General features: G+C 39.6%; 1 protein-coding gene across 2 annotated transcripts; it reads right to left on the bottom strand.

Moving 5' to 3' along the window:
* Positions 1–10912: 10912 nt before the first annotated feature.
* Positions 10913–41408, bottom strand: PDLIM3 (PDZ and LIM domain 3). 2 transcript variants are annotated; one of them, XM_049632594.1, is made up of 8 exons: positions 41190–41408; positions 32705–32856; positions 31034–31118; positions 21922–21989; positions 16634–16897; positions 14903–15033; positions 13153–13264; positions 10913–11880 (listed from the first exon to the last, which is right to left on the bottom strand). In XM_049632594.1, exons 1-8 carry the CDS (start codon positions 41280–41282, stop codon positions 11691–11693), a joined length of 1095 nt encoding a protein of 364 aa, XP_049488551.1. In that variant the 5' UTR covers positions 41283–41408; the 3' UTR covers positions 10913–11690. The 2 variants fall into 2 exon arrangements, with proteins under 2 accessions (XP_049488551.1, XP_049488550.1); XM_049632593.1 differs by lacking the exons at positions 16634–16897; positions 21922–21989 and adding an exon at positions 22370–22557.
* Between the last annotated feature and the right edge of the window lie 19924 nt (positions 41409–61332).

Here is a 61332-nt window from a genome sequence, read left to right as displayed (position 1 = left end):
TGCAGATTCAAGAATCTGGAACAAATTCAAGAGAACTGCACAAACACAAGCTAGTCAAATCTATTCTTAGCAATCTATTACCAGACTGAAATACTTCTGGGCTTTTTTAGCTTCAGAAGATCTTTTTTTTTTTTTTTTTTTTTTTAAGCCTGAGATCACAAGGCTATCACTCATAGCTGAGATCCACAGTAGTGTGAAAAAGTAACCAAATGACACTTAGGGTATAATAAATTTGGGAAATTTTCCTAAGGCAAGAGAGGGGGACTGTGCTGGTGTGCTGGTGACTTAGGGAGTCTGTGATTCATAATGGGCCTCTGATAGCTCAAAGTCTTGCGCCAGATGTCAACACCTCTACTCTGCCTTCTCTAAGTTTCTTTTAGTGCTGATTTTAACCTGATTTCATCTGTGTAGAATGAAACCTACAGCTCACTAAGGATGGCCATTAGCTTTGGCTAAGGAATCTGGTTGCCATTTTAAGAGAACTTATTAATAGCGGTAAAAGTGGGGTTGGCCTACCTCTGAGAAGTTTGGTGTGCTAAAGGGATAGACCTAGATCACTATCAAGGTAGCTTGAGAAGGAATGGGTATTAGGGAAAGAGATATTTTTAGGATGGGTCATGCTTGCAGGCTGGGAAGAGTCGGTGATAGAGACAGAAAGGAAAAAATGAGTCGGGAAGAGAACTTGAGGAATAAAGTAATGGGCATGATTTGGACCAAGAAGAAGACAGAGGACCAACAGTCTCTTTGAACATGTGAAGGTTTGGCCACTTTGTAGAGATGATATAGAGCTTTCCTCCCTCTGACAGAGACTATCAGTGGGGAACGAATGCCCTTTCTCTGAAACAAGGTACTTCAGGTAGATAAGTGCCCCATTTGTGAAGCTTCTTGAGGATGAGTAGCGTTTATCAGTTTGGGTAAATTTAGAGGTAGCGGTCTCTGTAGGCTTTTCTAGACCGAGGAGTCTAATTCAGCTCCAAGTATGTGACCCCCTTCTTCTTATGCTAAACTGCTTTCTGATTTTTGGACACTAAAGGAGCTGCACTGACAAAGGCCACTTTGTCACACTTTAATAATAGTAGCATGTTTCCTTTGCTATATGAAGATACCATTAATGCATACTTCCAACAGAGTGAATGAGTTTGCAATAAGAAATCCATATTCCTTGCTTGACTTCAGCTGTGAGCTATGACATGAGTCAGAGGTAGTGTCCATGACCATTGGAACAGAATGAAACTTCTAAATTGAACCAAGAACCTAGCCACATTGGTGACATGCCCTCACTGAATGAAATGAATCCAGATCCTTATTTAGAGCTCTTGCCATGACAATCTCCTTACTGTCTCATTACTTAATATTTTTATTATTCCACACTACTTTTCCTAGCACTTATGGAAGAGATGTCTCTTATTATAAAGAGAATAAACATGGACTGCAAGTTAAGACTGATGTAAATAAAACTATAGAGAGGAAGAATTATAATAGTATTTAGAATTTATAGGTTTAAAGATTTTCAAAACATATTACTTATTGCTAGGGAATATTAGCGAGTTTAAATGTTTTTTTTTTCTTTAATTGTTTGGCCTTGTACAAAAGTTAAGCTCTCTGATACTTTTCCTCATCTGTAAAACATCTATTTGGCAAAGTCATAAGGATTAGAAATAATGTATAAATGTGACCAGTATTATGTAAAAAATTTTATAAGCATTCAATTAAGAGTCTATACACTCAAATAAAATACATGTAGTCAATAAAGGGACCTTAGTCCTCTTTATAGCTACAAGATTATAACCTATAGGTTTTGTTGTTGTTGCCATTCTTTGCCTTTGTTTGAGCAACTGGAATTTTTACTTGGATTCACTGAAATTCTGTTAGTCCTCTAAATCCTTAAAGTATATAAGAACTTCTTTGAACTTACCATTGGGGATAACAGAATATTGCCAGTGATTCTTTGGGGGAGTCAGGTTGCATGAAATCAGACTTTTAAAATTATCCTCCTCAATGAAGAAAACTTCCAGTGAACTTCATGAATCTGATCCGTTCTCAGTGTGAAATGTCGACTCTCCTGGGATTGCCAGGAATAGGCATCTAGTTCTGTGAATCTTCTAGCTTGATACCTTTGTGCTCATTTGATTGGCCCTCGATTTTGGACACCAAGAACAATTAGAAGGCGTAGAAACACCATTTTGAATCTGGTATTGAATGGTGAAAAGTATACATAATAGTAGTTTTTAGGAGTTTGTACACATTACTTAGTAGGAAACATGTCAGATATTTTTATATGAATTATCTTAATTTAGTCCTTACAACAACCTTGTAAAGTAGAGATTATCATCCTAATTTTATGGCTGATGAAACTGAGGTCTGGGGAGATTTCATGATTCCTCCATAGCTTACAGCCAGAAGATAGTGGAGCTAGTTTTGGTTCAGGTTTGCCAATGTCCAGAGCTCATTTCTGTAACCACCGTTTTGTAACCAACAACTTGGAGTAAGTTGTGTTGAAATGGAATCTAGGAGACAATTTTTATAAAGCTCACTGAGGGCTTTGTTGTCCCATGGAAGCTTTATAATTACTCTAAACTAAAAGCTATTAAATCTCTTGTGCAGAAATAATGTGAAGCAGCAGAGACAGGACTCAAGAGCATGGATTCTAAAACCAAACTACCCAGGTTCAAATTCTGTTTCTGTCATTTACTACAGGAGAAACCTTAGCTAACTTCTTTGTATTTCAGTTTCCTTGTCGGTAAAATGGGAAGAAAAGTAATGCCTGCCTCACAGCACTGCTGTGAAGATTGAATGAGTTCATACATGTCAAGCACTTAGAACAGTTCTTGATACATAGCAAGAGCCATGTTAAGTGTTAGCTATTGCTATTATTTTAGCATTGATCAAACATTTTTCAGAAAATGTGAATTTGTGAATCATCTAAATAAGAAGGAACATTTCTACTAATGTTGTTTCTTTTGGTCCTAACCATTTCTCATCTTATGAATCTGTTTAACAGATTAGTGACAAATACATGTTTATATTAAGTGTTATTTTAAAACTAATAGCTTTTTTGAGATATAATTTACATATCAATAATTCACTCCTTTAAAGTATAATTCAAAATGCCAACAAACTGGGCAATCTGGAAGGAACTGACAAATTCTTAAAAACTCAAGAACTACCAAAATCGAAACAGAAAGAAATAGAAAATTTGAACAGACCTATAACCAGCAAAGAAATTGAATCAGTAATAAAAAATCTCCCAACAAACAAGAGTACTGTGCCAGATGGCTTCCCAGGGGAATTCTACCAGACATTTAAAGAAGAGTTAATACCTGTTCTTCTCAAATTGTTCCAAAAAGTAGTAATGGAAAGAAAGCTTCTAGACTCATTCTATGAAGCCAGCATAACTTTGATTCCCAAACCAAACAAAGACCCCACCAAACAGGAGAATTACAGGCCAACCTCCTTGATGAACCTGGATGCAAACATTCTCAACAAGATACTAGCAAATTGAATTCAACAGTACATTAAAAGAATTATTCATCACAATCAAGTGGGATTTATTCCTGGGCTGCAGGGCTGATTAAATTTTCACAAATCAATGTGATCTACCATGTTAATAAAAACAAAAGAATAAGAACCATATGATCCTGTCAATAGATGCAGAAAAAGCATTTGACAAAATACAACATCTATTCTTGATAAAAACCCTCAACAAAGCAAAGGTAACATAGCTCAACATAATAAAGGCCATATATGAAAGACTCACAGCTAATATCCTCAGTGGGGAAAAACCGAGACCCTCTCCCCTAAAGTCAGGAACAAGACAAGGAGGTCCACTCTTACCATTACTATTTAACATAGTACTGGAAGCCTTAGCCTCAGCAATCAGACAACAAAAAGAAATAAAAGGCATAAAGATTGGTAAGGAAGAGGTCAAACTTTCACTCTTTGCAGTTGACATGATACTCTATGTAGAAAACCTGAAAGACTCCACCAAAAAAACTGCTAGAACTAATGCATGAATTCAGCAAAGTCTCCGGATATAAAATCAATGTACAGAAATCTGTTGCATTTCTATACACCAGTAATGAAGGAGCAGCAAAAGACATCAAGAAATTTATCCCGTTTACAATTGCACCAGAAACAATAAGACACCTAGGAATAAACCTAACTAAAGAGGTAAAAGGTCTGTACTCTGAAAACTATAAACACTGATGAAAGACATTGAAGAGGGCACAAAGAAATGGAAAAGCATTCCATGCTTATGGATTGGAAGAATAAACATTGTTAAAATGTCTACAGTACCCAAAATAATCTACACATTTAATGGAATCCCTATCAAAATCGCACGAGCATTTTTCACAGAAGTGGAACAAACAATCCTAAAATGTGTATGGAGCCACAAAAGACCCTCACTAGCCAAAGCAATCCTGAAAAAGGAAAACAAAACTGGACGCATCACAATTCCAGATTTCAAGCTATATTACAAAACTATAGTCATCAGGACAGTACAGTACTGGCAGAAAAATAGACACATAGATTAATGGAACAGAATAGAAAACCCCAAAATGGACCAACAACTATATGGTCAACTAATCTTTGACAAAGCAGGAAAGAATATCCAATGGAAAAAAGACAGTGTCTTCAACAAAAGGTGTTGGGAAAACTGGGATGGCGACATGTGGAAGAATGAAACTGGACCACTTTCTCACACCATACACACAAATAAATTCAAAATGGATGAAATGCCTAAATGTGAGACAGGAAACCATCAAATCCTAGAGGAGAACACTGGCAGCAACCTCTTTGACCTTGGCCGGAGCAACTTCTTACTAGGCACATTGCTGAAGGCAAGGGAAACAAAAGCAAATATGAACTATTGGGACCTCATCAAGATAAAAAACTTCTGCACAGGAAAGGAAACAATCAACAAAAATAAAAGGCAGCCTACAGAATGGGAGAAGATATTTGTAAATGATATATCAGGTAAAGGGTTAGTATCCAAAATCTATAAAGAATTTATCAAACTCAACACCCAAAAAACAACCCAGTTAAGAAATGGACAGAAGACATGAATAGACATTTTCCAAAGAAGACATCCTGATGGTTAACAGACACATGAAAAGATGCTCAACATCACTCATCATCAGGGAAATACAAATCAAAACTGTGATGAGAGATCCCACCTCATGCCTGTCAGAATGACTAAAATTAACAACACAAGAAACAACAGGTGTTGGCAAGGATGTAGAGAAAAGGGAACCCTCTTGCACTGCTGGTGGGAATGCAAACTGGTGCAGCCATTCTGCAGAATAGTATGAAGGTTCCTCAAAAAACTACAAATGGAACTAGCCTGTGACCCAGCGATTGCATTATTAGGTATTCATCCAAAGTTTACAAAAATACAGATTCAGAGGGGTACACGCACCCCAATGTTTATACAGAATTATCAACAATAGCCAAACTATGGAGAGAGCCCAAAGGTCCATTGACTGATGAACATATAGAGAAGATGTGGTGTGTGTACACACACACACACACACAGGAATATTACTCAGCCATCAAAAATAATGAAATCTTGCCATTTGCAATGATGTGGCTGGAGGTAGAGTGTATTATGCTAAGTGAAATGTCAATCAGAGAAAGATGAATACCCTATGCTTTCACTCATATGTGGAATTTAAGAAATGAAACAGACAAACATATAGGAAGTGTGGGGGAAAAGAGGAGAGAGGGAAACAAACCACAAGAGATTCTGAGTGAGAGAACAGATTGAGGGTTGATGGAGGGAGGTGGGTCGGAGATGGGCTAGATGGGTGATGGGTATTAAGGAGGGTACTTGTAATAATGAGCACTGGGTGATGAATGTAAATGATGAATCACTCAACTCTACTCCTGAAACCAATATTGTACAGCATATTAACTAACTAAAATTTTTTTTAAAAAACAATAGAACATATTATTAAAAAATAATAAAGTATAATTCAGTGGTTCTTAGTAAATTCACAGAGTTGTGTGAGCTGAGTTAGACTTCTCAGTCTAACGGAGACTATAGGGACCACTACCTTTAAATTTACTCAAACTGGTAAACACCCACTCAGCCTCTGCAAGTTTCACAAACAGAGCACTTATCTGAGCTAAGTGCTTTGGTCCAGAGAAAGTGCAATGCCCATTGCTTTGGGCTCTGTCAGAGGGAGGAAAGCTCTATGTCATCCCTCCAAATGTGAAACCTGCACATGTCTTTTTCTTGGTCCGAATCCTGCCCATTACCTATTCCTCTAGTTCTCTTCCAACTTATTTTTCTCTATCTAGAATTTGTACCATTGAAGGCATTTCAAAATACACAAAACACAAATATTTGACATAAATGGGGGCAGTAGAAGACTTTTAGTACTTGTTAGCACAGATGAGTCTATCCGATGGCAGAGCCAGCATCGATCAGAAAGACTGGGATGAAATACAAATGTATTCATGAGGAGGCGTGAAAAGCTCTGTGACATGAAGCAGTGTTCTGAAAGGGTCATGGTTGGGAGCTTTGGGAAGTCAGACAGCAGCAACTGGAGCCCAGATGCGTGAAAGGACAGGCTGAGCAACCAGTGCACCCGTGGGCATAACAGTGCCTAAAGCAGTTCTTACATATGACATTGGTTGCATAACCTCCGTGCTTTTGTGAAACAGAGATATGTGCATGTCTGGGCACATATACATATGATGGCTAATACACATACCTGTGTTTTTCAGCACCTACACTCCAGAAAAGGATATATAATTGGAACTTGGCCTCCTGAGAGGTAGTTCTCAAACTCACAATGTAGTTTTGCTTTTGGTGCAGAAATAATAGCTTGCACATATTCCATCAGGTGAAAAATTGAATAAATAAAGGAATGGAATAATTGTCATCCCCAAATATTTGGCATTTAATATAATCTTAGTTTAAAGCCCATTTTTGGTTAATACTTATGACAGGGGTGGCAATTAGGTTTTAAGAGCAGATACTGTATTATTCTTTGAATAATGGACAATGGAATTGTGCTTTGGGTTTGCATAAATTAAGACATGCTGAAATGCCTTATTCCTAGAGAAAGGAAAACATGTTGTTGGACATTCTTTGTATATTTAGACAAAGTTTTCAGGTAACTAAAAAGGCAATGTTGATACCTGATTTTGTGTTCTTCTGAAATGAATGATTGATAATACTACTAAAAAATTTGGAAGGAAATAATTATAAGCAACCACTTCTTATACGGGCTTTGTTTTAAAATTAATCACATGAAGCATTCTAATTAGCTTAAAAATGTTAATTTGTAACTGTAGAGAAAAATATTCAAAAATCCGTATTGTTATGCCTGTATTCAACATCTCTTACTTGGTAGGTTTTCAAATCAATATTTATCGAGTGCTCTTAAAAATGAACAGAGTTGAGAGGACTATCGAAGTGGTCATAGAGGAACTGAATGGTTTATTTACTTGAATTATCTGAATATCTCGTTCTTTCTTGAATTGCCTTTTTTGGCCCGGCATAAATAATAAAAGAACATCAGGTTATGATGACATGATAATAAAGAGTACTGGTTATAAGTAGCAGTTTTGTAGGGCAGAAATCCAATCTGTTCAAAGGTCGACCTGACAGACTGACAACTGAAGTTGTTAATAGAAGAAACCCAGAGATCCATTCTGTTTATCTTGGAGTGTTCTCATGTTGGACAAATGGGAGATTTTCTTCCACGGAGATGAGTAAACTGCCTGTGTGTCACATTAACCATTACGTTTTACTCCGCTCACACAGATGCAAACATATGTGATAACTAGGACTGCTTTTTATTCAATGTTTCATCCTATTGGTAGAGAGCATAGCAACTCCGCCCTAGGTTTACTCTGAAAAAAAAGAAAACCCTATAATTTAGTTAATCATGAGTCCAAAGTTCATAAATACCCAATTCTTAATCCTAATGCATAATTCCATTGGTCAATCTTAGCCTTAATAAGCTTGTGAATATAAACACAGTGACTAGTCTGTTTACTAAGGAGATATATTATTCTGTGAGCGAAATCAAAATCGGTTGGCAGTCTTTGTTCATGGCATGAATTCCTATGTAGAATCTGGTGTGAACTTATTGAGAGACAAATGCTGATATGGGGGGGGGGGGGACATACTGCTTTCTCATTTTTTTTTTTATTTTAATTCCTTTCCATTTGAACACTGCTATGTTTATTTTGTACTTTATATATTTAAGAACAATGTTCATATTGCATTCGTTTTTTTATGTAACTTTTAATTCCAGTGAGCTAACATACAGTGTCATATTAGTTTCAAGTGTACAATATAGTGATTCAGCTCTTCTCTACAACACCCGGTGCTTATCCCCACGCGTGCACTCCTTAATCCCCATCACCTATTTTACCCATCCTCCACTGTCTTCCCACAGATTATTCTCAATAATTAGGAGATCTGTTTCTTACTCTCTCTTTCTCTCTTTCATTTTTTCCCCTTTGCTTGTTTGTTTTATTTCTTAAGTTCCACATATGCGTGAAATCATATGGTATTTGTCTTTCTCGGACTTATTTTGCTTAGCATTACACTCTCTAGTTCCATTCATGCCATTGCAAATGGCAAGATTTCATTCTTTTCTTATGGCTGAATAGTACTCCGTTGTATATACATACCACATCTTCTTTATCCATTCATCAGTCGATGGACACTTGGACTGCTTCCATATCTTGGCTAGTGTAAATAATGCTGCTATAAGCACAGAGGTGTATGTGTCCCTTTGAATTAGTGTTTTTGTATTCTTTGGGTGAATACCCAGTAGTGCAATTGCTGGATCATAAGGAAATTCTATTTTTAACTTTTTGAGAACCCTCTATACTGTTTTCCAGAGTGGCTGCGCCATTTTGCATTCCCACCAACAGTGCACAAGAGTTCTTTTTTCTCCATATCCTTGAAAACACCTTTTGTTTCTTGTGTTGTTGATTTTAGCTATTCTGACAGGCGTGAAGTGATACCTCATTGTATTCTGATTTTCATTTCCCTGATGATAAGTGATGCTGAGCATCTTTTCATGTGTCTGTTGGCTATCTGGGTATCTTCTTTGGGGAAATGTCTGTTCGTGTCTTCAGGCCATTTTTATTTTATTTTTTTAATGTTTATTTTTGAGGGAGAGAGAGAGAGAGAGAACTTGAGCAGGGGAAGAGCAGAGAAAGAGGGAGACAGAGAATCCCAAGCAGGCTCTACACTGTGAGTGCAAAGCTATATATAAATTATTGCATTCATTTATATTCATTAATTCTTTCCATGTTGAAATTTCTAGATTTCATTGTCGAAAGAATAATTTTTATTAAATATAATGAACATGCAACTTCAGGGCATACTTCACGAGCCTTGGTCGCATAGTCTGAATTACCAGATTTAAGCTTTATCTCTTTTGAATTTCGGATTAGAACTATACTATTAAAAAAACTATATACTTTTTTCTTGTTATTAAACGTGAAGTTATTCGTTATTATTCTATATACTGATATATACTGATATTCTATATACTGATATACTGATTATTCTATATACTGATACTGATATACAATGGCCATTAATGTACAACATAATGTCTAATGTACACTTTTATCATGAAATCTTTCATTCTTAATTTAACCTCTTTTTAGTACAGTACACATATCCTCAGCTGTGCTTCCTGATTCCAACTGAGATGTTGTTTTACCTACTACAGATAATACCTAGAGGACTTCCCCTGGAAAGGGCCGTGAGCTAGAAGAGAGGCGACAGCTGTGGGGATTAAATATTTCTCAAACAGCTTCTCCTTGCTCCACCTGATAGTCATGCCACCTTTATCCCTTAGTCCAGAAATGCCAGCGCTGATCATTTCCACACGTTGGCAAGATTCTGGAGGGTGTATCGGGTTGGTTTTCAGTTTTCTCCACTGCTGCTTTGGATATCAACTTTCTTGAGTTTTCTAAGTCAGTTACCATTTATTCGTTCTATAGCTTCCTATCTATATTGGACCAAAATATTTTAAAATAACATCTAAAAAAAAGCAATCTACTTTGGGTACATTCATCGCCTTGATCTCTATGTTTTTTATTTATTTTATCTGAATGCCTCTGGTAATGAATTTGTTTTGGTACAGGGACTCCAGTTGCAATCTCAAATGCCTAAGGGGCCAGGCTGGTGTTCTGGCTTCTCTGACTAGATCGAAACCTCAGACAGGTCAGGGTCAGAAATAATTGGTTAAGTTTGGGGGAATCCCAGAGCAATACAACATGTGCCCTGTTTTCCATTGGGACAATAGGAGATTACCTGCCCCAGGCTCATTGGCAGTGGCTGTAATAGGGTAGAGATTACTTTGTGACCAAGCAGCGAGACAGAGGGCGTAAGACAGTCCCTACCTCCCCACCTTCACACCCTACCAGTTTGCCTTGGTTTGTATGCAGAGGGGACAGTTTCAGAAGCTTCCCATGTATCCCCAATGAGGAGCATAGGAAGTAGGTAAGACATGTAAGTTAAGGACATTGCCAAGTGGCCACCATAGTGGGAGGCAAGTTGACAAAACAGGGGCCAGATGGAATTCAGGTCTGAGATGGATCCATGACTCCAGAGAAGGCTGAGCTGAGATTTCTGGAGATGATGCTGGGGGTAGGTTTGTCGCCTGCTGCCAACCATGGGTAGAAAACAAACCACAAGTGAAACCGTGGATTTTAGCAGTGGGTACAATAGGGCCCCAGGAGGCCAGCAGCCCCTCCCTTCCTCTGGAGGGTCCTGAAACTGTCTCATCTGGGAGATGCCATCTTGGGAAGGAGGAAGCAGCAATGGTGAAATTTAGGGCATGAAGAGACAGCCTTGAGGGAGGTCTGAGCCTTGAATTTGACTGAATAGTTTATCTGAGAGAAGCATTTAAAATGAAAGAGACCATTTCAAAGCATAAGCAACTGTTTTAATGGAAAGGGAATGAATTATCTTTAATTAGCAAATTTAAATGTTCCTCCTATCAGCAGAAATTGTGGGCTCATAAGAAAGAGTGAAGGACTTAATAAAAACTAAACAAACCACATTTTTCTTAAAATACCTGAGTTGTTAGTGTATGTGTCAAGATATGATCGGACTTCTTGTTGGAATGTTGATTTTATCTGAATTCACTGCGTGCCACTTCATTAGGTATTTTAAAAATATTTTATGTATTTATTATGTATGTTGCATCTGGTGGTATAATTGAATATGAAACTAGAGAAATCTAGGGAATTTCTTTCTGACATGCACTATAATTTAAAACAGTAACAGACAGCTGCAAGTTGTGTTAGAATACAAGATTGTCATTTGGTGTTTACTACAATTGCAAAAACAGCTTGTTAAGGAAAAATAATTAGACTTCCCCAAATATCTTGATGTCATAATACATATGTAAATTGTGGAGTAGGACATACAAAAAAATTATTGCTTTAAATGTCAGTTACTGCTAGCCCCAGAGAGAAAAAGAGCTGCAAAACGTAGCTACTGTATGTTTACACATACATTTATAGCAGGCATTTGTCTCCCACTCCTTTTCTTCAGTAACAATAAGATAAACGTCTAAAAAGCCTTGGTTTTAGATTTGGAGTCGACAGTTGGCTATACTTCTGCCCAAAGCCATTGATGTCTTCCTGCGTTAAGTGCGCGTGAGGGCTTGCGTGCTCTGGTCTGCGTTAAGACTCAATTAAGCTTTGGGATAAAGAGTAACTGTGTCGTAGCCCTCTGGGGGCCGCATGCGAGCTCTTGCATGCGTTTCGCAGTACAGCTCGCCCTCCACGAAGAAGTAGCCCTTCTGTTTGAGGTTGAGGTTGCAGTCGGCACACACGAAGCACTCCGGATGCCGGTACTTATCCCGCGCCTTCACAACAGCACCGCTGTAGAGAAAAGGGAGATCGAGTCAAACAAACAAACAAAACCCACAGAGCCGAAAACATGCGACAAGGGGAGATAACACTGCCTTCTGGCAGGTGTTATCTGTTTCACATTCAGGAAACAGCCTCCAGCTGTAAAACCAGCAGGGCTGTGAAACTGACGTCATTGTCAGCCAGATCCCTGAGGACCACAGGAACACATCCCGTGTTTCTCGGGTGCCTCGTTTTCAGAGTTTTCAAACAAGTCGTTTCTACAGAAGTTATGGGATCTTACCTCGTGATCTTTGCCGATTGTTTCTTTGAAAGAGCAAAACACGACATGAATAAGACTCACACCCCTGCACAGGATTCTGATTGTGACCAAGGTTGCCTACAGGGCTACAAGTCCCTCCGACTGCTTTCTATGTTGGTGGTGCAGCCGTTATTCTATGGAGCACAGAGAAAACAGACCCAAGAGCAGAGATGGGATTGCCATGGGTGGGCGGACTGGCCTCTCCTGTCAAAACAGCTTACTTCAGCTTGGATGAGGTAACTGCTTTTGGTACCATTATAAACGCTTGTGTTTTATGAGATCCTCTCTGCTCCAGAGCTCCGGGTCCCGCTTCTTTCTTTCTGTGTCACATTCCCCACTTGCTCTAAGCAGGCTTGGCTCCCACTGCCCTCCTGGGATGAATCCTGGAAAACTGGACTGATGGTGCCTCAGTGTGAGCTGAGAGTAGAGGAACAGGATAAAGGGGTGGGAGAAGTGGCCTCGTGGGGCATGTGGGGCATTTGCAGCGGAGAGATTGAAATGAGCTGCTTCACTGGAAGATCTGAATTAGCAAGTGTGGCTAGTCAAACATAAGGGCCCTTGAAATGGAAGCTGACTGAATTTTTAAAAATTATATTTCAGTATTTGTGTAACTTAAGAAACCCAGTAAAGAAAATGTGTTTCAGTGAACAACCTGATGACCTTAGTATTCGGTTCCCCGAGTTTATACAGAAAAGAAAATATTTAAGGACTGTATATTAACAAAGGGAAGGCTTTTTGAAGTGAAATTATGATTCTTGGACGTGATTTTTTTTTAAATATACTTCTAAGGCGATTTTTATGGGAAAATATATGAAATTATAAGTCCAGAATGCCAATTCACATTACATGCCAGTTTTAGGGTGTGTCGAAGGAATTCTGGTCAAATGTGCTGAATGTTGTGGATATATTTCAAGTCACTGACTGGAAATAGAGAACGGATACCAAGATTCAGAGTGAATTCCTGGGTTAAAAATGAAGCTTACACAATGCCACTCCCACATTTGTCACAGAGTGGCATCTTCTGTGTGCTGCCAGGGCCACCATGGACTTTTGTAACTGGAGCTCTCACACTCCGAGTTCCAGCAGGACGGTCATCTGAAAAACAAAGTGTTTCCATTTATGGCAAGGGAACAGCTGGCTACTGGCTAGTTCCTACTTTGCTTCTATTTTAAGGTGTGCACTTTAACTTAAGGAATTCTTAAGTTGCACGGGTGCTATCATTTCAAAAGGAGTAGGACCGGTTCAAGCATAACTTGTTCTGAAGCATGGCCTTACAAAACAGAATCAGTCAACATTTGTCGTCGTCATAGGGAGCTGTTATAAAATGCTCAAAAAGGCAGAATACCTTTTGCATTTTTTCCTGCTTCTTATTGGGGTAAAATATACATAACATAATATTGACCTTCTTAACCATTTTAAAATGGGTAATTCGGGAGCAGTAGGTCTATTCACAAGGTTGTGCAACCATCACCAGTGATTATTTCCAGGACTCTTTCATCATCCAAACAAAAACCCTGTATCCATTAAACAGTAACGGCCCATTCTCTCTTCTTCCCAGATCCTGGTAATCTCTATTCTACTTTCTGTCTTAAGACTTGCCTATTCTAGGTACCTCTTATGAGGTACTCTTATGAAGGGTACAATATTTACCCTTCTGTGTCTGGCCTGTTTGACTGAGCATGTTTGCAAGGTTCATCCATGTTGCAGCATGTATCAGAATTTCATTTTTTGAGGCTGCATGATATTCTGTGTGGATAGACCATATTTTGTTTATCCATTGATCAGTTGGTAGACAAATGCGCTGTTTTCACTCTCTGGCTATTGTGAATCATGCTGCTATGAACATTGGTGTGTAAGTATCTGTTTGAATCTCTGCTTTCAAGTTTTTGGGTATGGACCCAGAAATGTAATTGTTGGACTATTATGCTAATTCTATGTTTAACTTTTTGAGGAACCCGTATACTGTTTTTCACAATGGCTGCACCATTTTGCATTCCCACCAACAACGAACAAGGGTTCCAGTTTTTCCACATGCCCACGAACACTTGTTTTTTCCTTTAAAAAAAATATTAGCTATCCTAGTGGGGCATTTTGCATACTGCGCAGGTTTTTAAAGGACAGTGTATCTTTTGTTGATGGAAAAACATTGGTAAGAGTGTGAGCCCCGAGGACAGCAGGGGTGGCTAGAGATTCAGCCCTGCTTCTTACTGGCTGTGTCTCTGTACAAATCCGCTCTCTCTATGCCTCAGTTTCTCATTTGTTAGAGAAAATAATAGTTCCTATCTCACAGGTTATTGTGAGGATTAAATGATAAAGTATGCAAAGTACTTAGCACAGGGTTTGGAACACAGTAAGGGTTCATCGCAGTGTTATTTTAAAATTTGGACGACGACGATGATACCGTGGAGTATGGGGGGAGACGGAGAAATCTTGCAATATCCATTGAAAATTGGACTTTACGATTCTGAAGCTGAGCTAGCCCCTGGATTACTGTGGAGGGAATTTGTCGTGGTGCTCTTTTATCACCGAGTTGGTGGCTATTTGGATACATTCTGGAAGCTCCTTTCCTAAACCAAGCACCACCCAAATCCTTCGGAGGAAAGATTCATTTGATCACTGAACTGAATACATTTTTAGACTTTCATTCCCAGGATGTTTACTGCCCTCCCATCCCTTGACTTTTCTAAGGGCCTCCATCAATGCTGTCCCAGCAAGACATTCGCGGCTGCTCACCAGGGCCGTCATTCACTAATTCCTGGAGCACTCTGAAGGAGCCCGACTGGCGAGGCTGAGTAGGTTCATTCCGATTGTCATGGAGCATCCGGTACACATCTGACTCGGGGGGCACAGAGGCTACAGGTTCACTGAAACACAGGATGGCAGGGAAAGCAGTGTCAGAAGCATCATGACACATGGGATGTGCAAGAAGCTACAAGGCATGAATAAGCAATGATCACTATATTTGCAGTAACTCCTGAACAAAGCCTCTGTATTTTCAAGTTAGTCTCTATTACAGTTAAAAAGTATGGTATGAATTCACATGGGTCACCTTGAAGATGTCATTAAATTACATCACCGCACTTCTCCACCTGACAGAATACTTTGGAGGGCAACTAAAATGTGATTGTCAGGGAATAGCAATTAAAAAAATAACACTCGTGTCTGATGGATGTATAATTATGATGTGAACACAATTAACTTTTCTCATAAAAAAGACAACATAACATGTGGTAGGAAGTGCAGGAGTGACCCCAGTTTGATTATTCTTGGTCATAAAATGGTCAGTAAAATTCAGATTCACTTCTGATATTAAACTGAAAGGTATGGCTTCATTTTGTCTTTAAGATTCATTTGTTAACTTCGAAAAACAGCAAAGGTATCGTTTTGCTTATAAATTGAAGATGTTCAACTCGTATGTGAAAGTACATAATGCAGAAACTTTCAGTTATATTGACTACATTATGTTTTTTAATAGCCACATTATAATTCACTTCTAACAACGATAGCAGCTTTATTTTTAATATTCTACAAATACAATTCAAATCTAAGAAAATGCCTCAATGATAATACTACATGCCAGGCACTAAATGCTTTATTATTTTATGTCATTTAACTGCATTATCTAGAAAAGTAGTTGCTATCTGCACATACTTTTCTACCTATATCCTATTTGAAAATCATCTCATATATCTGAAAGTCCTTGCAAAAAAGCTTTGAGATACATTACATGATTATTATCTCATTGCATTCATCCCAAGAGATATTTTTGGGAATTGATACATAGTACTCTTAAACATTATAAAACTTTAATTTATAAAAAGCGGTTATGTAATACTGAAAGAAGTAATAAGACTTTATCTTATAATAAATCTTTTTAATTGAAAAGCTTGATGGCAAAAGTGCTTTGGACAAATATTCATAATAAAGAAGAAAGTAGTCAAAATAAGAGACCAACGGAAATTAAATATTTACATTATTAGCTTGAGCTTATAAAACTTTATTCATGGCAAAAATTCCAAATGAAAAAATAATTACCTCTCCATAAGATACCATTAACAGAGAGAAGAGGTGTCATTTCTTAAAATTCCTCTGAACTTCCCATCCCTTTCCCAAATTTTGACCTCCAAAGGAGAAGCATAGAGTATGCCAGATTATAAATCACTTTTGAAAAGTGTTGTACCAGACATTTGTAAAGAGCATTGTAGCTTTCCAAGAGATACATACATTTGGTCCTTCCATGATTTCATTTTATTGCGATCTGTCCCATTAAGCTCTACTTAGTTCATTCTGGAAGTCACTTTTATCTTTATGTCTAGATATTTGCAATACATCCTTAGCATTTTTCTCTTGAAAGCTTTCCACATAACCTTCTTCCAATTAAGACAACATTAAAAGACACCGGTAAAGTTGACATTGCCCATGTGTTTAATTAATATGCCCATCATTCAAAAAGACTCGTATTACCTCATTAAGGGTGTTTCCCCTAGAGCTGTTGAAACCTGACCCTGAAGTGTTTCCATAATATTGTCATCTGAGTACAACTGCATAGGTGTATTAAACTGAGCATGTACAATCTTCACACCGGGAAGTTCCATTTCCAAAGGAATGTTAGGGGCCATCTTAGCAGCAACTTTCAAGTCACCTGGGCAAATAGTACTAAGAGTACTGACAGAAGAAGGGGTGCTACGTCCACTGCCACCGTCAATACCGGACGGAGTACTGCATCCACTGTGTTAATGACCACGTTACACAGAGAGGTGACACAGGAATCAGAAAATCCAGACAGGAGAACACAGAGAACAAGTACAGAGAGGTTAAAAGGAATTGAAGACAGAAAGTAAGAAGTGAATTCAATCAAATTCAAATGAAATGTTTATTTCTAGCTAGAGTATATTTTAAAAAGGGGAGACATTTAAAAATTCATGATGGAAAAAAGTTCAAGAAAATTAAAAAGTACAGGTGATATTGCATTTGTTGGCTCTGTTCTACTAGGCAATATGTTAAGCCGAGGGTTACACATAGAGTTGTGTGCATAAAGTAGAAAAGATGGGGAACTCGCTTTACTTTTTAAAAACAGGCCACACAGTTTTAAACTTGCCAACATCACAAACAAATGATGCAGGGAAATTACATTGGCTGGATGTCCTTTTACCTTTATGAGCTGCAATGTTTAAAATGAAAACATTAATAAATGATCCTTCACAAATGGTAACTGGCTTTGCAGCATGAAGGTCAATCAGATATTTAGGCTAAACATTTCAAAATAGGAAGCAGATGTTTCAGACATGCAGTTACACGTTCCTTGAATAGGTTCTCCGTTGGTTCTGTGATAAAGATTATGTTTGAAAGCTACTTTGTGAACGTTTTCTTGTTACCATGTTAACTTTTTCTACTTTCGTGCTTTAATTTTGTGAAGAGTACACTTTAAAAAATTGTTCAGTGATTTAATACAGGCTCTAGAAACAGCCAATAAATGCTTGTCACCTTGAAATTAATTGATTAGAGGGCAAATAAGGTAGTCTTGGACTCTTTAGATGCCAGCTAGGGCATCATATGTAACTATTTCAGGTAATATTTTGGAGGTACTCATATATTTCCATGCATATTTCTCATTTCCTTTTAAAGATCAATTGAGGGGACTTATTATTAAAACACGAGAAAGGCCATTCATGCAGTTTTAAAAACAGCTAGGGAGATTTCATATTCTCTTTGAATCTGGATAGGAGGCTAGTCACAACTGACATGCCAGTGACTAAAAAGTAATTTTTCTACATGCATTCTAAGTGCAGCATGAGAAATGCATTTTACAAGAAAATGGAATATACTGAGTTGTTTTTTTTTAAGCACAATCATTTAAGACTAAACCAAAAAAAAAATTAGTATTTGTAAATTTTTTTCATGCTTGCAGGTTAGTGTTGCTATAAACTCAAGGCAGAGAACAATTTATATGATGTGTTTATCTCAAAGTCCGTTTTCTCTTAGGGCTTAGGTATGGCTCTTGCATTTACTCTCTAGGGCTGCTAATGCTAACCTTAGCCTCATATAGAGGGCAAAAACCAGAAGGATATTGGGCATCGATTCTGCTGACTACATCAATGTTGTAGCCTGCTTAGTGTGAACAACTCATGTCACTAAATGGATTTTTTAATTTTTTTTGTCTGGTGTTATCCAGTTCGACCACCTGCATGACCTAAATGAGGCGAGTATACATGGATGTGCCCCTTTACTTCCTGGCTGTTGAGACCCTATTTAAAGCCCAGTCTGTAAATTGGTTAATCATCTACAAAATGCCGAGTGGCGTTTTTATCATTTTTGTAGTTCAACACTCTCTTTGCTCCTGAAATCGACCATAGTTGGTGAAAGGCTCTGTGTCAGGACTAGAGCTAGACAGTAGATGGGTAAGCTATGAGCAATCAGAACTTACAGATAGACATTATTTTGTAGTTGTAATTAGTAATCTTTGTTATTAGTGTTCTTGTATATAGCATGCTTGTGTACATAATTTTATTTGAGCAAAGATTGTATCTTCTATTGCCTGATTTCTTTATCATTCTATTTAGGAGCCCCTGGTTATTGAATACATAGGAAATATACCCTTAGCAAACAAGAATGACCTTTTTATAAATTTTCGGACAGTTTTAAAAGATCTCTTGAACTGATGCTCTAAGTAAATAGTTTTGATGAGCTCCATTCACTGTGGGTAGTATCATGGGTCACCATGACCTATCCTGTGACCCGGAAAGGTAGATACGAATGAGATTTCTTGACTTTGACTTAGTGACTTGGCATGTGTAAGCTTGATGATACACTCAATTACTTCATGCCTCCATATCATCAGACAGAGAACTAATTTCCCTGGCCTGTGTACAGACTTTTTGGGATGAACTTCTGGAAGTGAGCTGTCCAAAAACCACTCAGAGGATTCTATTTTATCATTTGGACCTCCAAAATATCTTGTGTATATTTTTGGGTATAAATTTGGCTTTAAAAATTTTACATATTTGCCTATGAAAATACTGATTTTTTAATATGTTTCAATTATGAAATAAAAGAACCATAACTAGCAGTCAGGCCCGAGGGAGATTAACATATTAACAATTTAGTGTCTCCCACTTCGGATTAAAAAGTTGTTCATTTGGCTGTAGCTTGGTATATAGCCACCTAAAACTCCACCTCGATGAAGGATCATTTGGTAAGAACAAGAAATTCAGAAGCTAGAACAAATACGGGACACAGGAAGAAAGGAAAGATAGTAGAGGCATTTTTACAATTCTTTAAGATTTATATGTGGTACCTGTCTTTAGAGTTTATTTGGGGGGGCAGGGAGAGAATGAACAGGGGAGGGGCAGAGAGAGGGGGACAGAGGATCCGAAGAGGACTCTGTGCTGACAGCAGAGAGCCCGATGTGGGGCTCAAACTCACAAACCATGAGATCATGACCTGAGGCCAAGTCAGATGTGTAACCCACTGAGCCACCCAGGCACCCTGGGTACCTGTCTTTAAAGCAAACCCTTTTGTCCCTGTTTCTCCTCTCTCCTCTCCCAAATTCAGCTATATTGAAAGGCACCTGACAATAACAAAATCATGAGTGGCTTGTCACTATCACCATGTTTGAGTTAAAATGAAAATAAAAGAAGGCCATTAGCTACCTGAATCCCTCTGACTTTCCCTGAATTATGATGAAATTAAATGTGTTACTGGTCTTTAGCCACGGCAAGATCTGTGTTACTCTGATGTGTCATTTCACTCATCGCCTAAAGTCCTAGGGTTTGGATTAGTGAATTTCCAGTTGAACCAACCTCAAAAGAATGCAAGTGCATTAATTTTACTATGCTTCTTTAGAAAGTTGCATATATATTTATTCAATAGTAACATAGCATCTTAACTCTTTATCTAGTGTTATGATCTTGGGGGAGGGGCTGGGAAGCTGTGGAAGGTGGGGAAATAGGGAGAAGATATACAAGCAAATAGAATGGGGACCAGGGAACAACGAAGTAAAGAAAGGCTTGTGCAGAGTTCCATCTATGAGGTAGGGTGGTAGCTCTTGATTCTACCTGCCACTCAAGTATTATTAGGTACCCTTAGGACTTCGTTCCTTTATCTAAGAACATTATGGAGCATTAGTCTGTCCCAGCCTTGTGTCCAGGTGCTGGGAAGATATAAGGCACTCCCTTCTATTGGGGGAAAATGTATTTGGTAGTCACTGCCTTTTTAGCCTTGTCTCCTGCTCTTCCACTCTACTGCTTCTGAGTCTGATCTCACAAAATCGGCCAGCTTATTTTGAGATAATCCTCTGGCCCTGACTCTAGCTCACGGAAAGGTCTGCACAAGGAGATCAGAGATCACATATCAAGCGATGATTGACCATCCAGAGCAGGTATCATAAACTTGGACACCCCCAGGGGCCAGCAGGTTATACTTACATAAAAATAGGCCAGGTATCGGGAGTGGTGAGCATTTTGACAGGATGGAGACTAGATGTTCCATCTTAAGGCATTTACTTAAGTTTCTTGGTTTTGGTTTTGTTTTTAACAACAGAAGGGTTACATAAAACACCCTCTGTAAGTTGGATGGGCCGCTAGTTTGTGACACCGGATATAGATCATTATTCAATAATCCTAACTGCCAACTTCCTTCCTCTGGGCTGACTAATGTAGCTGAGGTCAGAGGAATGGGTTTGAGGTTTCCTAAAGTCACTCTTTCCCAATGTGCCAACACAGGGCATTCGTTCCCCCCCCCCCCCCCCGGGGTTGGAGTACAATTTCTAGAGAAGATATTTATTTGAAAAGGATCATCTGACTGAAGATGATGATCTGTTTCTCTGACGGACAGCACTGAAGAGCTGGCCTGTTCTTACTGCAGTCTGGACACAGTTATATCTGTGAGGGTAACAAACATACCTCCCTCTCTCCCAGCTTTTTCCTTATACTGCTCTCCTCTGTGTGGCAAAGTTCCTTTTCAAGTGGCCTCTTTTTCTTTGCAAGTGTCCATAAGGATGAAGATTTACTTTTTGTTATTAAAAATTTTTTAAATATTTATTTTTGAGAGACAGAGGGTGAGCAGGGGAGGGACAGAGAGAGAGGGAGACAGAGAGAATCCCAAGCAGGCTTCAGGCTATGAGCTGTCAGCACAGAGCCCTTTGTGGGGCTCAAACTCAGGAACCAGAAGATTATGACCTGAGCCAAAGTCGGACGCTTAACCGACTAAGCCACCCGGGTGCCCCCACATTTATTTTTATGTAAGAGCTAGAACGAGTGGGATTACACAGCAGGCTGATGGTGCTGTGAGAAACAAGGGCTGAGGTGGGCTACTCACAGCCTGTGAAACATAGAAAGCTGCACCAGCGTTCCCACTGGGCCCTGCCTGTCTCCTGACTTCTGATAGGGTGCCGGTGTCCATGTTTGTTCCTGCTGGCTGGGCTCTCGTGCCCTGGGAATGGGGTACATCTGCCTGCCTCAAAGGTCACTGTGTTCTGATGGGATCCTCAGAGCAGCAGGGGTATTAGTTATAAATATATGTGGTGATTGCCTAACATTTCACAGCTCTATAATCTGGTCAGTATTTACTCTCGGAAATGGACGTTAGTTACCTACTGTTCTCTGCTAAAAGTGAGTTTGTTTCTTTTGCTTTTGAAATAGGCTTCAAAATGAGCAGAGTCACTCCAAACCCCTAAGGGTTACTCTTCTTAGTGATTAGTAAGGATTTATTAGAGAAGCATGCACTCCAGACATCACAATCTCAGAGCTTATGACCTGCTTCGGCCTGGGATTATGAAAGGTTTGGGCCGAATATTGTGCTTGTGTTCAAAGTAGTTCACATCCTGTAAAAACAAAGGGTTAAAACGTTCCTCAGTGGAAGATAGTTTTTGTGGGTTTTTTTTTTTTTTTAGATAAAAGTAAATGAATGATAATTGCACAGAGAAGATTATTTACCACCAAATATTGACATGACTAAGAAGGGGGATGATGGAACCGAGCGATTTCTTCATTTTAAGCATCTGTTCACTAAATGTTCAGGAACTGGCAGACTGGACTCCAGAACATTCTGGATCTGTTCTAGATGCTTGTCTTTAAACTAAACATCTGACTGTGCCTTCAGGAAAGTAAAAATAAAACAGCAAGAGCTGGACTTTGGAAAGGAAAAGAAACCGTACTATCACTGTTAAGAGCATGGTGGCCAGAAGGCAAGTCGGATACTTACTTTTGAGGTGAACTAGGAATGAGACCCCGCAGCTGTCCGTGAAGCGCGTCTTGTATATTGCTAGTTGAATAGAGCCCAATGGGTGAGTTATAGGAAGCGCTCACTACCTGTCTTTTGTCATCAATGTTTGCTGCTGCAACGAAAGGTTGGGCCCTTCTGTTGTGCGCGGTACCAATGGGTTTGAACTCCTGTACAATGGCAGACAAGATACACAGAGCCACAGAACGCACAACAAAGCCATTAATGAGCAAACCTAGAGCATCGCTGTTGTTAATCAAGGCTTCTTCACCCCACTGCAAGATTAACGGCAAGGTTAAAGGAGGAGTTACGCATAAACCTTTCTACATTTTCTGTGAAATTTACATGTGCTGTATTCAGCCACGTTTAAGGTGCAGATGAATTGACCTTATTTAAAATATCATAAAAGAATTTGAACGTTATTCTTTTTGTCTGGCCCTACTGACTTTCACGGCTGTAGTTGTTAAGAAATTCTCATATGACTCATTTGGATACTGAAATTCGATGTCAGAAATGAGATTTGTGGCTTAGAAGAATTATCATAGTTAACTTTTTCTCAAGTAGAACTTATATACACTTTCTCTTCTATGAATATCTTATTACAGCTTCCTCCATTTTAGGAAAAGGAGGGGCAAAACAATCAGAGGGAGGGAGCATTTATGAATACTTATACCGAATCATTTTAACTAATCCAAGTAAAAGTTTTATTTTTTCTTTATGCCTACCACAAAAAAAATTCTTATTTTGCATTATGTTCTAACTTTAAATTTAGAACAAATAATAAGCATTAAAAGCATTAAAAGCATTAAAAGACTTTTTTCCTTATGAGAGCAGGGATACCATGTATATGGAAACTTTCTTTTCTTTTCTTTTCTTTTTTTTTTTTTGTGATGATTGCACGTTGTGTGTTTAAAGAACTTTTCATGTTTCTTTTAGTCCCAGAAGGACTAAAGTCAACAATTCAGATAGCTAATGTATAAGACTCACAAGAGGATCTCCACTTTATTGCTTGGAGAAAAGGATCAAACATCCGAGTCCCAAACTCTGAAACATGCCTGAATGATCGGAAACTCTATGTTATTATTTTTTAATGTAGGAATCCGGTTTTCCAATTTTTACAGAGATTTGTAATTTCGTAAAGTCATTAAATATCTTTTTCTCCTAAGCGACAGAAGAAAACCAGGAGGGAAGGCTAAAATATACACAAGCTGATTCTCTTTCCAGATCTTTTCATTTGGCAGAATCAGTAAGATAAATCTTTCCAATATTTTCACTCACGCATTCACATCGACTTCACTTACTTTGGTGAATGTGCCACCAATTTTTCACACAGATTTCAACTAGCACAAACATTTATGATTCTTTGAAATGTTACTGAAAGGAGGCTGTTTTTATTAAAAAAAAAAACCAAGACGGTCTTGTAATATTCTTGCTCATGTCATTTTTTTCTCTTCTTGTCATTACAAATGAGTAAATCGTGGGATGGCGCTTTTTTTGGTTGTTGTTAGAAAAAGAGACTGTCTTCGTTTCTTAGGGGAGGAACCAGAGTTTTGCACACAGATTCTTGTGCTTGAGAACATACTGACAGCTTCCTTTAGGGACCCACGCCACATGATGCTTCGGTGTTTTGATTCTGAGCAGCCACTCTTCACACGAAGTCCCTATTCCCCCATCTAGGTTTCTTGGAAAAGTTCACTTAAAATTTTAATAGTTGTAACAGGCAAATGGGGTACAGCTTCAAATACTAGCTGTACTGAGTCTGTGACTCCAGCTACCCCAAATCTCCTGGTGCCTGAAAATCGGGGATGTGGTAGAGAGCAACTTTTCTCTCATCAACCTTGGGCCGCGTATTATAATAGCCTCTTAAACTTGAGAAGGTCTGAGTTGAATACAATAGGCTGTGATCCTATAGTGTGATTGGATTGACTGGCATCTTACTGATTCATTATTTTTACCTCCAGAATAATGGCTCACTGCCTAGGAGTTCTTTGGGGGACAGTAGGGTTGCTGCTGTTAGGCAGCAGAATGACTGAAATCACCAAATGTGGCTTTAGAAAAATGCTGAGTCCCAGAATAAGGGAAAATGTGTGTAGTCACACATTTATACAGTGCCACCATCTGATTGTTTTGGCTGATTTAATGATGAATTCTGCTTTTTTTTTTTTTTTTTATGATTTCTGATTAGCCATTATTAGGGCAGGAAAAAAGTGAATTGGAAATAATTGTAGGTAATGCCAGTGGTGATGATTCAAGCCTTTGTTACTCTTTTTGAAATGAAAGAAGAAAGCTAATTGCCTCATTTAGTTTTGGTAAATTATTAATTTCTCAGGCTAATTAAAAGAGTGAATCAGGCAGAACTGAAGGACTCAAGCTTTGTGGAATTTTTTTTTAACAAAGTATGATACGCCTTAAAGATCTTGATAAATAGAATTGAATTTAAAAAATTAGTTAATGTGATATGATGGTTTTATGGGGAAAAAAGCCGCGGCCCTTATTTCTTCTTAGTCTTAAAATGATTAATAAACATGGGTGGTGATTGTCCTGTAAATGAGGCATCTTCACTGAAAATATTTGTGCACTAATAATTTCTAGTAGTGCTTCCGAAAAGCAGCATTTGAGTTAATCAGCTCCAACCTTTTTCTTTGCTTTCAGTTTTGGTTATATATTGCAAAGGTCATAAATGTGTAATTTGTTAAAATAAAAAAAAAACCTTACTTTCTGCACAGAATCATAAGAGGATATAAAAGAATATAGGCTTCAATCTAATATAGGCTTCAAACATTTGTATTTAGGCTTTGCAAAGCATTAGTTTATGGGCTGCTAGAGTCATTCCAAAAAAGCACAATGAAGTTGTATACATCAAAGGTAAACAAATTTAAGTATGGCACGGGGAGGCAACATTGTATCCAAGTCTTCCATCGTTGTTGATGGTCAAACAGAATCAAAAGACAAAGCCAATGACAAGTTTGGTATTCCACATTAATTTCTTTTTACATTTTCTGGAAAATCATTCGTAACAGTAATACCAGTAAAAAATTATACAGCAGTCAATACAGTCCAGCTCTTGTGTTTATTTTACCCAGACAAAAGCATCCAAATGATTCTCATCTCTTGGGAATTCAATAAGTAACCACTGCAGTTAATGAATGCATTTTAAATGTTATTTTTAAATATTAGGAGCTTATGCTAAGGAATAATAGTTTGAATTAATAAAGCGCTAGAGCCAACAGAGTAAAAGCTAGGCAACTAGATGGAGGCTTGCTGATATTGGGGAGAATGCAGCTGGTGACAACAATCTCCAACCCCTTAGGATGACCTCAGCAGTGACAGCATTCCAAGACAGTTGCACCTTTCAACTTCCTACTTGAAGAAGTTGTCCATAGATAAAGATTCAGCCCAAGAACTGAGGCTATTACCAGCTCCAAAAGAAACAACATGTTTCATGGTACATACATAGACGTATGTATATACTTACTAAAAAAAGTGGTGGGAAAATAAGGAAAACAAGGGATCATACCTTCGATCAAGGCACGCTGAAGAACTAATGGTATTTTGTCATGTTTGGAATTTATGAACAATCACCACCTGACCTCATGCTCACCCCTCAAAAGAAAAATAGTCACCCCTGCAAATTTTTTTCAGTGATCTGTTTCAAGTGTTTCCCGTATATAGTAGGGAACAGTTTGGGGATTAAGAAAGCTTGTTTTGAATGGGCCGCCTTCCAGTCATCACAAAATTGTAGACAAATCTATCTTTTGAAAATATAAACAGCTCCAACCCATACCTCACTTGATTGTGTGTAGAGTTCCTATACATCTTTATTATCAGATCTTCTAGGGCCAAGGATGTAATTCTTTTATGGAGACAGAAACAGTTATCTTCTCATTTAGAAATGAATGATGTTTGTTTCTGAAAAGCATCTTTCCTGTGTTGTGATAGCTACATTATAATTTTGAGTTGTTCAACTAACATTAAACAAAGATAAGCATAATGTCTTATTTGAGAATGCCGGCTTTGAAGGACACAGACCTCTAACAACATACCGTTAGCCTACAGCTAATATATAATGCTAATATAATGCTTTGTATAGGAAAATGCATATCTGCTCCCAGGCCAGGTTCAGTGTGGATGGAAGGCTTTTATTCAATGGCTGTGGGTTGATCTAAACAACTTCTAAGGTTCTTTTTAAGTCTAAGATTCAAGTCTAAATTCAAAAAAACAAAATTTAACTTTTTAATAATAGCATGAACAAATGAAAAAAAAAAACTAGGCATTAAAATTTCATGTCAATTGTTACTATAGCTGTAAAAGGAAAGTCCCCAAAGCCTGAATCTATGCATAGGGAAAAGACTGGAAATAAATACACTAACATTTTCTTAATTGTGGCAGGGCTTGTGTGGTAGGATGTAATATTTTTCCCCCTCAATGAATATATATTACTTTTAATTTTTTAAATATTTATTCATTTTTTGATAGAGATAAAGCGTGAGTGGGGGAGGGGCAGAGAAAAAGGGAGACACAGATCTGAAGCAGGCTCCAGGCTCCGAGCTGTCAGCACAGAGCCAGCCCGACGCAGGGCTCGAACTCACAGACCGTCAGATCATGACCTGAGCTGAAGTCAGACGCTTAACCGACTGAGCCACCCAGGCGCCCCGAATATACATTACTTTTAAAATGAAAAGTATTTTATTCTAATAGCCAAGGTCACAGAATTTACAGTGAAAGTTTCACTTGGCTTAAGAAATAAGAGCTCAAATACTGTTTTGCTCGATGGCATTTTCTACTCATCTACAGCGGCGTCTTGAAGCATGATATATCAACAGCATTTATTTCTCAGACAGACACGTCTTTGTTGTCCATAAAGTTGCCTTATTTGCAAAGTTCCTATTTTGGGTGTGTGCGTGGGGGGAAGACCTCTCTTTGCAAGACATCGTTTTGCGTGGCGTCGTGTTAATTAAAAAAATAAAATAAGAAGACAAACATAACCTCCGTTTAGCTTTCCTCCACACTCATGCTCCAAGTTAAATTCACTGCTTATCATTTTCTTTCAATCATTGCATTTTGTTCAGTTTATGCTTTGGCGTTTCAGATCGCAGGGGTTGTGCTAAAGCTGAGCTATGTTCGTAGGGGACGTCCGTCCTGAAGTGCCAAGTTACGTGAACCGATCATGCAGAAATCTGGCCTGAGGATCATCAGAGTAGGAGGCCTCTGGCCCATTAAGGGAAGAACCGAAATGGTTGTTATCTCTGAGACCTTTGAACACCGGCCTCCCTGAGTGGGTGCCAGTAAGAATGAGCCATGACTCAAAGTAAAGGAATGTTCAGAGGCTCCATCTGACTGGCTTCTGGAGCCTTTAACCCAAGCTTCACCTTTCGTTCTTTTTTTTTTTTTTTTTTTAAATTTTTGGGACAGAGACCCATATACCTAGAACGGGGGAGGGGCAGGGGGAGGGGGAGACAGAGACGTGGACACAGGCTCCAGGCTCCGAGCCGTCAGCCCAGAGCCTGACGCGGGGCTCGAACTCACAGACCGCGAGATCGTGACCTGGCTGAAGTCGGACGCTTAACCGACTGCGCCACCCAGGCGCCCCTCGTTCTTTTTTTTTTTAAACCTATCTCATTCTCTATGTTTCCCCCATTTGCGCTATCCTAAATATCCATATTGCTTAACCCCAAGATGTAGGACACATGGACTAATATATGATTGAGGAGAGGCCAGAGTATTTAAACTTAGGGTTATTTTAAAAAGTCCAGTTTTTGTAATAATTATGGTCATAAATTCAAACTTGTAGATTTATAAAAGGGGCTTCTTCTAGAACGAAAACTCAGACAATTTCCCTTAAACTCCACTTCTGGATCAGATGTTAGCAAAACACAGGCTCCCATTTTGGTCTGAGCTCAGCCTGTGCTTGCTAAATACTTGCTGAGGCACCCACATGCCAGAGCAGGTACTGCAACATGGTGAGGGATCACTGGGGATTTGGTACTTTGGTCGTATCTTTTTTTTTTTTTTTTATTAATTTTTAAAAATGTTTATGTATTTTTGAAAGAGAGGGTACAAGTGGAAAAGGGGCACAGAGAGAGAGAGAGAGAGAGAGAGAGGATCTGAAGCAGGCTCTGCCCTGAAAGCAGAGAGCCCGACGTAGGGCTCCAACTCACAAACCGTGAGATTATGACCTGAGCTGAAGTCGGAAGCTCCACCGAGGGAGCCAACAGGTGCCCCTGACCCCATATCTTAGCGGCTCATATTGGTGAGATCAGATTTTAAACATTAGGAGAAGTCTGGAATGGAAAATTAGTTTGCAGAAGGGTGCAGTACAATTTTGGATGTGTACTATATATGGAAAAGGAAATTCAGAATTTTATCCATTTCGTCCTGGTGACAATAAGAGATTGGGTGGTCAATAAATGCATATGTGTGAGCCTTAAACTTTCCTTTCTTTCTGTTGTTTTTTAAAGCACCACATGATCTCTTTTTCTCATGCGTTGCCTCTAAGGGATGAACTGGAGGTGGGACGAAGCTCAGGGATTCCTGCAAAGGACTATCTACAAGTGACGGCTCTGCCTGGGAACTTTGTTTTTTCCTCCTGCAGTCTTGTCTTCTATCTAAGGTAATGTTGATCACAGGTATTGTTCTTCACCAATCCACCTCGGAGGCCAGGGGCTAAGCCACCACCAGCATTCAGATCCCTTCTCTGAAGAGCTGAGCTCTCGCCTGACCTAAATCGCATTCAACTTGCATGACCACTTTTACCCTGCAGCTGCCGGGGCTGGGGGCAGCCAAGCACCATTCTGAGAATTGGTTCCCAGGTTTGGTCCTGGGCGATGGTAGAAGAGGCAGTTTATCCATTTCCTTTCATTCATTTGTCAGGTATTTATTGAGCGCTTGCTGTGTGCTCTGCCCGGGAGGCTCAGAGTAAAGAGAACAGACACAGCAGTCCTCACCTTCATGGATAGCCCAGATCACGCTCCCTGCCTTTGGGGCCTGTTTTCTCCTCCTTTGCTCTTAATGATTTTTAGGCTCAGGCTCTTCCTTTCTTCCAGTCAAAGGTCTAGGGCGAGGATCTAATAAACTCATGCTCTCTAAAGGTTAAACTTCTCAGGATGTTTCTTCTTCTGGGGGGATTGTATTTGAACTGAAAATAAAGTTTTGATCCAAAGCAGTTTGTAATGACCCTTGTAATGGTGATGTGGAAGGCAGTCCTGGTGTCCAGGAGGTCCTATCGCGTGGGCAGCTCCCGCCTCACTGTCAGGAGAGGCCAGAGGCCTTCTGATCACAGCCTGGTGGGAGGCGGGTACCATACCAGTCCCACCAAGAGCTCCCACTAAATTGAAATCTCTATAAACAATTCGATGTGCCAAGTTCTTTTTCTATAGTGTTTTATTTAGGTCTTTGAGAAGCCCGATGAGACACAGGTACACGTTACTCTGAACGTGTTTTTACTGAGGAGAAAATGGAGGCTTATGAAGAAAGTGGAAAACTGGAAGGGACAAATGCAGGAGTTGATCCTGAAAAGGCAGATGTTGCTAAAGCATAAATTACAAATATGTTTTCAATGCATTTGCAGCAGTTATATAGGAAGACTACAGTTTGGGAATATTTAATCAGTTTAGTAGGAATACTTGTTTAAAAAGGGATACCCAGGGGTGCCCGGATGGCTCAGTCGGTTGGGTGTCCTACTTCGCTCAGGTCATGATCTCACGATCCGTGGGTTCGAGCCCAGCGTCGGGCTCTGTGCTGATAGCTCGGATCCTGGAGCCTGCTTCGGATTCTGTGTCTGTCTCCCTCTCTCTCTGCCCCTCCCCTGCTCACGCTCTGTCTCTCTCTGTCTCTCAAAAATGAATAAACATTAAAAAAATTTTTTTAAAAAGGATACCCAGTTTATGTAGCTGTCTCTCTAAACTTGGGAAACCTCTGGCTAAGGAGAGGTTCTAAAATCCTTTCCTTAATTACATTTTGCATACAGCACGATTGAGGGTTAGTTTAATTTCAGTGTTTTTGGAGCTTTTGAAAATAGACATGGTCAGATAGGCATCAGATTATTAGATTAATTTAGCTCATTAGAATTGCCTCAAGGGAAAATCCTCTGTCTTTTGTAATTCTCCTGCATGGGCAGAATATCACCATGATTACATAATGCAAACCCTTTTTTGTCGAGTAAACTTAATTATAGAACTCCAGAACTGAGAATTAAAGAAGAATGTAAAATAAAATCTGGGTGAAGACCTGGAAGAATTGAAGTTCACAATAATTATTAAATTAGAGACACCTGTTTCAAATGCTAGACCCTAATTTTGTTTAGCTTTGTTTTAATATTTTAAACTTCTTGGATTATGTCATGGTCATATGGCAGAAGTCCATCAAAAAGAATGAAAAAATAAGTGGACTGTACATAGATACAGCCAAATTTTTCCAGAGAACATATCTATCTTTTAACAAGGTGCTTGTCTGGGCATACTTCTTTTTTTTCCTGATGGAAAAAGCACATGGATAATACAAATTAATCTCACAGAGTAAAGACAGACAATGGCTCCATCAGGTGGCTCATTCTAAGTTTTTTGTATTTGCCACTTCTTCCTCTTGGAAGGTGTCCACATCATTTAAAAGGAAATAGAATGTGAATATCATTTACTCTAAAATTCATACCTGTGGTTCTGATTCCAAGTTGATTTTGAAAGGATGAGCCTTCCCATCTTCAGATACCTGTGGAGACCATAAGCGAGTTTCTGCCCTGTAAATAAAAGAAATTTTGTAAGCTCCAAATTCTAATGGTACTTTCAGTTATAGTATACTTTCATCTCCCATAATATTTATCGAGATACTATCAAACCTTGATAGTTTAAGCAAAAGCAATGTTCCCTGGTCATTATTCTGTATTCTCCCATCTAATTAGTGTTTTGCATACTTTTGGGGAAACTTGAGTGGATAAAAATTGCATGGAGGACTACTATAGACTGAAGTTTGGGTCCCCCCACAAGTCCCCATGTTGAAGCCCCAGGCCCCAGTGTGATGGTATTTGTAGGTGAGGTCTCTGGGAGGTAATTAGGATTAGAGTAGGTCATGAGGGTAGAGCTTTCATGATAGGATCAATGTCCTTACATAAAGAGGAAGAGATCTGAGGTCTCTTGTCTCTGTGTGCATGCACCAAGAAAGGCCATGTGAGGATATAATCAGGAACCTGACCGTGCTGGCACCCTGGTCTCAGACTTCTAGCCTCTAGAACTGTGAGAAATAAATTTTTGTTGTTTAAGCCAACCAGTCTGTGGTATTTTTGTTATAAGAGCCTGAACGAAGGAAAAGACATTGTACGGTTTCTGGAGAAAGTAGGTTGCCAGTACCTGCAGGCAACAGTACAGGAGAGGAAGATCCTGGAGGCCGATGACCACAGGGCAAATGCTCTAGGTTTCCCTCCTTCCCTCCTTCCTACCCAGGCCACTGCAGGAGACACGGAGTGGTTTGCCAGGGGGATTTACTGTTGGCATCAAGGAAATGAGCTTTGTCCAATCTCATGTCCTTCTCATGTATCTGTTTGGGACCATGTGCTCCTAAGGGACTGTGTGCTTGGCAGGAACACAGGTCGTGGGTAAATAGGAAAAGAGTCAATCTCACCCCGGAAATGGCAATTGGCTGATTGATTGCGCCTTCTGAACCACAGCAGGGAAAGTTGGGAATACAATAACAGCAGGATAAACACACACTAACAACCACTATTTAATGTGAAAACATTATTTTCACAATGGGCTATGGCAAGAGATCAGGTTCAATTTCCTAATTTTTTTTTTTTGTTGTTGTTGTTAGAAATGTCTCATTCTCTAACACTCTCACTCCACAGGCACTCTTATACCTGGTCAGATTCTTCTGGGCTGAATTCTGTACAAAACAGCCAATGGCATACAGGGTATTAGCAACTGGTTTTCAACATGATCACATTTTGGTAAGTCAAGAGATTCTTTTGGAGAATCTTTAAATTCCATCCCATTCTCTACTGCATTTAGAACAACAGTACAAGTAGCTGTCCTGTACATTGTTTCTGTGGCCAGTACCTTTAATGGTGCTATTAACAGGAAAAAGAATTCTCTTAGCCTCTTTCATTATTGTGACATTCCAAAGAATTCTTTTCAGAAATAGTTTGTTAGCAACTACTAGACTGACATCAGTGAAGAACAGACCAAAGTGGCTGATATGTTTTAAAAAAGCCAGTCAAAATTCTAGGCCCTGTGACACTCCTTTGCACTGGGAGGATGAAATCATTTCTAGTTCTAGTTCAGGTTCTCCTGCAAAACAGATCACATTTTAACACCATTAATTAAAGAGCACCTGTCAATTTTGAGGCACAGCTGGTGGCCTGCTGCTTTAATCCTGTCCTGTGCATCCTCGTGAGTCATGGACTCTGTACCAAAGCCATCAATAGCCAGGATGACATCTCCTGGACACAGGTGGGCAGCTGCCGCCTTGCTTCCTGGAGTAATCTGGAAGAAATCATGGCATCATTTAAAAAACAACATTCTGCACTATCTTGAGTTTTGTAACTGACATTTATATTTTCAGCTTGGTAACATTTTAAATGTTTCACTGGGCAGGGAATTTTATTTTTTTTTTATTTTTTAATATATGAAATTTATTGTCAAATTGGTTTCCATACAACACCCAGTGCTCATCCCAAAAGATGCCCTCTTCAATACCCATCACCTACCCTCCCCTCCCTCCCACCCCCCATCAACCCTCCGTTTGTTCTCAGTTTTTAAGAGTCTCTTATGCTTTGGCTCTCTCCCACTCTAACCTCTTTTTTTTTTTTTTTTCCTTCCCCTCCCGCATGGGTTTCTGTTAAGTTTCTCGGGATCCACATAAGAGTGAAACCATATGGTATCTGTCTTTCTCTGTATGACTTATTTCACTTAGCATCACACTCTCCAGTTCCATCCACGTTGCTACAAAGGGCCATATTTCATTCTTTCTCATTGCCACGTAGTACTCCATTGTGTATATAAACCACAATTTCTTTATCCGTTCATCAGTTGATGGACATTTAGGCTCTTTCCACAATTTGGCTGTTGTTGAGAGTGCTGCTATAAACATTGGGGTACAAGTTGGGCAGGGAATTTTAAATCTAACTTAAAATAACTCTTAATTGGTCAATTGTGTTAGCTCTATTTTTCCACCATGCTAAATATTTTTGTTTTTTACTAATGACATGTCATCTATAATGACCTCTCTTATTCTCTTTTAAAACATCTTCCTTAAATCCCTGCTTGAATCATATTTTCTTTGCTTTAAACAAAACAGTTCATTCTTTAGGTATTATTTCACCCATAACTCTCTATTTGGGAATACAACTCCCCCAAATTAGGGAGCTTTTATATTTGAATTGAAACTACTGTAGCATCCCTATAAGTAATGATCTTTGAAATTCACATGAAGGGGGATATAGGCTGTAGAAAGCTAGAAAGAGAATGACTCCTGCATTGATAAGAAGAAGCCATATAATATACAAAATTATAACCTTTAATGAACTATTCAGAGAGCTAAAGCTGCAGGGCAACCAACTGGCCTGGGATCCAAGGAAAGACAGGTGCCTCCACAGAAAGTAAGCAACTCGTATCACTGTATCAGAGCATAGAGGAACATGGGACCACCATTTTAGCCATAAAGAAGAATTCAGCCAAAATTATGAACAAATTACTAAAGTTAGCATTGAGATTCGAGAACCCTTGGGGATGGCAGACACAGGGAAGTTTGCATCCATAAACAATCTCTTCTCCATGAATGAAAAACAGATTGAACAAATAAAAACAACTAACAAGATGCTAAATTTTAATTGAACCTTATCAGTAATTACATTAAATGTAAATGGTCTAACCATATTCTGATGTTTTAACAGAGATTGTCAAACTAGGTAAAAAAAAAAAAAATCCAGTTTTATGCTATCTACAAGAAACCCACATGGATTTCTTTTTTGGGAGGGTGGGCTGGGGGGGGGGATGAAAGGAATACTTAATGGGAAATGTATGGTTATTAAATGTTTAAAAGATAGCAAATTAGAAATTATTACCATGTTGAGTATTCAGTGTTTGACTGCTATACCTACTCCCTTTCTGGGTAAATCCCAATTATTTACAACCACCTAATAGTCCTTCCCTGGTTTTATCCTACCTACTTCTCTAACATCATCTTACACCATTCCTGCTCCCATCACCCACTGTGCTGTAGCTATTGCAGTTTCCTTTTAGTTCCTCAAATAGGGCAACCCTCTTCAGGGCTTCACATGCACTGTTCTTTTTGCCCAAAGTGTTTCCCCCACTCTTCACCCAGTTGCTTCTCCTCATCCTTTAGGTCTAGACTTAAATATCACATTCTCAAAGAGACTTCCCCAAACATCTGAAGTAGCTTCTCCAGACCCTCCCCCATCATTCTCCACCATTACATTTTATTCACTTCCTTCCTGAAGACAATTTGTATTTTAATGTTTGTTTATTTACTTGTGTATTGTCTTGGCAACCAGACTGGAAGTTCTTGAGAATATCTATAGTAGCATGTATATTTCTAATACATTGCAGTGTATATTCCAGTGTTTAGAATTAATGGATAATTAAAAATGAATGAAGTGGATATTTAAATAAGCTCATGGAACAAAAAGACCTACTCCCTACAGAACCAAAGATTATAGCTATTAATGTCAACCCATCATTGTTACATCTGCAAATTTCCACTGTTTAGAGCAGAAGAATGCATAGGACTTGACTTAAACCTCTAACTGCTCCAGGAATAAACTAGGTTGTTTTTAATATTTTACTTGAGGATAGTCATTCATTCATTTTCTTTCTCTATTTACTTAATCTAGCTATCAATTCTATCTAACATTGTTGCTCTAAGGGATATCCAAGTTTCATCTAAATGAATAAAATTGCTGAGGTAATAAATTCTCATACTTTGAGATCTTCAGTCTCATCACTAAAATATTTGTTGTACTCACTTCAATTCTGTGATCATGTCACTATAGTGATTGTCATCATTTTTTGATAGGAACAGTTAATAGAAGCTTGGTGAAGACAATGGGGATTATTAGATCTCAGCCTTTGGGAGACATTTCATAGCTGTTTTCCATTTGGAAATTCTCCCAGACACAGAACTGTTAGAAGAATAAAAGTTTCCATCCCTAGTGTGACTTGCAGGGATAAAAATAATATTAAACTTTTAATTTTCTCTAGCTATAGTTTGTCAAAATCAGTACTATCTATTTTTAAACTCCTAAGACCAGAAGTCTTTTCTTTGAGTTAAAACATGTTAGAACCTGGGGTTCTTGCTTGTCATAAAGACTCCCATCATACCCTAAATGCCTGGAATCACAAATCATACACTCTAGGAGAGGAACGAGGGAATTTGTGTTTCAACAAATGCCTCGGGTGATTTCCATTATTCATATCAATGTATTGTTTGGGTCCATTTGGAAAAAAAACTAATTTAAATCACAGATAAAGCATCTATAATATTCTACTTACTGCAGGAGACAGGAGGGAAGCACAAGATATGGCCGTGGTGACACGTTTATGTTAAGGATAAAAATGATTAAAATAGTTATGAACAAGGCAAGTATATACTAAAGGGCTGTGCTGTGGGGTATGAGTCAAAATAGTGAGAGAGCCCGTTGTTCAGTTGTTCTCTGTTGCCTGCAAATAAACTCCAATGATCTACCTGGCATCTAAAGCCCTCTGGTGCCTGGCTGTAATCTACATTTCTAGGGCCATACCTCAGACCAATCATATCAGAAGCTCTATACATAGCGCCTGGGCATGAGTATTTTCACAAGTTATCTGGGTGAATCTACTGTGCAGCTGGGGTTGAGAACTATTATTGGTATTGTAATACTGAGAACTACTATCTCACTGAATTCTCAAGACACTCTTTTAAGATGAGAAAACTGATGCTCTCAGAGTAGAAGAAGCTTGCTTAGGGTCACACATCCTGTGAAAATCTGTAATTCCTTGTAGGTCTAACTCTGTAGCTCAAGTTCTTTCACCATCCTACAAGGCCCCTCCTGCAGGCAGTCTTTGCCCTGACTCCTCCTACCCTTGGCCATACTTTTCGCATGGAATCCTGGACAGGCTGTGTCATAGAATCCTGGACAGGCTGTGTTATGTATGTATTATGTCCCTTCTCCTATTCGAGCATCTCAGGGGTGTAGAAACCCATTACATTATAACTGTATCCCCCACAGTGCCTTCCACATACAGTACATTCTGCAATCAATAGATATTTGTGGGATATTTGTGCAATTAACAGATATTTCTGCAATTAATAGATAATTAATAATGAATGTTATGAACATATGAACCAGCACTTCCATGCAGACATGTCTTTGGTAGAATAAAATTCAACAGGTTTTCCCATTGACCTTCCTACTGCACTTGAATCCTGGTAAAGGATTGCATTCAACTGTAAGCATTTCTTTCTAAAAACTCAAATTTCAAATATAGTTTATATTGGAGTAACATACTTTTCTATGTTCAAGCCTGCAAAACTTAAGAATACAGTAACATTTTCTATATTGGTACCCAAGTCCATATAGTGTTCTCAGTTAGCCGTGATCTTGGCCGGACTGTGCTCTGAATAGGAAGGAGGGAGGAGGAGGGGGAGGGAGAGGCATTGAGTGGGAAAGTACATACCAGCATCAGATGTATACAATAATTTTACATCTCATACACAAAAGAAACTTGTACTTTATTCCAAACTGGACCATTTGTGCAAACAAACCATCTGTAACTTGGCCGTGATAGCAGATCCACCTTCTGGGTGGTCCAAACATTTAAAAAAAGAAAGAGACTCCTTAGAATCTTCTTGCCAGAAAAAGAAAAGCTGCTCACTTAGAGATGTGAGCCTCAGATTTATTCTGCGAAATGCAGAGGCCAGTAATGTATGGTGTTTGCAGTAACAACCCTTCCACATACACAACGGAAATTCATATTGCACCTGGCATAGCACACCTATTGCCTAGAAACTATTTTCCTACAGATTGTGCGTATCACAACCCACTGCTAATTTTTTGTCAAGGATGCCTGGAGTTTGGTTTACCTTACTTCTGATGTCTTTTATGATACAAATCAACCCGGCTGATTAAGTGGATTGCCAATGGTTTCTGGAGTGGGGACCCTTTGCCCTACCTAATTCTGTGAATTGTAATATCAATTGCTAGAGAGAGTCACACTGGCAACCCCCTGCCCCAACTCTAGTGGAGTAGAGGCCCACCGTCTAGGAGCATTTGCATTTGCAGAGTGTGGAGCAAGGAGGGAAGGCCATAGCTTGCTGAAGACAAAAGCCGATTTGACTTGAGGCACGTGTCTCATTTATAGGAATTTTGGTGGTATTAAGTTTAGGCATTGGTTTCTCAATTCTTTGCATACTCAGGAAGTTATCTCACACAGAACAATTAACAATAAAACAATTCTCACTTATCTTTATTGTAGAATATTTTGAGCATACAATCTGCACCTATTGTGATAATAATAGTTACATCAAAAGTGAACAATTTAAACAATCATTCATATCATGTCTATATTCCGTGCTCAGCACTGAGTGGCCCCTAAACTTTAGAAGTTCCTGCCTTCGGGGAGCATGCAACTTGTGGGATACCGACGTACTGAAACATCTGTGGCACAAAGCATGGTATAAAGGAGAGGTTGTAGGGCAAAAGCTATGGTAAGCAAATGGATGAAATGCTTGTTATTACAAGAATACTATGGGAGTGGTATTTGATTGGGTTTCCATAGGCACAGAGGACAGTGGGGTAGAGTGAGGAGGAGAAATCTGGAGAAAAATGACGGGTGTAGATGTGGTAGAGAAATCTAAGTCGTCCAGGGCAGTGACACAAAGGCCGGTCAACCTATGCAGGGCGAGGAGGAAAGGGAGAGAGAAGGAAGAGGGAGGGAGGAAACGAAGTTGGAAACTTGAGTTGGGAAGAGGGCGGAGGCCGGGAATGTGAGCAAAGACCACACATTTTATTCTCTCTAAACTGGTGTCGCCATTGAAGGATTTTTAAGAAGGGGGAAGAGAGAAGCCCTCCCCAAGGCAGCTGGTAGGAAGATACAGAGTGAGTCTGGGAGGGGAGACAAAGAGCTCGGTGTGAGGTCACGGAAGCTTGAAGAGGGACAGTGGTGGAAAAAGAGGGACATGGTAGATGTTAAAGATTGGGAACCAGTAGGACCGGGCGGTGAAGCGGATGGCGCAAAACACCTGGTGGCAAAGATCTGCACAACAAGCAAGATTCTTCTTAAATGTGTGGACTTCAGAATGCAGGCTTTGGAGGCAGGCAGGGCGAGTGTCAAGTTCCGTCCACTTGTGATCGTCAGCAGGTTAATGAAGTTCTTGAAGCTGCATTCTCTCATGTGCAAAAAGGTATCACTACTACTTCTCTTACAGGATTACTACGAGATTTAAGTGAGTTAGTGCATATAAAGGGCTAAGGAGCATGCCCAGGAAGCAAAGGAGTGCACTAACACACATACAATCATACCAATACCGGTCCATGCAATACAAAAATGATACAAGCAATAGAATTTTACTGTGGTTTTTTTTTTTTTTTTTTTTTTGAGATCTTTATTTATTTTTGAGGGGGAGGGGAGCAACAGAGAGAGAAGGAGACACAGGATCCAAACCGGGCTCCAGGCTCTGAGCTGTCAGCACAGAGCCTGGCGAGGGGATGTGAGTTCATGACCTGGGCCGAAGTCGGATGCTCAACCGACTGAGCCACCCAGGCGCCCCGAATTTTACTGTTTAATTACAACACTGATCATTCGTTTTGTGTAATATCTTTTAGTGTTGCTACAAGTGATTTTTGCTGTTCTTATGATTTTAATGGAAATATTCTCAGTTAGGTGTTCACGATGGCAAAAAAGTTCAAGTGAATATATTTTCATTTACTCAATACGAAGCTGTCATGCGCATGGTTTGGGGAGCACTTGGAATACAAAATAGCTGAATTTTACCTGCTATTCTTGAATTAAATTAATTGAAGAGAAAAGGCAGAGTCAAATGAAATAATCATTTGTGGGCACGCATTGTCATTGAACCATGTCAAAATGAGTGATACAAATTAGTAATGAATCAAAAATTCAAGTATGAATTGGCTTCCTAAATAATAATTGTCGTGTCAACTACACTTGCCAATAGCTCCTGTAGTCCAGTGGCAAAATACAAGTACTGCTTTAAAATAAACGTTACTTATAATGTCAACAATGCAAAATTTCAAACATAAGATTAATCATATTGATGTGTTACGTAGTAATAGCAAGATATTTCTTTTATAAATCACTTAAAAGATTTTGGTGACGAAATTATTTCTTTAGTGTTTACTGTGAGTTATCCTTTGTTAAGATTCAAGAGCTTATTTCCTTTCATCTAAGCAAATGAAAACTGCCTCAGAAACTTTAAAAATATTTCTTAGTAGAGATAATGGAAACCGTTTTGGTTGGTAAATCCATAAAAGGCATTCATTGCTTGGCCCAGATCACTGAACCATTTTCTGCTTAATTTACTTAGGAACTTTTTTGGAGGTATGTTAAGTTTTCATGTCTCATACAAAAACACATGTCAGATGTGTTTATATGTTTTCAAAAAATGTAAAACAAAGCTTGAAATGTTCCATGGTATGCGTATGTATATATGTATGGTACATGTTGTGAGATATTTTAAAAAGACATTGGTTCCCCAAACTCATAGATATATAAGTAAAGCAGAATTTAAAAGGTATTACCTTGTTTAAAACTCTATAGGAGTAAGTCAGATTATAAAGTATACGTTTATAAAATACACTATAAGCAGTAAAGAAGAAAACATAAGAAAAGCATAATATTCTGAAAGTTTATGCTTTTTGATTATGTTTAATATACCTTATATTGATAATTGAAGTAATAATTTTCTATTAAGACAGACACTTGTGTTAGAAAAAAAATCAACTAGACAAATCACTTATTTACTGACAGGACAGAAATCCTGAAATTTCCTTTTTCTTTCTTTCTTTCTTTCTTTCTTTCTTTCTTTTTTTTTTTTTTTCAAATTAGACAATACTCCAGGGAATATTAAGTAAGGAAAGCTGGACTCTGATAATAAAGTATTATTTTCAGAGTTACTAGGCTGAATGTGACTTTCCATCAGGTAAACTAAACTATCTGACGGGTTTTCTTTGTAGTTTGAGTTATAAGGTGATGATTCCTAAGCCAAATTCCCAGCTTTGGAAAATATTTATTCAAAATGCCTGGAAACCTAGGAAAACACATTCATAATATTTTCCCCGTCGGGGCTGATATGAGCGGTTCCAACTTGGCCGACCCAGGTTGTGCCCTGCGATCAGCGCTGTGTCGAAGTTTTCATCCGTAGGAGAAAAGCGCTCAGGTGCGCGTTTGGCTCTGAGGAACCGCCGCCAATGTCAGTCATCCCTCCCTCCTTCCTGGGACCTCATTTCTTTTGTTACTGAAAGGAAACGGGGGTTCGAGAGCAGAAGCCCCCACGCCCCCACCCCTCGCAGCCTAGCCTTCTCGGAGCCCAGGGGAATCACGCTGTCAGTTCACCTCTCCTGGAAAGTTGCTGGGGACCGAGAGGATGCAGAGACCATTGGAGCGGACTTTGTAAATTCTCGTGAGTTGCCCTGCATCCTCCCAGCTGCTTTGCCAACTTGCTACCGCCCCTCGAACTGTGAGCCCGAAGCGGAGGACCCACACCCAGCGCACCCGGGGCTTGCTGGCCACTCTCCGCTCCTGGGCAACCCTCCGCACGCCAGCCCCCGACTCGCAGCGAAAGAACCGAAAACACCTACCCTGGTGATGACCAAAGGCTGGTTGAAGTCTATGCCCCCCGAGAGTCTGAAGCCCCAGGGCGCGGGGCCCGGAAGAACCACGTTCTGCGGCATGGTGCTCTTGGCGTGGTGGCCTTGGCTCCCAGGGACCGGGGCGCAGCGAGGGGTGGCCCTGCCCGCGGCAAGTGTCCCCGAGCAGGACAGCCACTCCGCTCCCCAGAAAGTGCCCTCGCCCCGATTGCGGCCGGGGAGCTTTATCCCCGCTCCCGAGTGACGTCACTGGCCTACCCGCGTCCCCACCCCCTCCCACCAAGGAGAGCTCCAACTTTGGAAGAAAGAGACGCGCCAGACCCGCGGGAGTTTACCGACGCGCACCGGCTGGGTGCAGCCTCCCAGACCACTCTGGCCGGCGCTGGAGGAGGCTTCGGGTTACAACCTCCAGTGGTCTCTTAAAGTAACACCTGTCCTCCTGTTTATCTTCGACGCGGAGCTCAGCAGTGCGCTTCATTCGGAGTTAAAAGCACTGAAAGCACAGCTTCTATGCTTCCAGTGAAAATGAAACAAAAGCTTCATAAATGCAGTTAGTTGTTTAGCAATTTTGAGTGCGTTAATATTTACTTATTAGCTGTGTGACCTTGGTTAAGTTACCTAACGTCCTTAAGTCTCAGTTTCTTCATCTGTAAAATAGGAGTCATAATTGTACTTCTCTCAGGTTATCTTGAGAATTAAATAGGCTATTTCTGCCTAGTGGCTGGCACAGCATCAATAATTATTAAGCATTTCTGTAATTAAGTACACATAGTCACATTTATTGATGGGTATATATGATATACATTAACATGTATACACATATATTCAAAACCTATTTTTTAAAACAAAGAAATATACAAGTGAAAATGTCATGCAAACATACTCAGTCCAGTGAGCATTTAAAAGCATACGTGAGCACCTGGGTGGCTCAGTCGGTTAAGCCCCCTACCTCGGCTCAAGTCATGATTTCATGGTTCATGGGACCGATCCCTCCATAGGGCTCTGTGCTCATAGTGCAGACTGCCCCTTCCCCACTCGCTCTCGAAAATAAATATTTAAGAGTATACACGAGAAGATGATTCATCACTATACTGAAAATATAGTTTAATTTTGACTGGAGCAGTTGTCAACTCCCTCAAATGAAGTCTCTACACTTATTTTTTTGACGCACGTAGGAGGTGAGTATAATAGAAACCTAGGAATTGAGAGTGTCCTGTGTGGGCTTTGCAGCCAGAGTGAGGGTGCTGAGTGGAGTGCCGTGGATCAAGAGGATCCCCAAGCCAGATGAAACTGCATGGAGGAAAAGGGGGGACAAACCTTCATGGAATATCACCAGGGTTCAGGTGCTGTAGCGATTGCTGTACTGACGTGCCCTTACTTCGTCCTCAGGCCGAATCCATTAGAATGTTCTTATAATTCCTTTTCTTTCTTTTAGGTGAGAAAATTTCTTAGAAGTTGAGTAACTTGTGTAAGATCACAAACCCAGGTCCGCCTGCCACCGTTGTCTGCCTGGTGTAGATGTCAAGGCCGGGAGAGTCTGGGGAGGGTCCAGGCATAGTTTCCTTCCTCAGCGTGGAATCGAGTGTTTCTGGCGTTAGAACCCAGGACGTTCCCATTCACAAGGCAGGCGAGAGGGAGGAGGGCAGGCAAGTATGAAATGCTTTAAAAACGTGAGAGTGAGGATCCGGGACTTCATGCCCAATATGATAGGGCCATAATCAGTCCTGGAGACCAGAGCAGTACCTTACCTTTAATAGAGTAGTTTCTTTGGAAGTGGTTTGAAGACTGATAACGAAGAGATTCAGGAAGCTCTAAGCCAAGTATAGCAGCCTGGGGATAGTGTAAACCACAAAACCAGCATTGGCACTACTTTGCCCCCTGTGGTGAATTATATAAAAGTCCCAGGGGAGGGGCGCCTGGGTGGCTCAGTCGGTTAAGCATCAACTTCGGCTCTGGTCATGATCTCACGGTTTTGAGTTCAGGTCCCACGTTGGGCTCTGTGCTGACAGCTCAGAGCCTGGAGCCTGCTCTGGATTCTATGTCTCCTCTCTCGCACTCTGTCTCTCTCTGTCTCTCTCAAAAATAAATAAACATTACAAAAAAAAAGTCCCAGGGGATAGGTGTTTTCTGGTCTCAAACATTTTCCAGGGCCCCACCTATATTGGGTTAGACAGGAAATAAGCATCATATATTCTTGTTGATTTTGCTGGTTCGGGCTGGCTATGTTGTTGCAAATCACATTTCCTCTGTCAGTCACTGATTGTGTCTGCATGGTACGCCCACACAGCCAGCAGTGAATTCAGAAAGAAAAAAATCACACAAGATATTTGGCATAGTGTAATTGTAATAACCAATTATTTATACCTCACCTGCTGAGTTGGCTTATATAACCAGTTGATTATACGCTTTTTGCTTTCTGCCTTTTTACATGTCATTTTGGCATCATTTAGATATAAGCAACATCTGTACAACATCAATATAATGCTTCATTAGTTCTTAAGGCCGATAAAATGGAAAGCAGGGACATGAAATGGGCAGTTTTTCTCAATCCTACTGTTCACTGAGGTCAGTGAGGAAGTGTTCAGAGGTGACTGTCAGGGTAGGGCTGAGAACAGCTATGAGGGACAATTCTAAGGAAGAAGCAGTGGCCTGACCCTAATCACTCCTAGAGGGTTCTGCTTTTGGTTGGGTCCTATTCTAAGAAAAGTGCTTTATGGATGACCCTTTCATAATTTTCTTTTTGTATTTCCCTTCTTAAAGGATTATGATAGTAGAGATAAAAACAGAAGGACCAATTGGAAAAAAAATTATGATAAACTATTTATGGTTCTGTTAAATGTGACTTTTGTGATTATTGTTATAAACCATGTTTAGAGAGTCCTTTAACATTTTCTTTTTATTTTTTTCTTTTTATTTATTTATTTATTTTTATTTATTTATTTATTTATTTTTATTTTTATTTTTTTAATATATGAAATTTATTGTCAAATTGGTTTCCATACAACACCCAGTGCTCATCCCAAAAGGTGCCCTCCTCAATACCCATCACCCACCCTCCCCTCCCTCCCACCCCCCATCAACCCTCAGTTTGTTCTCAGTTTTTAACAGTCTCTTATGCTTTGGCTCTCTCCCACTCTAATCTCTTTTTTTTTTTTTTTTCCTTCCCCTCCCCCATGGGTTTCTAACATTTTCTTTTTAGAAAAGGGTCAGTAAAGGGGCGCCTGAGTGGTTCAGTTGGTTAAGCATCCGACTCTTGATTTCGACTCAGGTCTGATCTCACAGTTCATGAGATCGAGCCCCTCATCAGACTCTGTGCTATCAGATTGTCTTTCTTGGGATTCTCTCTCTCCCTCTTTCTCTCTGCCCCTTCCTCACTTGTGCATGTGCTCTCTCTCTCTCTCTCTCTCTCTCTCAAAATAAATAAACTTAAAAGAAAGAGAGAAGGTCAGTAAAATTGTTCATTCTCCTCTTACATAACTGGAAAACTCTTCTGTTGGTAAAAAAAATCATCTCTTTTTTTTAAATTCTCAAACCTATAATTTTAACCTAGAACTCTCATCTATTTTCTGATCTTGTTTTTCTAACCACTTAGTGGTACATATACAATCCAACCTGTTCAAACCCAAATCCATCATTTTCTTTACTCACCTTAAGCTGGTTTCCTGGTCCCTATGCCTCCCAATTTCCTCATTTCTGTTCATTTGTCTACTATTGTAAATGGTTTGTAGGATAGATGCTGTACATTTTGCCTCTTCTTTATTTCCTATATGTCAAATGTCACTGTGTATTGTGGTTTTATTCAGTCACTCATTTGTTCATTCAACAAGCATTCATTGGGCATCTATGACATGCCAGGCACTGGGAATACAATGATAAACAAGGTCCACTTTTTGTCCTCTAGGAGCCACTAATAAACAAGGGAGATGGAGATGTGAAATGTGATCGCGTTATGTGATGAGTGCCGAGTCGGCATTCTATACACTGATGAAAAATGAGGTAATCAAGTCTTCTTGGGGAAGGTGTCAAGGAGTGTTACCAGAAGAAGGGACATTAGGGCTGGATTTTGAAGGGTAAATAAGAATTTTCTAGGTGACTGGGAATTGAAAGGGGAAAAGGAAGGAGGACATTTAAAGTAGAAAAAAAAACATGTATAGGATGTGCAGTGGCAGGGAGGCAAGAAACAGATGGGCAAGTAATTTGGTGTGGATAGATATTAGCACACTGGGTAGGAACAGGAGACAAGGGACATAGTAGTCAGGGACTATATCAAGGGATGTTGTCTGTTACACGAACATTTTGATTTTATCTTATCGGCAACCTTTGAAGAGTTTTAAGCAACATGTATAATAATCATATTTGCATTTTACAAGCATTATTTTGGGCATTGGGAGGATGAATCACAGTTGTAAGGGATAGGAAACAGGGAGTCAGTTTAAAACTTACAGAAGAAGATGTTGATTTGGGCAGTGGGGCGTGGAGACGAATGGGGGAGTTAGGGGAATCATTTAGAAGGATAATTGACACAATCTGAGGACAGATCTCACATGGGGAATCAGTGAGGTTAGGAGATTGGATGGTTCCAAGACTTCTTCATTTGGATATTATGTGAATGTTGAAATTATTAACAAGGAGGAAATATATAGGAAGTACAGCAAGATATTTTTGTTTTAATGAGGCTGTGGCAGATTAAAGCACAGTTTTGGTAATGCTAAATTTGAAATACCTATAGAATATCTGCTGTATAGTGTACTGGGTGTAAAACTAAAATTTGGAGCCAGACTGCCTGAATTATATCCTTGCTGCATGATCTTAGGCAGATTATTTAACATCTTTATTAAAATGATGACAATCATAGTACTTGCCTCCTAGAGTTATTGTAAGGTTTATCTGAGTTAACAAGTATAAAATGCTTACAAGTGTTCCTGTCACATGTTAAATGCATATCATCATTTGCTATTATTAGGTTTTTACAAGGTTATGTATTGATTGGTTGATGAAAATGTTGTGACCAGAAGCTCATAGGAACCTAAGCTTGTATTTCCCCTAGGAACAATGGTTCAGTATTTCCTGCCAGTATTTGGTGTTTGTGGCAGCTTTATAGAACATAACTAATGGGAATAATGAGAACTGACTATATATAATATAGAAATATGGTGTGTATCATGTCGCAGAGGTAGTCATGTGCAGTAAGCACATCTCTGATGATAAATAATTAAGGACATTCCACAGTATCCCCTGCTCACCTAAATTCCCAACTTCAGCCTTTGGAACCCAGGGTGAAGAGATTAATGCATTTAACCTTTTATCTCTTTAATTTGTATTTTGTCCTGATTGCTGTGAAGTTTAGGCACATGTCGGGTCTCTAACACTTGTTTCATTTAATTTTTTTTTAACTTAAAAAAAAAACACCCAAAGCTATTTCATCTGTGCTCCCTTACCTCCCCACTCCCTGCCTCTGGCAATCACCAAATTGAGTTGGATTTTCTTTTTCTTTCCTTTTCTCTTCTCTTTTCTTTTTTCTTGTCTTTTCTCTCTTTTCTTTCTTTCTTTCTTTCTTTCTCTCTTTCAATTCCACATATAAGAGAGATCATATGGTATTTGTGTTTCTCTGACTTATTTCACATAGCATAATGCTCTTAAGGTCCATCCATTTTGTCACAAATGGCAAGGTTTCATTATTTTTTATGGCTTAATAATATTACACACACACACACACATCACACATCACAATTTCTTTTATTCATTCATCCATTGATGGACACTTAGATTGTTTCCATCTCATGGCTATGGTAAATAAGGCTGCAGTGAACATGGAGGTACAGATATCTTTTCAAAGTAGCATTTTTGTTTTCTTCAGATAAATAGCCAGACATGGAATTTCTAGATCATAAGGTAGTTCTATTTTCAATTTTTTGAGGAACCTACACACTTAAGAGTTGGACCAATTTACATTCCACCAACAGCGTGCAAAGGTTTCCTTTTCTCCACAATTTCACCAACACTTGTTATTTCTTGTCCTTTTGATGTTACCCATTCTGAATGGTGTGAGGTGATATTTTACTGTGGTTTTGAATTGTAATTCTCAGGTGGTTATTGATGTTTAACATCTTTTCATAGAACTGTTGACCATCTATCTATATGTTTTCTTTTAAAAAAATGTCCTTTCAGATCTGCCCACTTTTAATTTGATTACTTGTTTGTTTTTTTTTACCATTGAGTTGTATGAATTCTTCATATGTTTTGGATATTAGCTTCTTTTTTATATGTTTATTTATTTATTTTTAGAGAGAGAGAGAGAGACTGTGTGTGTGTGTGTGTGTGTGAGTGAGGGAGGGACAGAGAGAAAGAATCCCAAGCAGACTCTGTGCTGTCAGCATGAAGCCTATTGTGGGGCTCAATCCCAGGAACTGTAAGATCATGACCTGAGCTGCAATCAAGAGTTGGATGCTTAACTGACTGAGCCACCCAGGTGCTCCTGGATATTAGCTTCTCATCAGATATATAATTTGCAGTTATTTTCTCCCATTCAGTAGCCTGCCTTTTCATTTTGCTAATAGTTTCCTTTGCTGTGCAGAAGTTTTTTGGTTTGATGTAGTCCCACTTGTTTATTTTTGCTTTTGTTGCTTTGCCTTTGGTTAAAACATCATTGCCAAGATCCATGTCAAGGAGCTTACTGCCTATATTTTCTTCCAGGAGTTTTATGGTTTCAGGTCTCGTGTTCAAGCATTTAATCCACTTGGAGTTAATTTGTGTATATGGTGTAAGGTAGTGGTCCAGTTTTTTTCTTTTACATGTCACTGTCTGGGTTTCTCAGCACCGTTTATTGAAGAAAGTGTCCTTTCCTCATTGTATATTCTTGGCTCCTATGTTGTACATTAATTGGCCATACATATATCGGTTTATTTCTGGACTGTATTGTGTTCCAATGATCTATGTGCTTGTTTCTTTTGCCAACACCATACTGTTTTTTAATTTTTTTTAATGTTTTTATTTATTTTTGAGACAGAGACAGAGCTTGAGCAGGGAAGGGGCAGAGAGAGAGGGAGACACAGAATCTGAAGCAGGCTCCAGGCTCTGAGCTGTCAGCACAGAGCCCGAAGCAGGGCTAGAACTCACGGACTGTGAGATCATGACCTGAGCTGAAGTCGGATGCCCAACCGACTGAACCACCCAGGCACCTCAACACCATACTGTTTTAATTATGATAGCTTTGTAATACAGTTTGAAATCAAGGAATATGATGCCTCTTACTTTGTTCTCCTTTCTCTCAAGATTGCTTTGGCTATTCAGGGTCTTTTATGGTTCCAAACCAATTTAAAAATTGTTTATTCTATTTCTGTGAAAAATACCATTGGAATTGTGATAGAGATTTCATTGAATCTCTAGATTGTTTTGGGTGGTATGGACATTTTAACAGTATTAATTCTTCTAATCCACAAAAATGGAATATCTTCCCATCTATTTGTGTCTCCTTCAGTTTCTTTTATTATTGTCTTGCGGCTTTCAATATGCAGGTCTTTTACTTCCTTTGTTAAATTTATTCCTAAGTATTACTTCTTTTTGATGTGATTGTAAATGGGATTATTTTCTTAATATCTCTTTCTGATCATTCAAATTATTAGTGTAAAGAAATACAGCAGATTTTTGTGTATTGATTTTGTATCCTGTAACAACTGAATTCGCTTATTACTTTGAACAGTTTTTTGATGGAGTCTTTTAGGTTTTCTATGTGTAATATATATCATGTGCAAATAGTGACAGTTTTACTTCTTCATTTGCTATTATTAGTAGTGATGATAGTACAATAAGCAATTGATATATAAATATAGAGCAATTGGATATAAAAGTCTAGAGATCTGGGCTTGAGATAAATATTTTAGAGCTATGTAGCTATGAGTGCTAGAGTTTTTAAAAAAATGGTTGCAAATATTTTTGACATTCCTCATTAAAACAATTTTTTTTAACGTTTATTTATTTTTAAGAGACAGAGAGAGACAGAGAGTGAGCAGGGGAGGAACAGAGAGAGAGGGAGACACAGAATCCAAAGCAGGCTCCAGGCTCTGAGCTGTCAGCACAGAACCCAATGCAGGGCTTGAACCCACAAACCGTGAGATCATGACCTGAGCCGAAGTCAGTTGCTTAACTGACTGAGCCACCCAGGTGCCCCTGACATTCTTCATTTTGAGAGGTGGAGTTTATATCCCATCCATTTGAACTTGTACAGATGTGTAACTCTTAGATTACCATCAAAATATGGTGGAAATGACAGTGTGCCTTCTGAGGCTAGGTCAGGAAAGGTGATTTAACTTCTGTCTTATTGATTCTAACATTTGGGACCGAAACCTTCAGCTGCCATGTGAAAGCTCTGAGGTGCCATGCTGTGAGGAAGGCCAAGCTACATGGAAAGGTCACATGTTGGTGCTATTGTTGGTAGTCCCAGACCAGGCACCAGACAAGTGAGTTAAGATTCCATCTTCCAAAATGGATAAATTTTTAGAAACAATCTTCCAAAACTGAACTAGAAAGAAATAGAAACTCTGAGCAGACTAATTACTAGTAATGAAATTGAATCAGTCATCAAAAACTACCAAAAAATTAAAGTCCAGGTCCAGATGTATTCACAGAGTTAATACATATTCTCCTCAAACTATTCCAAAAAATGGAATAGGAAGGAAAGCTTTCAAATACATTCTACAAGGCCAGCATTACCCTGATACCAAAACCAGACCAAGGCACCATGAAAAAAGAAAACTACAGGCCAATATCCTTGAATATAGATGCAAAAATGCATAATATTAGCAAACTGTATTCAACAATAAATCAACAAGATCATTTACCACAATCAAGCAGGATTTATTCTGGAAATGCAAGGATGGTTGAATATTCATAGATCAACCAATGTGCTATACCATTTAAAAATAAAGGCTAAAAATCATGTGATTATCTCAATAGATGTGAAAAAAGCATTTGACAAAATTCAATATCCCTTCATGATAAAAAAAAAACAAAACTGTCAACCAAGTGGGCTTAGAGGGAACATACCTCAACATAATACAGTCTAGCTATGAAAAACCCACAGCTAACATCATCCTTAATGCAGAAAAACAGAGCTTTTCCCCTAAGGTAAGGAACAAGACAAGGATGTCCACTCTCGCCACTCTATTGAACATAGTACTGGAAGTCCTAGCCACAGCAATCAGATAAGAAAAGAAATAAGAGACATATATAATGATAAAGAAGAAGTTAAACTGTCACTATTTTCAGATGACTATGATACTATACATACAAAACCTAAAGACTCCATCAAAAACCTATTAGACCTAATAAGCAAATTCAGTAAATTTGCAGGATACAAAATAATACCCAGCAATTTGTAGCATTTCTTTTTTCAATTAATTAACGTTTATTCATATTTGAGAGACAGAGAGAGACAGAGTGGGGAGGGGCAGAGAGAGAGGGAGACACAGAATCTGAAGCTGGCTCCAGGCTCTGAGCTGTCAGCACAGAGCCCAATGCGGGGCTCAAACTCACTGACCGTGAGACCTGAGGTGAAGTTGGACACTTAACTGACTGAGCCACGTGCCCCAATTTTGTAGCATTTCTATACACTAATAACAAAGTAGCAGAAAGAGAAATTTAAAAAGAAATTCCATTTCCAAGGCTCCAGAAGTAGCACATGTGAAAAGACCTGTACTCTGAAAACCATAAAGCAATGATGAAAAAATTGAAGATGACACAAACAAATGGAAAGATATTCCATGCTCATGGATGGGAAGAATTCATGTTATTTAAAATGTCCATACTGCCCCAAACAACCTAAAGATTCAATACAATCCCTATCAAAACACCAACAGCATTTTTCACAGAACTATAACAAATAATACTAAAATTTTTATGGAACCACAGAGACCCTGAGGAAGAAAAACAAAACTAGAGTTATCACAATTCCGGATTTCAAGATATACCACAAAGCTGTGGTAATCAAAACAGTATGGTACTGGGACAAAAACAGACACATAGATCAATAGAACTGAGTACACAGCCCAGAAATAAACCCATATTTAAATGGTCAGTTGACCTATGACAAAGGAGGCAAGAATATACAACTGGGAAAAGACAGTGTCTTTAAAAAAATTTTGTTTTAAATATTTGTTCATTTTTGAGAGAGCGAGAGTGAGAAAGAGAGAGAGAGCAGAGCATGAGCAGGGGAGGGGCAGAGACAGAGGGAGACACAGAACATGAAGCAGGCTCCAGGTTCTGAGCTGTCAGCACAGAACCTGATGTGGGGCTTGAACCCACAGACTGTGAGATCATGACCTGAGCTGAAGGTAGCCCCTTAACCAACTGAGCCACCCAGGCACCCCAAGACAGTCTCTTCAATAAGTGGTGCTGGGAAAACTGGACAGCTATGTGAAAAGAATGAAATTGGATCACTTCTTAAAAAAATTTATTTATATATTTTGAAAGAGAGAAGGAGAAGCAGGCTCTGCACTGTCAGCAAAGAGCCCAATGTGGGGCTCAAACTCATGAACCATGAGATCATAACCTGAGATGAAATCAAGAGTCTGTCGCTTAACCAACTGGGAGCCACTCAGGCGCCCCCAAAATTGGATTACTTTCTAACACCATACACAAAAATAAACTCAAAATGGACTAAAGACCTAAATGTGAGATCTGAAACCATAAATATCCTACAAGAGAGCACAGGAAGTAATTTCTCTAACATTGGCCATAGCAACATTTTCCTAGATATGTCTCCTAAGGCAAAGGAAGCAACAGCCAAAATAAACTCTTGAGACTACATCAAACCCAAAACCTTCTGCACAGCAAAGGAAACCATCAACAAAACAAAAAGGCAACCTATTGAATAGGAGAAGATATTTGCAAATGATATATCTGTTAAGGAGTTAATATATAAGTAATGCATACAACTGAACACCAAAAAAACCCCCCATAAATAATTTGATTAAAAAAATGAGCAGAAGACCTGAATAGACATTTTTCCAAAGTAGACATACAGAGGGCCAACCGACACATGAAAAGATGCTCAACATCACTCATCATCAAGGAAATTCAACTCAAAGACCACAAAGAGATATTACCTTACCCCTGTCAGAATGGCTAAAATAAAAAGGACAAGAAATAAAATGCTGGTGAGGATGTGGAGAAAAAGGAACTCTCATATCCTATTGGTAGGAATGTAAACTGGTGTAGCTACTGCGGAAACAGTATGGGGGCTCCTCAAAAAAATAAACAAATAAAATAAAAACCGAAATACCATATAATCCAATAATTTCACTACTAGATATTTACCCAGAGAAAACAAAAACACCAGTTTGAAGAGATATGTGTTCCCTATGTTTATTGCGGTGTTATTTATAATAGCCAAGATACGGAGGTCACCTGAGTGTCCGCTGATAGACAAACGGATAATGAAGAAATGGTGTGTGTGTGACATCACACATGCACACCCACACGATGGAGTATTAGGCAGCCATAAAAAGGATGAGATCGTGTCATTGGTGACAACACGGATGGACCTAGAAGGTAGTGAAATAAAAAGATAGACTGGATAAGACACTGTGTGTGTTCACACTGTGAAAAAAATCACTGGGTGATTTCACTATGCGGAATCTAAAAAACGAATGAATAGATGAGCAAACAAAAAGCAAAATCAGACCTACAAATATAGAAAATGAATTGCTGGCCGCCAGAGGGGAGAGAGGGAGGAAGGACAGAATGGACGAAGGGGAGTGGTAAATACAGGCTTCCAGTTACGGAATGGCTAAATCCCAGGAGTAAAAGGCATGGTCTGAGGAATATCGTCAATGATTTTGCAAGTGAGGTTTCAGGACAGATGGTAGCTAGACTTGCGGCGAGCTCAGCATCAGGAATAGAGAAGTTGAATCACCGTGTTGTATACCTGAAACTAAGGTAACATTGTGTGTCAACTATGCTCACATTGAAAAAAGATTTTTAAAAGAGGATTCCTCCTTCCAGCCGCCAGCTTCTGTGTCACCCCCAGCCTCCAAGTCCTCCCAGCTCAGGCTGTAGACATTGTGGAACAGAGAGGAGTCATCCTCACTTGTACACTTTCCAAATTGTTGGTCACAGATTCTGTGATAAATAATAAACGATGCAATTATTAACATTAATAATAAAAATTAATAAGTAATGCATGATAATAAAATGGTTATTTTAAGCTTCTAAACTTTAGGATGATTTGTTACACGGCGATAGTAACTGATACGGGGTGAAATCACCCGAGGAAATTAGGTGTGTGAAGCAATGCAAAGACGATTAGTGATTAAACTCTGAGGAACAGCGGAAACAGCAGCAATGAAGGGGCGGGAGTAGGAAAAGGTGGTTTTGCTCTTATAAAGCATTTAAAGAAAACCACTCAAAAGTGCCATGGAAGATAGACGAGGAGGAGAATTCAAGGAGAAGGCAGCTATCACTGGGAGGTGGAGTGAAAGTTGCCATGGTGAGTGCTGATAGATCTGGTGGTTGTGATGCTCCAGATTATCGGAGCAGGAGCAGAAATGGTGAGACAGAAGCAGACTGAGTGGCTTGAAGAATAACGGGAAGAGGGGTGAATATAGACCCTCTCGTCAAGGAATTGTTAAATAAAAGGAACGGGGAGACCTGGGTGGTCAGCTGGGGGGATGCAGGCCAAGAGAAAGACCTTTAAAAAAAAAAAAAAGGAAAGCTTAGTGATGTTTGCTGAAGTTAGAGGGAAGAAGATTTGGAAGAAGCGAGAGGAATGTCGATCAGGGGATTGACACTGGAGGTCTAAGTCTTGAAGAGGACAGACCCCTTTTCCTCTGAGAGCAGACGGGGCTCCCATAAATTGAGGTCTTCATTTAGAATTCTGCCTGAGTGTTTCAGGCACTCAGTGACTTCACCTCGACCGTGGCAAGTGTTCTGAGATTGCCTCCTTGCCAAAACTCTCTCCCGTTCTTTCCACCTCACAGACTACTGTCGGATTGAAATACTGTCGCTGTCTTGGTTAGGAACCTGCAACAGAACTTTATTATCCCTAGGACAGAGGCCAGTTCTGCTCCTGAAGGGCTTTAGGGGCCTTTTATCATGTGACATGTGCGTGGTTGTATCAGATTTGGTTTCCTCATCACACAGCGGTCACTGCAGAGCCAGGCGAGTGGACTCTGACTCCACTTCCCGTCTTGGTTCCTACATTTCACTGTTTTTCCTTTCTTTTTCTTCCTTCCTTTCTTCTTCCCTCTCTTCCTTCCCTACCTCTCTTCCTTTATGCTTGTCGTTAAGGGAAGAATATGTCTTTGTTTAAATCTGAGATTACCTTAGTCAGTGGTTCTGAATTTTGATGAGCGTTAAAAGAGCCTAGGTGCTTATTAGAAATGCAAATCTGGGCTCCACTCACAAGAGATTTGAATTCTGTTTCTGGAGTCAAGTCCATTGTGGCTGGTGTCTGGACCACACGTTTAGAAAAAGTAATTAACTACTACGTCTTTATATGTGCTGTTCTTCCTTTCTAGAATGTTCTCTCTTCTGTATCCCATCCCACTCTCTTTTCACATTTTCTGGGAAGACATGGTTGACCACCTGCATCTGTATCAAAGTTTCTTTTTACTTAGTTCTTATTTCTGGTCAATATATCCCAATTTTAAACTTAGCTCTTCTCCAGTTTAACCGAGCACCAGACAGCGTGATGGCTGCTGGGGTCGCACGAAGCAACGGAACGTGGATCTGAACTTTGGGAGGCACATAATCTTACAAGGATGGCATTTTCAGGGAGCTATTTTTGCATTGCCCATCAGACCATAGGCTCCTCTAGGACACGGGCTATATTTATTTAAAATCTACCACAACTGCCATCCAGTGCTGGGCACTGAATAGGGGGTCAGTAATTATTGGTAGGTAGAAACAGGTTTTGGTCTTGAGATCTGTTCGGTTGGGGAAGCTGGTTCTTCCTTCCCGATCCTTTCCTCTAAGTAGTCCTCCCTGAAGCACCTTCCTTGACAATTGCCATTAGGCCCACTGTTTACAGTTTTATCTCCCTCAGCTTCACCTTGCTCTGGCTGTATTTGCATGTACTTGCTGGTTTGGCTGTGCAAAGCCACACATCCAAGGGCCTGGGCAGTCAGCCAGTGCTCCCAAGCCCTTCCACGCATTGTGTCTGACTTCCTCTTTGGTAGGAGTCCGTGTGATTTTCATGCTTTGGAGGATTTGGGCCCTTGTGAAATCTCTTCTGGGGAATTAGCCACACTGAATTCCATGCTTTGTGTCTGCCCTCAGTGCTGGCAGGAGCCTATATTGTTTCATTCCCACGTCGTCACACTCCTTGGGACGATGTGATGGTTCAGCTCAAGTTCATTTGGTATTCCCCTCTGAAATGTCACTGAGTTTTCCCACTGTTTGCACCAAATTAACTAATAACAGTCAAGGGAATCATTAGTATGCTGGAAACATGAACTGAGGCAGTGTGGGCTGAGCATCAAATAAAGGACTCTCTCGGGCACCAGCCTCTGTTACTGTTGGTGGCTGCCATTTTAGTGCTAGTGCTTTTGCAAATCGCAGCGTCATGGAGACAGATGGAGACACAGAGAGGGGAGAGAGAGAATTTGTTGGTCAGAGTAAGGGAGATCTTAAAAATGTTTTCCCACAGAAGCAGCTTAACGTGGGCATTTTCATCCTTACTGGATTGTCTCCTGGGTGGACTTCAAACTAAGTGAGGGCATGTCGCTTCCTGCCGCTGGCAGGTTGAGTAAGATGCTTCTTTCTTCATGCCCTAATTACCTGTTTCCTATTCTGGGAAAGTGAACTTGATCAGAAGAGCTACCATGATGTGTCAGATGCTGTGCTAAACATTTCGTGTGCCAATTATTTCTTTTTTAAAATTTTAAAAGGTTTATTTATTTTAGAGAGAGAGAGAGAGAGAGCTAGTGGGGGAGAGGGACAGAGGGGGAGAGAGAGATAATCTCTATTAGAGAAGACAGAGTGTGGAGCCTGGCACAGGGCTCAATCCCATGACCCTGGGATCATGACCTGAGCCAAAATCAAGAGTCAGAGGCTTAACTGACTGAGCCACCCAGGTGCCCCTACATGCCAATTATTTCTAATTCTTAAAACAACCCTGCAAAATAGATATTACTATCCTAGGCTATTGAGACTGTGAGAAGGTATGGAATCTGTCCGAGATCATACATCTGGTAAGTGGCAGAACTGGATTCAAACCTGGATCTGCCTCTTTCTGTGTCTTCCTGATTCTTCTGCCATTCCATGTTTCCTTTTAAGGCACATTTGCTAAGGTTTATTGACCCCAGAGAGCATCTGACAACCTCTCTAGACTGGTGGGTGCAGTTTCGAGGTCACTGAAAAGCCAGCAGCTCCGTTCACACTGAAGTTTCATTTTCCATGGGGACTAAGGTAAGGTCACAAAACATCGTGGAAAAGGATTCCCCAGAAACTGAAATCAGTCTTGCTCACTATAGCCTGTTAATGCTGTTTTCAGGATCCTAGAAATTCCTGCCTAAATGCATCTCAGGAAATCAAAGACCTAATCTTCAGTTGAATGGTGTTTTACTTGATAGAATTAACTGCCCTCAGTTTTCTGTAGATGTACCTTCATATTTTTAGTGACACTAGCGAGCAGTCAGAAGAGCCAGGATGCATATTTACGATAAAAACACAACCGAACTCATTCTTGAGTAACAGAGAACATGTGTTTTGGGGCTTTTCTGTTTGGAGTCAGTTTATCATCACTATGAAAACATTTCAGATGAGAATGGAGTCAGTGGAAACCCTGGGGACTGCACAGGGAGCTGTAGATTTGGATGGCTGGATGCCTGGCCTGGGTTTAGTCACTCAGGAGGTTTGAAGCAAAGCACTAATGCTAGAATGTAATCTATCACAGACGCCTTGGCCATCTCCTTGAGCATTTCCACCTGTTTCACCACTGGGAGTCATGGCTGGTCTCCTAACAAATAAAACGTGTGTGTTCTGTACTCAACATGTCAATTAAGTCAAGAGAGAACTAGGTCCCGTGTATAGTCATCTTAATGGTGTCTAGTTTTCTTTCTTTCTTTCTTTTTTAGACATTCTTTAACTTAAGGTGAAAAGTAGGGATAACTAACTGATGAGTAATTTATGTAATCCATATTTAAATTATGTGGAAAATATTATCCTGAGCCTCCTTTTTTGTGGGAGACACATTCTGGAGTGGAGGAAAATAGTACTTCTGCCCTATTTTCCTCAGTTTTCTGGTGACACCAGGAAGGAAATGAACATTATAGAGTCTAAATCCTGGCCCAGGTGGTAGTGGTTGGAGGGAAAGTCTTCACTCTACAGGAAACCATCTGCAAGGAAGATACTCTTGCTGTTCCCCTAGAATAATGAAATCGCTACGTTTTAGACATAACCTTGGATGTTCATGGTACAGGTTGAAACCAAACTCCATGAAGATCCTGAGCCTAGGTATTCTGTTAAAAATCGTTCATCCCTTGGATCCTGTCATTCCACAGATTCCTGGCTGTTCTTTGACATGGATCACGGGAATGCTCCTTCTTAGTTCTTTCAAAAGGCCTCTTCTATAGCTGCTCTTAAACGTCAGTGATTCCCACTCTCCTGTGATGTTTTGGAATCTCATTACGTGTTTTTATTAAAACCCAAAGCTTTTTTCTGCTTCAAAATTAAAGCCGACTGAGGCACCTGGGTGGCTCAGTCAGTTAAGCATCCGACTCTTGATTTTGGCTGAGGTCATGATCTCACACTTCATGAGTTGGAGCCCCTCATCGGGCTCTGCACTGGCAGTGCGGAGCCTACTGGGATTCTCTTTCTCTGCCCCTCCCCCACTCATGATGTCTCCGTCTCTCGCAAAATAAATAAATAAAAACTTAAGAAAATTGAGAAATTAAAGCCTACCTCCCTCGGTCACATTTATAACCAATTATTACTATTTTTTATTTTTTGGACACGAGATCCAGTGCCTATTCAACTTTTTCTTTCTGGGAAACTCAAACTCAACTTGTCCAAAGTTCAAACCTTTTTCTTCTTTCCTTCCTCTCCCCTCTGTTCTGGTGAAGAGCAGCATCACCACCGTGACAGTTACTGAAGGCTCAAGTCTGAGTGTTCTCTTCCACTCCTGCCCTCAGGCACCCCTAATATATGACTGCCGACCACATCTCATGGATTGCCTCAGTACATTACCAGCTCTTATATCATGCCCCTTGTCTCTAGGTCCATTCCTTTAGTTCAGTTACCCCACATTCCCCCCGGCATGACTAGCAAACTCTCCTCACTTCTTTCCTTGTCCTTGGTTTTATAACCTCCAATTCATTCTGCGCACTGCTGCTAAAGTGATCTTTTCCAAAATGGAACAGTAATCATGTCCCTTATTTATCTGTTTAAAATTCCTCAGCGACTCTCTAGTAGGCTTCCAGGATAAATATCAGACTCCTTAGCGTAGCCCACAGGGCCTAGATGCTCTGCCTCAAACCAGACCTCTGTCCTCAACCTCCCTACTCCCGACCAGACATGCTTTCTCCAACCAAGTAACACTTCTTATGGCTAGCAGAACTCACTGGAGTCTTTAACGATGATGCTTCTTTGGCCTAGAATTCATCTATTCATTCACAGATTAAATAATTGATTCAACAAATATCTGTTGAGTGTCTGTTCTGTACCAGGCACCATGACACTTCCTGGGGACACAGCAGTGAACATGAACATGACAGAGAAAGATCCTGCTCTAATGAAACTGACATTCTATTGAGAGAAGACAGTATAAAACAGACAATGAATTGCAGATGGTTTTGAAAGTTATGAAGGCAAGGAGCTAGCAAGGGAATGAGAAAACAAGTGCTAAAAGGTATATATGAACGTGTGGGACTTCTTCACATGGGGTTCTCTGGGCATGTTCTCCTGAGGAGGGCTATTTGAACACAGATCTTCGCTGGGCAAGAACAGCCATTAGGTCTAGGAACAACATGTGTAAAGGTCCTGAGTTGAGAGTGGCCTTGGCATTTTCACTGGATATTAAGAAGCCCAAAGTGGCTATAGTTCAGAGGTTGAGGGAGAGAGTGACAAGAGATGAGGGAGAAGAGGGGGCAGACACAAAATAGTGTTCGACATTGTAGGCCGTGATGGAGAGTCTAGCTTCTATTTTACAAACAGAGGAATGACATCAGGTTTATATTTTTAAAAAATTCCTCTGAAATAACAACTGTTGGCTGGATGTAGAAAAATTGGAAACCTCACACACTGCTGGTGGGAATGTAAAATGGTGCAGGCACTGGAGGAAAACAGACGGTTTACTTCTTCAGTAAGTTAAATTCACAGAATTACCTTATGATCTAGCAATTGCACTCCTAAGTATACACCCCAAATAATTGAAAATTGGTGTTCAAACAAAAACTTGTATATGAATCGTTCATAGCAGCACTATTTAAATAGCCAAAAGATAGAAACAACTGAAATGTCTATCAACTAATGAATGAATAAAAAAATATGGTATATCCATTCAATGGAGTATTATTTCATCTTAAAAACGAAGACAGTACTGATAAATGCTACACTATAGAGGGACCTTGAAAATTATACGCTGAGTGAAAGAAAGCAGACACAAAAGATCACATATTGTATGATTCCATTCATATGAAAGTCCAGAGTAGGCAAATCCACAGAGACATAAAGCAGATAGTTGTTGTCAGGGGCTTGGGGTGTGGGAACTGGGGAGAGACTATTTAATGGGATTTCCTTTTGGAGGTGGTGAAAAGATTCTGAAACTAGACAGTGGTGATGGTCGTACAACATTGTGAATGCACCCAATGCCACTGTATTGTATACTTAAAAATGGTTAAGGTGCTAAGTTTTATCCCATGTGTATTTAACTTGGGCCGCCATAACGAATACCACAGATGGGGTGACTTAAACAATAGAAGTTTATCTTTTCACAGTTCTGGAGACTAGGAAATCTAAAATCAAGGTTCCAACAGGGCTGATGTCTGGTGCTCGCTCCTTGGGTTGCAGACAGCTGCCTTCTCTGCATGTGCTTAAGTGGCCTTTCCTCAGTTGCCTCCCAGAGAGAGAGTGAGTGGGCTCTCTGATATATCCTATCAGATCAGGGTCCCACCTGTATAATTGCATTTCACATTAATTACTTCTTTACCTCTAATACAGTCATATTTGGGGTTAGCACTTCAATGTATAAATGCAACGGGGAGACACAATTCAGTCCATAGCATTATGCATGTTTACAATGAAAAAATATTCTGGTGATTGCGTGGAGCTTGATTAGTGAAAATAGGGAGACTAGCTAAGAAGCTAGTACAGTAATCCAAGTGAGAGATGATATTTGGTCTTAAGGTGGTAGAGAGGAATACATAGCCTGTGCCCTTCTTATTTTCGTGAGGAGAGATTCTCTATTATCCTTGTCTTCCTACCCCACCCCTTACTCTTCCTTTTCCCATAATGGCATTTGAAGGCGTTGGTCCACATTTCTTAATGGGATGGAGTTATTGTCTTAACAAACTCTAAGGATTGGGGATCCTGTGCCTTTTCTTCCCTCTGTTGTCAGGCCCAGTGTGAGATAGTAATCCTATTCTGTAGACCCCAAATTTCCCCTGGAGCACTGTCAGTGCCAAGATAAGGGTGATATGGGGGGGGGGCGGTTCGTAATGTATTAGCAAGTTCACTCGACTACAAACCAAATATGTTTCTCTAATGAGCTTCATCATAATGCAGGTGCTATTTTTGTTTCCATCTGTATGGCTCATTTAGCCTACTCCACAGAGCCTTCAAATCTCAGCTCCGTATTACTTTCTCTGGGAAGTATTTCCTGACCATCCCCACTCTCTAGGGTGCCTCTCTTCTGTTTTTCTATAGGACCACGTGCATTCTCCTTGCTTAGCACATACCAACCATACTGCAATCACTTATTAAGTGATTAATAATTATTAAGCCACTGCATTCCAAATACACATTGTATTTCATACTGTTGTAATGTACTGTAATGCAGGGCTTCTAAAGACATTAAGCTGCTTAAATGTGAGGCCAGTCTTAATTGCTTTCTATTTTCCATGGCTGGTACAATGTCTGACCCACAGTAGGTGCCTAATAAATGTTTGTTGAATACACAGTTACAGTAGAAAAGTTATTG

Source organism: Panthera uncia, chromosome B1 (assembly GCF_023721935.1).
Source record: "Panthera uncia isolate 11264 chromosome B1, Puncia_PCG_1.0, whole genome shotgun sequence".
NCBI lineage: Eukaryota > Metazoa > Chordata > Mammalia > Carnivora > Felidae > Panthera > Panthera uncia.
Note: the sequence above shows the minus strand (reverse complement) of the source record. Positions and strands in the feature narration are given on the sequence as shown.

What these genes read in the sequence shown, in the direction of transcription:
- PDLIM3 (XM_049632594.1), bottom strand. Translation starts at nt 41,282, where the DNA reads ATGCCGCAGAACGTGGTTCTTCCGGGCCCCGCGCCCTGGGGCTTCAGA. An exon ending in AGCCTTTGGTCATCACCAGG is followed by an intron (nt 32,857 to 41,189) that starts GTAGGTGTTTTC and finishes GATTTCTTCCAG; the next exon opens with ATTACTCCAGGAAGCAAGGC. An exon ending in ATTAGTGAATGACGGCCCTG is followed by an intron (nt 13,265 to 14,902) that starts GTGAGCAGCCGC and finishes TTTGTTTTTCAG; the next exon opens with ATGACCGTCCTGCTGGAACT.